At 46.2% G+C, this 71,628-nt stretch overlaps 2 protein-coding genes across 4 annotated transcripts in view; one reads left to right on the plus strand and one right to left on the minus strand.

Moving 5' to 3' along the window:
• Nucleotides 1-27,083: 27,083 nt before the first annotated feature.
• Nucleotides 27,084-28,372, plus strand: KCNJ1 (potassium inwardly rectifying channel subfamily J member 1). Its single transcript, XM_049654492.1, has one exon. The coding sequence runs from the start codon at nt 27,099-27,101 to the stop codon at nt 28,215-28,217; it is 1,119 nt and encodes a 372-aa protein (XP_049510449.1). The 5' UTR covers nt 27,084-27,098; the 3' UTR covers nt 28,218-28,372.
• A 25,218-nt stretch (nt 28,373-53,590) lies between these two features.
• Nucleotides 53,591-71,628, minus strand: part of FLI1 (Fli-1 proto-oncogene, ETS transcription factor) — a 129,960-nt gene continuing 111,922 nt past the window's right edge. For all 3 annotated transcript variants that reach the window (XM_049654507.1, XM_049654516.1, XM_049654501.1), the window contains 4 exons: nt 60,455-60,520; nt 58,725-58,784; nt 56,765-56,812; nt 53,591-55,505 (listed from right to left, as the gene is read on the minus strand). In XM_049654507.1, the coding sequence (XP_049510464.1) occupies nt 54,976-55,505; nt 56,765-56,812; nt 58,725-58,784; nt 60,455-60,520 (704 nt within the window). In that variant the 3' untranslated portion in view covers nt 53,591-54,975. The remainder of the gene's footprint in view (nt 55,506-56,764; nt 56,813-58,724; nt 58,785-60,454; nt 60,521-71,628) is intronic.

Here is a 71,628-nt window from a genome sequence, read left to right on the forward strand (position 1 = left end):
GGCAGCCGGTCTGAGCTGACCCATAGACTCGTAAAAACCAACAGGACCTCAGCACCCTCGTCTGGGATAACCAAACTCTTGGACCAAAGGTGCAAAGTCTTGCCCACATCAAGGATCTGGCTGCTTTCTTGGGGACCAAGAGACTGGGTTTTTGTTTCTACGCTTACTCTGGCAATCCATGAGGTAAGGGGGAGAAATGCCACACCGCCTCTGTAGAAAAGAAAAGTTAATTCTGGTGGAAATTTAACCCTCTTTTCCGTACCTCAAGTCTAGACAGACCACCTACCACTCCGGGGGATTAGAAGTGTGGTTTTAACTTGCTCACTTGATGCTTTCTATCTCCTGTCACATATGGATTACAAACTGTGAGCTTCATCCTGCTGCCTCTTGGCCATTTCTCAGCCCAGAGCTGGAGCACAGCAAGAGCCTCTGGTCCCACCATGCCTGGTTCCATGGTCTTCCCCTCTTGGTAGTAGAGATATGTTCAGGGATTTGGTCCCTGATGGCATCCTTTCCATTGCTGCAAGAACTTGCATAATAGTAGGACCTCTCTTAGTGCTTCTCCATCATGACGACGGAGGATAAAGGTGCTAATGAGGTCTATTATGGAAAAGATGCAATGCTTACCTGGGTCAGATGTGTTGGTAAGACATTTTGCTTCCCTTGTCCCAAATGCCTTTTCTTCCTTTGATGAAATGTTGCCAGATTAAGAGTGAATGCATTCGGATTTCTCAACATTTATTCAATTCCCTACATTTCTGCTGTGACAAGTGCTTTGTAGCAGTGAATGGCAAATGTTTCCCTATGCTCTGCTTTGTAGAAACCCCAGAGTGACCAGGCACGGAGCCCCCTTCTCCAAACATCTCTGTCGTATAGATTATGCATAGTTGCTCAGAAGAAGTTTGTCTTTTGCAACAGACAAGACTTTGGGGAAAAGTTTTTCTTTTTCTTTAGTTGGGCATACAAAATAGAGCAAAACATGGTGATTGTGATCAGGGGGTCATTTCAGACAAAAATGTATCCAGGTCTGCCAGTGGGTGCCCTTTAGTCATGAGCTTGGCTTGCCGTGTCTCACTCTATGCTGTTTTGTGACAATGTATTCTCACTCAGTCAGCTTCAGTTTCTTCAAAGCAGGGTGAGGTAGGGGCATCTGAGAAGGTGTGAGCCATTGGAAAAACATTATGTATATATATATATGTGTATATATATATATACACACACACACACACACACACATACACACACACATATATATAATGTATACACACATATATATGTATATATACACACACACACACATATATATCATATATACATATTTGTAACTTAAAGGCATAAAGATTGATTTTCTTCTGTGTAAGGAGGCACCCCAAGTCAGTTTAGGGGCAGGGCTAAATTTGCAAGAAGCGCGGTAAGTGGATTACTTGTGAATGGTTCTTGGAACTTGGGTGACTTTCAGTTTTCTCTGGTTTTTAAAAATTCAATATTTAAAATACTGTAATTGCCAAGAATGCTTTGCTCTACAGAGCCGAAATTCAGAATTTCTCATGCATGTCACTTTCCTGTTGTCAGCAATTCATTTTTCTATGCTAGGTTACAAATCTACCCTCGACCTGTTCACAGCTCAGTGATTTTCCAAAGATTTCGACTTCGACTCTCATGCTTTACCTTTTACCTGCCCCATGACTCCTGTGGATTTAGTGTTTCCTAATTCCTTCTCGTCAAGTTTTCACTGGGATCGCTTCTATATCTCAGCAGCTTGACCTTGAGTGTGACCCAAACTTCACCTCTCTCACTTCTACCATTTAAGATGCTAATAATGACTATTGCTTTTCTTCTCTTGAATAGTGTCCTCATTAATATTATTATTATACATATAGGTTTCCTTCCCTCATTTGCCTTTCAACAAGCTTATAATGAGCGCTCATGATGTTGTGGGAACTGTGCTTGGTCCTGGGAAGTTACTGAATAGCTCTGGTTCTCACGGCACTTACAGTTTAGGGGGTACATACACGGAAACAGGTGATTACCCTCTAGCAGGATACATACGATGATGAATAAGTCCTGCTACACGCAGTGTAGTCGTGATTTAATTGTTACATACATAGGAAGGACATCCTACTGTGCCTGAAAAAGACTTCATGGAAGCATGATCCTCAACTCCTTGGGTAAACAGGATGGAGCCTGCTGGGGGCAGGGGGAAAAGCATTCCAGAACAAGGAAATAACACTTACAAAAATATGAAGGCATGAGAGATGGCGGCATATACAAGGAATATGAAGCTGGTGTGGCTGGGGATGGGTGGTAGGGGGAGGGTGAGGAAAGATGTCAAGTGTCAAGTCACTATGGAATGAATTTATTGGCACAGAAATCAAAGTTTGCCCAATAATCAATTGAAGATAGTTGAGAATAGTAATTAGTTTTAAAGACATCTATTTAATGCCTTCTTTTTTCTCCACACTAGCTGAGTGTTTTCAGAGGGGGAAGTGATGGTCAGCTTGATAAGACGCTTGAGGCAAAGAAAGCCCAAAGTGGCCATCTACCTTCATCTCAAGGCCAATAAAATCACTCTGATTTTACAGGTTGAGAAAAGAACCTACTGGACTGTGGAATGTGATGACTTAGTCTAAGTCAAAATGTAAGATGAAAGGACATAGACCTTCCCAGTCTGCTCTGTCTTTTGGAATCTATAAGATTCATGAATGCTATTAGCTCTGCTCTAGATAGCAAAAAAGTGGCTGGCTTGATTATGTAGTTCATAATCTTCATGAACAAGCAGGGAGTATATGGAAACTGGAAAAACAAAACAGAATAAAACCAAACCAACAAAACTCCTTCAAAAAAGAATGAAAGAAAAAAAGAAAGAAAGAAGGAGAGCAAGAGAGGGAGAAAGAAAGAAAGAAAGAAAGAAAAAGGACGAAGGAAAAATTAGTGTGAAGACATATAAGAGGTAGACCCCTAGACAAGTCAACGATAAACAGAAAACAACCTTAAGGTCAAAGGGCTCATAGGAGTCAGTTCTTGGTTCCAGATGGAATGATCCTAAGCCCTCCTTGCTGAATTTACTATGAAGGATGTTCAGAGCAAGTGTCACTGTCTTTGCTGTTGCCTTGTCAGAATCTGTGAGCAAATAGAGAACATTGCCCTCACACGTGAAACTCCCTGGTTCTGTTTGAAAATAACAGAAAAAAAAACAAGAATAATACAGAGTCTGGGCAACTTCAAGACTACTAAGAATCCAAGTCGTTTCTCCTGGAAACTCTTATTAAGGGCTCTAGCTGTTAATAGAAAATTCAACCTAATAACATCACAGTAAAACACCAGAACATTGGAACTAACTTTAAACAATAATTCTAAAGGTTCATCAAGTCCATTTCACCCATTATGCAAAACAAGAAACTATGGTCTAGAGTAGTGCAGTGACTTTCTCAAAATCCCCAAAAAATACCAATCTGAATGTATCCAGTGTCGCTTTCGGTCAGTAACTTCCTCACTCAAAGAAGCCTGTTGTTATTTTCCCAAATTGGTTCCCCAGGATGCAACAGTCTGCCTCAGTGTGCACATATCTGTCCCACATTACATTAAATTCTGTAGTTATCAAGCCTTGTAAATTCTGCATTCTAGTTAGATGTATGTAAATTCTGCATTCTAAGGTTCTTCTTGAATACTCTGTGAAACGCAAGCCAGAAATTTCCATTTATTTACAATTTCCCAATCTCCACCACCCTCCCTCACTTCCAATTGCACAAACACCAATGTTTCTTTGCCTGAGTTCAAGAATTGTATTTAGCAGGGTGGATCAATGTGGCACCATATCCCCAGGGAGCAGATTTAGATATGCAACTCGACACCATTGGTAGCAACAGGTTAATATTGTCTTTGCATTTAGAACAACCAAAGCTCTCTCAGGTGACTACCCCTAGGGGAAGACTCATGGTTCACTGCCTTTGATTAAATTCTTGGGAGCTTTCTGGCTCTATCCAGATCTGCCATTTGTCCTTGAGGAGCACGACAGTGTCTGGAAACTATGAATAACTGTTGCTACCTTCTCACAGGAAAAGACTCCCTGAAATCTGGCCCCTTGGCGATCAAGTCCGATGATGTTATGTTCAGAGAGATAAGAGTAATCCCAGTCTTGTGCTGGACGGCTCATTCGACCATTTCAAGGATCAAGGTATTCTGCTGGTTAGGGAGCTAAGCCACTGATGAATTATGCATACAGTGTGGAGAGCTTGACTTGGATTCAGAGATAAGTCACAGGAATGGCCAGAAAGTCACCTTAGAAGGAAGCTTTCTGTATTGGGCTTTTCTAAAGTGTGAAGACCCAGTCCCTACCCTGCAGAACTTTCGGTCTCACTGGAAGGACAGGTGTGAGTGACAGGCAGAAATGAGGCACATTCTAACTGGTGGGACTCTCTTACCGAGTCTGTTTCTAGGGTGGCCTGAGAGAGGTGGAGTGGTTGAGGAGACAAGGCTTGTCTCCTCTCCCAGCCACTCCATCCCCCCAGATGGGGGGAAGAAGAGGAGACCTGAGAGGCCCTAACTAAGAATGCATACCTGGACTATGTCCAAGAATCCCTTCAGGGTCTGGGGATCTTCATGTTCCCTTGCATTGTCTTCAGGCATTGTGTGTGAGACTCAAGGCTTCCTTCTTCAGCCAAGGCAAATGCTCGCCTCTGTTAAGACTCGTACGAGAGGAAGTCCACCGAAGAAAGAGGCTGGCTGAGAAATAGAGAAACATGTGCACAGGATTTGGCTTTTATTCACCTTTTCATACATGTGTTCCTTTGGCTGGGTGTTTCCAGCCTGTGGTGGTATTTGCAGTTTTGGATTTCTACAGACAAAGACGCTTAAGTGTCTAGTGGCAGTGTAGGGAGGGGTGTGGTGCAGGGGGGGATGTGGGCCCAGTCCTGGCTGGCGCCTGGAACAATGTGAGTGGACAGATCCAGGACTCAGGGCAGGAAGCAGCCCCATTCCTCCCAAGGAGTCTGCCCATCGTGGCCTGGAAGTAAAGATGGGAAATGGGTCATCTTTTGAAAAGTTTGGCCAGGGGTGGTGGGCTAACATTGCTTTCCAGTGTAGGAGGGGGCTGGTTTTCTCATGCCTACTGAAGACAAGATGACGGTGGATTCAAACCTCAGCCTCAGGATTTGAGTAGATATCAAGGAGAAGCTTGGGATGTAGTGGTGTTGAGAGTTGGGGAGAGATCTCAGAGGGAACTAGAATCCATATGTCTGTTTGGGAAGTGGTTCAGGGGCTCCTCACCAATATGCTCTTGGAAGTCTCTTTCCATCCCCAGGTCCCAGAAAGGGGTGGAACATGAGCTCCTGACTCTTGTCTTATGTCCTTGTACCACAGAAGTGTACCCTCAATGACCCCGCTCTGTCTAGTGGCTTAGAGAAGCAGATACGTGTTTCTAATGACACACAGTTTAGGTGTGTCCCAGGGACAGCCACCTCTGGCTACCTGTCCCATTCAGGCTTTCTTCAGGCTGCCTGGGCCTCCAGGATAAATGGGCCTGTAGCTTCCTTCCTGCCTGAGGTCCCAAATACCCCAGAGGTGCCATAAACCCCGGGCAGCCAATAGATCAAGGTTTTCTTCACCTCCTCTGTGCCCTGCCTACTCTTGGCCCTGCTGCTCCAGGCTCTGGTGTCCTCACTCCTGAATGTTGGCTGTTCTGTTCTAAGTGATCCAGCCCCTCTAAAGGTGCCATTCTAACCACCCTGCCCCCACCCAGTCCCCTCCATCCCTCCTCAGTTACCAGCGAGTGCTGCCGCAGGAAGCAGACCTCTTCGGTCCCCTCAGCTGGCCACTTCACTATAGCAAAGTCTGGCGGAAGCTGGCCTGCAGTGGATGTGTCTTTGCCTGCTTAGCCATGCGGGCAAGGCGGGGCACGGGGACTCTAACAGCCAGACCACAAAGGCTAATTTCCAGATGCAGATACAGTAAAAACAGCACTAGTTGTTGATTAGTGACCAGAAGCTGAGCCATTCTAGACCCTGTCCGTGGCTGGGGATGGAGAGGAGATACAACACCCAACAGAAAGAGGCTGGCTTCACCCCTGCACTGATGACTCTCCTTGCCCTGGAGTCACTAAAAGTAATCCCATTGTTCACAGTGCAGTTTTGCTTTTCAAAGTATTCTAGGCAAGGCCAGCAATGTGGTCCCCATGTCTCAGGGAAATTACTGCACCGGGGCACAGGTTGTGAGCGACCGGTCACATGAGTTGGTCAGGGGAGAGCTGGGTCACATGGTCTCCACGGATCTCCCTTGGCATCACACCTGGGTTTCAGAGCTTCTCACTTTCTGGAGCAGCTCCAGACTGGTTTCTTCTTTCCACTCTCCTTGCATCATGCTAGCTCCTGGCCCTGCAGCGAGAACCTCCACGCTGTGGGTCTCCGGGCCCCTTGATCAAGCTGATGTGAACTACAAGAACCTACCCCTGCAGTGGCAGCGGGCTACTTTTCAATATTCCAATTGATGATACTGCCACTTTTCTTCCGATAGAATCTTCTGGAATCCCTGACATAGTAATAGCAGAAAGACTTCCTGAGTTCTTCAGTGCTTCTCTTCCTGCAAATCACATCCATATTTTAAAATGCGTTCATTTCCACACTTATTCACTCCATGCCACTACACCTATGGATTGTCAGGCACTTATCTGAGGCAGATAGTTATTGCTTCTATTTTAAATTGTCAACATAGGTAAGATTCTTCATTGGAAAACTGCTATAGCATCATATTACCCTTTCAGTCAAAAAGTCCTTCCTTATGTCTAACCGAATGAACTCCCTATTGCTACAATTCCAACTCACTTTTGTATCACCCATCTGGATTTTCCCAAACTCTACATCATTTTATCTGTATGATGCCCTTGGAGGTAGCTATTACTATTACTATTATTTGACAGATGGGAAAACTGAAGCTTGATCTGTGCCCATCCTAGGGTGGAGGCAGACCTCCTTTCAGAACTCTCCTGACATTCTAGAACTCTCCGAGCAATGCCCTGGGAAGGAGTCAGCAGGTGCTGCTGCAGGGAGTGAGGGAGGGTGACTCTGAGCTTACCCTTGGCCCCAGTGAGTACCTTCCCTCTCTCATCTTGGCGTTTCTACCCTCACCATCTTTGGTGGCCCATGCCCTCCCGATTACCAATACTTGTCAAGGTTACCTGCAGGTACTGTGACTTTCTTAACCCTCATGATGGTCTATATTATTGTGTTTATTTGGTTTCTTTTTTATTTTATTATTTGTTCAGCTCTCTCCATCCCCCTGAATTTCGATCTTTTTCATACTCTATCCCAAGTGCCTAGCACAGAGCCTAGTAAGTGATAGACTCTCAATAAATATTTTTTGATGGAGAGATAACAAGGAAGAATAAGAAAAGGAAGAACAAGCAAGAAGGACAGAAAGAAGGGAAACAATTGAGAGCCTGACTTTTCCCCTCTGCCTTTCTGCCTTTCCTCCCTTACCATGGACATTGGAATTCATCCATTAAATGGGCCAAATCTTATGGGACTTGTGGTAGAAGGATCTAGAAGACTTGGGCTCTCATCCCAGCTCTGCCTCCTATGAAACCTCCCTATGCCTCAGCTCCTCTCCTGTAAAACAGAATAATTATATCTACCTCACGGGGCCATGGTGAGGATAAAATAAAATAAAATTTTGCATTTCTGCAAAACCAGTTTCTGGCACATGGTAGATAGTCAGCAAAAGTTGTTCCCTTTCCCCTACAGTAACTTCAACCTTTTGACCTCAATCCTGCAAAGTAAAATCAAACCCTGCAGCATGCCTCCAACCACATAGGAGAGGCTATCTTCCCAGCTGGTATGAGGATCTTATAGAGAATACACCGCCAGCCTTCTGTCTGTGCCAAAAAAGTCACATTGGAACGGATGCATTTTAATGAGCTGCTTCTGGTAATTAAACCCAAGGGACATATATACCAGCTGAAACTACAGTAGGCTGAATTCTAACTTTCTAGCTCTGTGAACTTGGATTAATAACTTGGCTTCTCTGATCTTTGGTTTTCCCCTCTACACACTTGGAATAATAATGATGGTGGAACTATTAAGTGTGAGCATGGAGAGGGCCTGGAATGTAGTAAGGCCATAAAGAAAATTTGTTTATTTATTTATTTATTTATTTATTTATTGTTTTTAGATAGAGAGAGAATGAGAGAGAGAGTGCACAAGCTGTAGAAGGGGAGAGAGAGAGAGAGAGAGAGAGAGAGAGAGAGAGAGAATCTCAAGTAGGCTCTACGCCCAGCGTAGAGCCCACCGTAGGACTCCATCTCACAACCCTGAGATCATGACCTGAGCCGAAATCAGGAGTCGGTTGCTTAACTGACTCAGCCACCCAGGCACCCCTAGTAAGGTCTGTAAATGTTAGTTTATGTTGAACCACGGGTTAGAAGAAAAGCTACCCTCAAGACTAAACTAGATGCAAGAAAACTTCAAGGAACATTAATTAATTGCCAGTTACTTTTATACATCTTGTCTCTTTTCATCTCTGAATAACATGAAAAGATACAGCCCCTTCCCATTCTCTTTCATTCATCAGTTCATTCATTCCACAAACACTAGCTGTAGCCAGAGAGATAACAGGTCGTTCTAATAGTGAAACACGGTGGTGTGTAGTTGACTTATTTAATGCTATTCTGGATATCTTTCCTTTCAGGGCTCAGCCCTAGATTGCACAATTCCTGAAGGAGAGGGGCTTTTCTCTGGGTGCTTCTGCTTGGCCAGTAGAGTACCCCCTGTCCTTTCTTCCAGCTGCCCTTGCCTGCTAATGGGAGCCATCATCCCAGGGCCTCACTGCAGGCTTGCACCCCGATGGCTCTTTCTATTTCAGCCACGTTTTCTTCAGCTTCTCTGAGCCTTTGCACATGGTTCAGCTGCTTTTTCACTCTTAAAACCTCCAAACCCAAGACCAAGTAAATCGATGCTAAAAACGGGCAGTTTTTTTTTATCCCATAAATGAGTTCTCAAAAACGCATGCATTTCTTATACACATTTCCAAGCACAGTATTGAGTTCATAATACATGAGATATATGTGCCACTACACATTGTAGAAAACCTAAGCTTAACTTTAAGATGAGAGAACAAAAGCCCACAAATGCATGCAATGCTTGTGAACATTCGAGATCTCCCTGCTACTTATCGGCGTAGGCGTTTATGAATTTACCACGTGTCATTTTCATGCCATCGCTGGATGTTTATTTGGTCATTAGTTGGGTGAGAAAATAAAAAATGTGTTCAGCTGTAACTTGGAGGAAAATAACTTCTCTTTCCCTCTCTCTCTCACATGCACAGCCCAGTGGGTGCCTTGGATATTAAGTGGTGAACAGGTCAGAGCAAGTCCTCACACTGTTCTTTCAGCCAGGGGAAGACACAGGCTTTCACTCACTTAAGAAATATTTCTTTTAATTTATTATTTATTTAAAAATTTAAAAAAAATATTTGTTTATTTTTGAGAGAGAGAGGGAGACAGAGCATGAGCAGGGGAGGGGCAGAGAGAGAGGGAGACACAGAATCTAAAGGAGGCTCCAGGCTCTGAGCTGTCAGTACACAGCCTGATGCAGAGCTCAAACTCACGAACCGTGAGATCATGACCTGAGCTGAAGTCAGATGCTTAACCAACTGAGCCACCCAGGTGCCCCTCAAGAAATGGTCCTTGTGTTCCCACTATGGATCTAGGTGCTGGGGATTCAGAGGAGAACGAGGCAGGCTGCTCTCTGGGAGTGAATGTTCTAGCAGAGGCGAGATAGGAGGTAAACATGTAGGAAAGAGGGAAACAAACAAGATGCCATCTGTAGTGACAAGATGGGAAGAAGTGAAAGCGGAATGGGGTGGCAATGATATGAAGGGGTGCTGGGGAGAATGGCAGAGTCTGGGTCATATAGAGCCTTGAGGTCATAAGGACGAGAGGAAGGCGAGAGAGGCTTTAGCAGGGTGGTAACTTGATCTGATTTACACCATTAACACCTCACTCTGATGGTGAGGAATGTATCATGGGGAAGAGGGAGAGATAGCACAGAGATCCTATAGCCCCCTCAAGAACTTACGTGGTTTGGACAACAGGGTTGGGATGAAGAAGACAGACAGGTTCTGAACATGGTTTGTCAAAAGAGCAGACGAGGCTGGCTGATGAATCGTGCTGGCGCAGGGATGACAGAAAGGGAAAGGATCAAGACTGAATCAAGGCTTTGCTTGAAGTAGTGGGTGGTTGTACCATTGACAGAGCTGAGGAAGTCCCCAATTAAGAAAAATAAATGTAACGTAGGTTGTATTAGGTGCTAAGAAGGAAAAGAGGAGGGTGCTAGGAAAATGTTTTTGGAGAATTCTCAACCCAAGATGACTGTCCCCAGGTATGATGTCCTGGTACGTGGTTGGGGGAAGGTGCACTTTTCACCCCCAGCCCAATGGTCATGGGCAATGAACCTCTGCTAAGAGCTTCTAGAGAAAGGATTGTGCCAGGTGCATCACCAAGGCCCATGCTGCAGCTTCTGCTGTATCTGGAAATCTGGTAATGCTAACCTCAGAGGGGATTCAATTGGTTTGGCACAATTACATCTCCGTGGTCTAATCCAATTTCATCAATTTATGGCCAGTTTTTTTTCTTCTGTTCCTCAGCCTTTTCTCTCCTTTGTTAATTTTCCCCTAGAAGCCAGCCAGACAGACAATGTCTCCTCCTTCTGGGTCTCAGGTATGCAAAAATACGCCGTATCAGTCCTCTTTAAAGCATCCCAGAGCCCCTGTCACCCCCTCCTAGAGGTTCTGGTGGGAGGCCCTTTTAGATGAGCCAGTGGAGACAGAGACGTGGGAGGCAGAAGAATGTTACCCGAGGCCTGGCATCTCCCCCCAGGCAAGACTGCATGGCCTTCCCAGCATTTCCTGTGCAGTTCATACAAACACTTCCGAGATGGTCCTGGAGCCAGCCGCCTGTTCAGATCCAGACTGGGAATTAAAATTATCCCCCAAATGCCAACTCAACCTTTGGCTGCCTCTTCACCAGGAGTCCTCGGCCCTCCATGCAAAGGGACCCAACATTATGAAGTTTTTAATGTACTGGACCCTCTGCTGGGTGTCCTGACACTGATTCCTGCCTCAGCGTTGGGAAACTGGTATTCCTAGTTCCATTTTTTAATGGTGAACACTTGGGTTCTGAGAAGCAAATTAATTTATTCTTGCTGACAAGTGGAAGGAGTGGAGTCCAGGACAAGGCCTACACCCCCCTTATGGCCCGCCCCTTCACAACCTTCAGGATGCCTGTTGGACCCCATCTTTGCTTTGCCCACCCCACCCGCTGGACTTTTGGGATGATGTTCTCAGTCTTAGTGCTGCCCGCGGCTCTGACCTCATACCCTCTGGGTGCCCAGCAGCGATCATTGCGGTCAGTGCTAAGCCCTGGAGTCAATCTCTTTGTCATTCCTAGTGGTCTTCCTCTTGTCTCCTCCATCTTGACCGGCGCAGCACAGGGGAGACTTGGCGACATGGGTCGGGGAAGGACGAAAATAATGGTGGCAATACCCATCACTGAAAATGGGGACAGCTATTGGGAGTCTGGTGGGCATATGGATGGACAAGAACCAGAAAACAGTGGCTTTGGCTGGAGGGTATACCATTCAGCAGAGTCATAAGACCGACACATCAAAAAGAGAAAAAGACACAGAGAGAGAAGGAAAACAAGCAAACATAAACAACTCACGATGAACTCTAAGATCTTTATTGTTCCTCAACTCTTCTTAGTGACTTTTCTTTCTTTTTTGTTTTCCAGGTTTAATGAATTACGTGGGGACACTGGCCATATAAAAACACAGGCAGGCACTCAGTCTCGGACCAGTCAACCACGGAGTTGGAATTCAGGTCTGACCCAGGACCACGGGTTCCAAGGCGAGAGACTCTGGGGCACCTGCACGAACTCTCCAGGTAGACTGGCCTTGTTGCTTTTCACAGGAATCAGTGCTCATAATAGGACAGGGGCTATATTTCAGTCCCCCACCCCCAACCTCATGTATTTATGATACTTGGTAAGATCAGCTTTGGTCCTGATATTGTATCATCAAACAGCTCATTATGGTCTATATTAATCCAGGTGAGGATTTTTTTTATTTTAAGGCAGGCAACTGAAAATAGAAACAGGGTGGACTGATACATTCTTTCTTGCTCTTTTTTTTTTTAAGTTTATGTATTTATTTTGAGAGAGAGAAAGGGGGAGGGAGGGGCAGAGAGAGAGAGAGAGAGAGAGAGAGACTGGGAAAGAGAGAATCCCAAGCAGGCTCCATGCTGTCAGCATGGGGCATGATGCAGGGCTCGAACACACATGAGATCATGACCTGAGCCAAAATCAAGAGTCAGACACTAAAGACACTTACCCAACCCAGGCGCCTCTCTTGGTCTTGACAGTGGTGCTTGTTCAAGAAGGGTGCAAGGGAAACCCAGCCCTGCCTTTGAGAAAGGGGTCGACCTCTGGGAACACACAGTGGGTAGTTTTTTGTCATTCCCCTGAGAGGCTGTGAGTCAGGGCTCCACACGGCTCTGCCCTCAGCAGTCACCCACAGAAGCAGCGAGGACACCGCCCCCCCGACCCTGAGCCAGTCATGCTCCATATCCCCTTCTTCTCTCTCTTTGGTGTGTGGGGGAGTAGGGGGAAGGAATGATATGGAGGGACTTGGGGGCAAGGAGGGGCTTTAAATGGTCGCATGGGATTCTGGCTTGTCTGTGAGGTAGTACTGAGTTTCCAGAGAGGTCATTGTAAATGAGACTTGAGTTATTAATGTTGCTGGCTCCAGGAATCAAAAAAAAGGGGAGGGGGGCAAGAGGACAAGCAAGTGATGAGGAGCATGTGAGCATGGGGGTTTGCAATGAGGCCGGGTGGTGTTAGCACAGAGTGAGGTCAAGGCCACCTCTGGGCATCCCTTCAGATAGCCTGGGAGTCCATGGACCTGCCTGCTTTGGGGAACCATAGATCTGGCTCCCCATCACACGAATTTAGCCTGAACTCCAGGCCTGGGATACATGAGGAGCAAGTGGGCAGAGCTGAGATGGCCCTTCACCCCGGATCTGCCAGGTCAGGGTCATACCGTGTGCGGTTCTCAGTCCTGGGAAGCCCAGGTGAGGATGGGCGAGCCGGAGGCACCCACGCTCTGCCTCAACCACTCCACCCATCACCACCTGGCCAGGGTGGGGAAGAAAAATTTCTCCCCCAGATAAGGGGAGAAGAGACATCTCTCCATATTCTAGTAGAGATTCTATGTTAGGAGCGAGGGGAAGCAGGAAAATCTCCCTGTACTTCCAGGCTCTTGTGACCAAGAAAATCATTTTGATGGTAGGGCCTCCAAAATCACAGCGACGATCTGCTGCAGGAGGGAGGTGCCACCTCCAGCCCAAGCCCCAGAAAAGGCCCTGGGGTAGCGCTTCTGGATACAATCCACCCACTTCAAGTATGCCATGGTGGTTGGCTTAGTATGTTCACCAAGCTGTGCAACTCTCACCATGTCAATGTTAGAGCATTGTCATCCCCACAGAAAGAAAGTCCATAGTCAATGTTGGAACATCGTCATCCCCACAGAAGGTCCATACCCGTTGGCAGCCATTCCTCTCCACCTGCTACCCTGCAACTCCCAATCCGACTTTCTCTCTCCACGGATTTGCCAACTATAGACATTTGTACAAGCACAGTGCTTTCAAGATTCTTCCTTGTTGTAGCATGCATTAGTACTTCCCTCCTTTTTTATGGCCGAACAATATTTCATTGGATGGCTGTGCCCTGTTTCTCTTATTGATTCATCGGTTGAGTGACACCTGGGTTGTCTCCACTTTCTGGCTACTGTGACGAATGCTGGTATAAACATTCGTGTGCAAGTTTTCATGGATGCGGTGTATTTTCCCTTTAATCCCCATGACAACAAATGGGCATCATATTCCTGATTTAGTAGGAAAAGCCGCAGCTCAGAGGTGAAGCGACAACTTTGGAGACAGAGAAGCTTCTTTCGATTTGGTCTGATCATGACAGGAGGACAAGTAAGAGGAAATAAGGTGGGGCTCCACCTTGCCTTTCCAGGTCATTATACACACCATTGAGTAAAAAGAAATGGCAGGAATGAGAGAAAGTGCGTCAGCAGGTCCGCTGTGGGCTCCACTGGCCTTCTTTTGGGAGGCGGGTCTCGATGAGAGCCTCACGCTTGCCCTGCCCTGGTGCGGTTCTAAGGTCTGGGAAACGTCCCCCCTTTCCCAATCGCCTCCTTGTTTCGGTGGCAGACAAGAGGAGCAGTCAAGAGTGGCTCAAAACAACTGCTGGGGTAGCGCGTTAGGCTTGTGAGGACTCAGGTGGGACGTCTGTGCAGCAGTGCCCATTTTGAGAAGGTTCCTGAGGTGAGCTCTGCCCGGTCCCGGGAAGAGCCCCAAAGAGAGGAACTCAGCATGGGCCCAGGGGTGGCTCTATGGCATGGAACAAAAGGGTCACAGAGGCTGCTGGCTCTGCTTGTCTCTGCCCCCAGGGCTTTCCCAGAAAGTACTTGGACCTGGGAGTGTGGGTGACGTGCCGCCCCATTAATGTAGCTCCGATGGCTAGTTGGAACCCAAGCCAAAGCTGGTAATCATTGACCCTCAGAGGCTCCCTGGGGCACAGCAGTAGAATCAACAGGAACACTGGCTCTCCAGCTAATCCCCTGCTCTGTGGTTTATCCTGGAGGCTTGCCCTTCTCATCACCTTTCTAGGACGCATGATGTTCTTGTAGCCTGGACCCTGGTGTAGAGAAGCCCAGCATTAAAGGCATTGCAGATAATGACGCGACTGGGTCTGTCAATCTGCCGGCTGTAACTTGAAAGGAAATTAGTGTTGAGATGCTAGCACTGCGGGTGTGAACAGCTTGATCCCTTTCCATAGCCCAGTGTCGTCCAAGCCCTTTCCAGCCATTTGCAAGATTGATACGAATGGCCCCATTTCTTTGATGAGGAAATCGACACACCGAGAGGCTAGGCAGTACCCAGGGTTCGAGCTAGTAAGTGACCGACACCAGATCCAAACCCCACATACTGACTTCTTAAATCCTTCCTGGGAGTCACTTGATGCAGCTCTGATAGGGAAACAAACATAAGCTAGAATGTGAGACCAGAAGGCATCCAAAGTTCCCTCCAAACTCAAGAACCTGGTATTCTTTTTTTTTTTTTTTAAGTTTTTTTTTTTCAATGTTTGTTTATTTTTGAGAGAGAGAGACAGAGCACGAGCAGGGGAACAGCAGAGAGAGAGGGGGAGACAGGATCCGAAGCAAGCTCCAGGCTTCGAGCTGTCAGCACAGAACCCGATGCAGGGTTTGAACTCACAAACCGCAAGATTGTTACCTAAGCCGAAGTCGGACACTTAACGGACTGAACCACCCAGGCGCCCCCAAGAACATGGTGTTTTGTCTCTTGTCTTTTGCATGTCTATCAGAGCTGGGTTATACCAACATGATACCCCTTACCTTGGGGACAGAGTCATGAATTCTAGTCCCCAAGTGCCATTACTCAGGTATTAGTTGAATTAGTCCCCTAATTTTAAATTGCCATTTGGAATTCTATAGGTTTTCTTAAAAATGAAGTGCACTTTCTTGCTGCAGATGCTCAGGAAAGTATGTTCAGAGCCTACAGACCACACGGAATTTATTCGTTTCTGGGCTGGAAAGACAGTTGATGTAATTAAACCGCAGGGAACTAAAAGGGTCAGATTAATGAGAGAATTCCCACACTAATAACAGTGTGGGATGAAAAGATGAAATTTAAGAATTATTTCATTCTGGATGTGTCTAGTTTGCAGAAAAACAAACTCCTCCCAACACATCCCTTTACAAGATAAACATGTGAGAGGGTGATTATTTTATTTGCCAAAATCATTCTTCACTTTATAAATTATTCCATGAAGGATTCCTTTAAATATCTAATATCCTAATGCATATGTGATACGACTTACTGTTTATAAGCGATTTCTGTTCTCATACCATCTTCCGAGAACACCATAGAATTGGTTCCAGGATAAGATTACCTGTCAAGACATGGACAGAGACATTTGCCCTGTCATGGAGTTCTTTTGAATCGTAATGAGGCTAAAAAGGCCATGAGACTAGAAAGGTCTTTGGATTGTTGTGTGAATTCAGTTTTCTGTCACAGGTTCACTAGAAACTGGATTCAACAGGTAATGTGGCAGCACTCAAGAGGTCCGGCCTGCGTGCACAGGAGGGGTCTTAGAACCGATTCATCTGCCCATTCCTTTGTGGCGAAGTCCCATCTGTTCCTGGGAGAGACGGACCCAGGAGTCTCTAGGGATCTGTCCTCTCTCTCCAGACGATAACCATATTTGCTGTGTTTCACTAGGTGTCTTCCCTACTGTGATTCCGCCCCAATCCAGCGTGCGTCCCGATAGAGGCAGGTCGGCATATTCCACACGCAAACCCGGGCCAGCTCTGTTGGCCACGGCAGGTTTCAGTTATATGGGAAGCTTTGAAAATCGTCTCCTTGCACCTCTTCACACAGAGGCAGGTGGCATGGACTTCTCTGTGAACAAGCCAGCGAACCACCCAGGCTAGAAGAAACCAGATAAGGGTTTGGTTATGAGGAGTGTGAGGCCACAAGGCCGGATCATCTGCCCTGTCCTGGTGCTGTGGAGACGGAGTCCTGCCATTAGAGAGCGGCGTTAGGCTCTATTCCCCTCCCCACATCCCCTTCTGGAAAGTAAGCACTTTGAGCCATTCACACCTCACTGTATTGATTTATCTCCTTGGCAAATACTTACTGAGCATCTTCTGTAGGCTGGCACTGAGCCAGGAGGCACTGGGGATATAGCAGGAGAGGAGATGGAGGGGGTCACTGCCTCCAAAGCAGCATAAAAGTAAACACGTAGGTTAAAATGACTATAAATACTACCCCCAAAAGTCAAGAGTGCAATCGACTATCGCAAGGGGGAGGGAACCTGATTTAAATGGGGAGGGGCTTGGCCAGGGACTCTTCCCTCTTTAAGAGACGGACATTTATGTTTCTTTCTGAAACCAGGTAGTCAGTCTGGGGTTTGGAGGAGGGAGAGCAGAGAGCCAGGTGCTCCCAGCAGGGGAAACAGCACATGAGGCCAGATCGGAAAGGTGAAGTGACTTGCCCCCATTTCTGTAGTTGGTGTGAGGCAGAGCCGGCTGCCCAATGTCTCCTTCTGTGTCTGTATCCCCGGCTGTTGCCTAGGCGTGCCCATGGCACTCAGTGAGTGTCGTTGAACTGACCGACTCCGAGGCCAGGGTGCCTGGCCCTCCTGCTCGAGCAGTGAGGACCCAAGGTTCGATTCACGATCACTGGCAGATTCTCCTCTTCCAGTGGGGAGGAAGCTCCCTAGCCTCCCTCACTAGCCATCACTCCCAACGAACCTCTGACCATGGAAGATGAAATGGCCGCACCCTGTGGAGATCCAGAAATATCTCCAGGCGGAAGATGGCATTGCCATAACTTCAGGCCACCGCCTACAATTAACTCAAGCTAGGACAATCTAGAGATTAGGACAATCTCTAGAAGCTTCCAAAGAAAGCACGATGCTCGACAACACATCTTCAGCAGCTTCCATGGTTGTGTCCTAATCACTTTGGCATCATGACCTTTCTGAACTCCTTCTGGCGTTATGAGGTCCTTCTGGTGACATTGGGGTGCGTGGCCTTCTCCCCCAACATGCACTATCAGATCCAGTCCAGTTGAGCCTGGAGCCTCTCCATGGGGGCCCCCATGGCATCACACATACTCTGCCTCCCTCAACTTTTCTGGTGCTTTGGCCCATGCTCTTTCTTGTCCCTGGAAACCTGTCCCCAGTCCGCCAACCCAAACCTTCAGGTTTTGTGTCTTCCAAAAAGGTTTTGTCTCTTGCTGGTTCTTACCTTCTATGTGCTTTCTGCATTAGGTAAGGAAACATGTGGAAAATCACCATGCCTGGTGCAAAGTAAGTAGGTGCCGAATAAATGCGTGCCTTCCCTCTGCCTTGTTCAGTAACTATTTTGAGTATGCCACTGGGCTTAAAAGCAAGGGCTTCTCAATCAGGCAGAGCTACGTTCTTTTAATCTTTGCTCTTTGGGCTTTTTGCTTTGTGACTTTGAGGAAGCTTGCTTAACTTCTCTGAACCTCAGTTCCCCATCTCGTAGGGTTATGATGAGAATCAAATAGTAACATGTACGTAAAAGATTTCACTCTTGTGCCGGCGCCGACATTGTAGGCTTTCTGGGCCCCACAGTTTCACGGCTCCAACGGGGCACCATCTGCATCATGCTCTAGAGGGCGCTGTTCACACAGAATGCAGGAGAGGCGGTCAACAGGATCCTAAAGCCCTCCATGATGTCTTAATAGCCATTTCCCACTCCCTCTCGGGAGACTTTTCTCAGCCCTAGTCTTTCTCTTCATTCAGTTTGAGCTGTGCAGCTTCGTTTTCACCTTGACTTCCTCTGTTAGCTGTGGCTCAGTCCCCTCATACCCGATGCCTTCTTGGTAAAGAGCTGAAATCTATGAAGTTTAGAAGAGAAGAATTCTTAGAAAAACCTCCGGCACAGAAACCAAGTAGATCCACCTGTGTGGCTGCGAGTTTCTCTTATCTTCTAGTGCTTTCTCACTCTGCTGTCGCCACTCCTCGCAGCCCCCAGGGGTGCGTTGCTCTCTCTTCAAAACTGTGAGCCAGCCAGAGATGAAGTGCCTCCTTTTGGTCCTTCTCTGCAGAGCTGAGACATGCTGACATTTCCTAAATACCTGAAGTTGCAATGACAAAGAACAACAAGGAAGCAGTATTGAAAGTACACACAGAATAAGCGTCTAGCTTCCAAAGCATAGGTTTCCGACTCCAAGGCAAATGCACGCCGTCACCAGAGACTGGTAAGACCCGCAGACGTCTTGCTTGCATCCAGCTTCACTAGCTCCCGGGCTGACTGGATTAGTGGGAACATCACACCTCTTGACACTTGCTGCTAGGACCCAATCCAGATGCCATGAAAAAATACAAGTTTTTGCCGTGAGAGTGTAAGGATCTTAGGACGACCAATTGTCGTGGTGAATACGATAGCTAGATAGAATTTAAAAGCTGCACCTGAAACTTTTAACTCCTTTTAGTGACTTTGGGTATTTCAATTTGGTTATTTCCTTGATTCTGCACATCCGGATACAAAAGCAAACAAATGTGTAAGGTGACCATATGGCTTGTAAAATGGCCTGTGACTTCTTAGCTATACCTTTTCTTCTGTGTGCTTTTCTGTCCTTTGGTGGTGTCAGTGCCTTCCAGCCGAAGAGTGCCAGGAACATCCCTGTAGTTGAACAAGCTGGTTTTTTGCAACTAGTGACAACACAGACCATGAATTGTGGGAAGCCTCGTGGAGTGCTAGAAAATACTTAAATAAGGGGCACCTGCATGGCTCAGTCGATTAAGCGTCTGACTTCGGCTCAGGTCATGATCTAACAGTTTGTGAGTTCAGGCCCCACGTCGAGCTCACTGCTCTCAGTGCAGAGCCTGCTTTGGACCCTCTGTCCCCTTCTCTCTCTGCCCTCCCCCACCTCGCACATGCTCTCTCTCTCTCTCGCTCTCTCTCTCTCTCAAAAATAAACACTAAAAAATTAAAAAAAGAAGAAGAAGAAAATACTTAAATAAGATATAGGCTAGTTTAAGCAATTTGGGGAAGATTTAAAGAAGTAACACTTTGCTCTGGGTTAGATGCCAGGAACTCAGAGTAATGTTATGGTTGAATATGTCAGTAAATCTTATCATCTAGAAGCGGGGGGTGGGGGGGAAGACGGGTGTGCAGCCCAAGTTGTTATTGGTGAAGAAGCAGTGATCACTTTTATTAGCCAGGACTAGGGGGATTGGGGTCATTTTTGTGGTTTGGACAATGTTCAGACATGATTACGGAGTCGCCCTGTGTGATGCTGATGTTTTGAGAAACTGTTTGCGTTCACCCGAACACAGAGCCCTCGCTGGGAGAGCCAGGACCCAGCTCCCAGAAGCCAGGGCTGCTCTTCTCCTTTGCAGTGGGCATATGTGCACGTATTCAGTAGTACGATCAAGTCCTAGTCAAGGTCTGTGGTGGGAGAAGGACAGCGCCACCCCCGGTACCACTCTTGGGGGTATCTGGGTAGGCTTGTTAAGAATAATTATCATTCCTTCTATTCTCTTTCCACCTCTGCAAGGTAAGGCTTCTGCCCTGGTTATAGACAAATCCTTTATTCATTCATTCATTCATTTAATTTTAGAGAGAGAAAGAGAGAGTGCAAACAAGGAAAAGGGGCAGAGAGGGAGAGAGAGAGAGAGAGAGAGAGAGAGAGAGAGAGAACCCCAAGCTGGCTGCACACTCAGTGCAGAGCTTGATGTGGGGCTCGAGCCCACATCATGACCCTGCAATCATGACCTGAGCCCAAATCAAGAGTCAGACGCTCAACCAAATGAGCCACCTAGGCACCTCAGACAAATCCTTTATAAAAGCATGTTCGCTATTCCCAGGTTTTCGGTTCCACGTGGGAAGATGGGCTCTGGAGCCAGTACAGTTCATAGGCATTGATGCATTGGCCGAACCTTTGTCTCTTTCCTGGAAGCCTTTGCCTTCCCCTGACTGCTGTCTCTAATATAGCCCATTTTAACTCCACACAGTGTAGACTTCGCGTGGCCTGGGTCAGTGACACCTCGTTAAACTGTTACACACATTTACATTTGTAGACTAATAGTAACAGTTCTTACTATTTATTGCCTAACCGCTGCATTCTGGAAACTTTGGAACTCTATGTATGGATGACATTTAAAACGCACTGCAACCTTTGAAAATATATTTTAGCAGCCATTTCAGAAGTGAGGAAACTGAGGCTCAGAAAGACTAAGTGGCTTTCTCAGGTCACCTGGTCATTAAGTGGCAGAGCTGGGATTCAGTCCATGTCTGTGTGTACCCAAGCTGGAGTTCCTTCCACCTGCCACGCTGCCTTTGGTTATCACCTGTGCCGGGAACATCCTGGACCAGGTTCTCCCATCCTTTCTTGGTCCCCATGCCTGGCACACCTCTGCAGTTATTCAGATAATGCTACTGGACCAGCTGGCTCCAGAAATGTCTACAGAACACGGTGTCCTTTATGAGATCACCGATACCCTCAGATCTTGTGGTCCCCTGGCTCTTGTTCCCACAATCTTTTCGTTGGAAGGAGCCAGGCACCCAGGAAGGCCTGTGCTGCATTCTCACCCTGGACACAAGCAGACTTACGGCTTCACAGTGGGCAGGGTCTGGGAGGACCTTTACCCCAAAGGAAAGGTGAGGTGTTCCTGAAGAGCACTCCTTAAAAAAAAAAAAATTATTGATTTATTTTGATAGAGACAGAGACAGAGAGACAGAGAGATCACAAGCAGGGGAGGGGCAGAGAGAGAGAGGGAGAGAGAAAGAGAGAGAGAGACAGAGAATCCCAAGCAGGCTCCACGCTCTCAGCACAGAGCTCGACGGGAGGCTGAATCTCAGGAACCATGAGATCATGACCTGAACTGAAATCAAAAGTGGGACGCTTAATCGACAGAGCTACCCAGGCGCCCGCTGAAGTGCATTCCTGAGTCCAGCCTGGAATGTTGAGGTTCAGGTATCCTTCTACATGCCATGAGGCCAGGAAGATTGGTTTGTACCAGCGTGCCAAGGTCTATTTGAGAAGAGCCCACGTTGACCCCAAGTGAGCTGCCTGATGGTGCTAAAGACAGACATCAGCAGTAACCCTTCCTGGAATTATGGAACGAAAGGGAAACCACCCTCTGTCTCCAATAGGTTCTGCATAGGAAAGGGGTAGTCCAGGAGCCAGATGATTCAGTCAGGGCCCTGAGTGTTTGCAGACCCAGCTGGGTGGCTATCCTACAATAGCTTGAGATCACTTTCATAGAAAACAGGAAGTTCTCTGTAGTAGCGGTTAAGTGCAACATACCTTAGCAAAGGTGTGTGGAAGAGTGTTTAGGTTTGATGTCCAACCTGTTGGGTCTCCTCTTTGGTGGCTGCTTTAAACCCCTGTCCTCAGCCCTTTCAGAGCAGCAAACATGCCACACTGCGATTATTCAATCAATCTGTGAGCAACTTGAGGGCAGGGACTGTTGTCATTAACTCTTCTGTTTCCTAGCAGAGCACCTGTTACATAGCACACGTTCAATAAATGGAGCGTTTGCTTGATTATGTTAACGAAGGAGGCTGCGACTTTGTCCCATAATCCCACTCCGCACCTTGCTCTCATAGGTCCTCAGCAATGTTTGTTGATTCAGTTGACTCTTGGCTTAAACAAAGCAGTAAATTCTCATGGACACTTGAATTTCTCCTCCACTGCCGTTGCAAAGGAACTACAGAAAATCATTTGACTTCCGCTCTCAGGACCCATAACTCATAAGTTCTACCTCTAACATAAAACCTCGCTTCTCAGAAACGTTCCTCGGTGGGATTAAGGCAGTGAGAGGTTTGATGAAAAGGCAGACTAGAGTAAATGTTTTATCATTTCTCTTTAGGAATGATGACCTTTGTGATTCAAGTAGGAGGCAGTGAAAGCAAAGTTTTGCTCTCCCCCCTCTGATATTGTGGCTGCCAAAACGCATGGGGGCGGGGGCGGGGGTGAGGGGAGACAAGGAGGTAGTGTGAAAAGTCCCCTAGGAAGCTCCAGGTCCTTACTGGCTTGTTCTCAGGTGGATCCCTCCAAAAGAACGGCTTCTGTATCCATTCTTGGAACGTCACTAAGGAGCGCACACCGTGGGTACCTTGCTTAAGGTGACCGGAGTTTTGGTTGGTGTGGGTACCGCATGCAAATGGATTGGGCACTTTTATGGACAAAAAAGAGATCCGGGAGGAAAAGATGTTTATTTCCAGGAATTTGAAGGGCTCTTAAACAGAAGAGACTTCAGACTTATTTGGTGTTATGGTGAGTTGTCACTGAAGCGGAACTAGACCAGTGGTCTTCGTAACGGTTAGCCATCCCAGGTTACAATGAAAATATCTCTTGTGGCGCTCTGCCAGTGAGTGTGTGGACCCTTGCTTGCCTTTCCCGGCAAGCATCTTTCCATCCCTCCACTCTCTCTTTCTTCTGTTGCTTCTTCCAGGGTCACACACAATTACAGTGCAGTTGGTTAGTACTATGCCCACAGGTACGTCTCCTCTAAAACATCCCAGAGGGGGACCCATATAGCCAACCCACTGGTTTTATGCGTGGGTTGATGAATTTCTTTATCACCGCTCAACAAATACTTACAGTTCCTACCACATGCAAGTCTAACACCATGCTCAGGCCTTGACCAGGAGAGCACGTCTCTGCCTCTCAGATAAAAAGCTGCCCAGAGCATTCCCACGGTTTCTCATCATGGCGTCTCCCACCCCCCCGCTTGACTGGAAGCTTCTTCACAGTGACAAAGACTGCCCGTTTGGTAAACGATTGTGTGCGTCTCTAATGTCCAGCACAGAGCCTGGCATAGCAACACAACATTGTTGAATGATGATAGATAAATACATTAATGTATGCAAAAAGGCAATGAGTCTTCTGTCAGTTGAAGGATTTTGCAGAGGCTGACTACCCATCCAATAGAGATCTTTTAGAAAAGATGTTCCTCTTGGGCACATACGCACCACCCCACCCCACATCGTAATTGCTGACTTACTGAGCTCACTTCCTCATTTGCCTGTGAGCACCTCGAGAATGGGAACAGAGTCCTATTTGTTTTTGAAACCCTACACAGTAAACATAGCCCCAACGTTTGGAAAGTGTACAAAAAGTGTATTTTCTGAGAATGGACTCTTTACAGAACAAGCATACTGGAGCCCTGAAGGGAAAAAAAATGACAATAATATAATTCACCTGCCCTACCAGGCCACTAAGAGTACCTTGGTAAATATTAGCCAATGCACAGCCCTTTGCTTGCTGTTAAGATTTACTGATTTCGACAGAAAGTAACTTAAAAACTGTACATGTTATACAACCCAGACACCAGGGCCGGTCTCTAACCACCCAATAGTATGACAAATACATATTGGCTCTGTCTGTGGTTAGGTTAAATGCCGTTGTCTAAGCAAAGTAGGCTATGTGCTGAGTATAATGGGTCTGCCATGTGAATGATGGGTTTGGTCAAGGGGTGGATTTGTCCTGTATTCTTACATTCTCCGGGTATAATTCTTCTCACTCTTTGAATAAATAAACCAAAAGCATTGGCTCACTTAGTACATGTAAAAAGTACGTTCAGTAAATGCCAGATTTTATGAAATAAGTCCAACAATAAAGGCCGCTTTTAAATCTGTTTCTTACCTGACAGGGCCTATTGTATAGAGAGATTATCATGGTGTCTTCCTGGTGTCTCTTACTTTCATCTTACAAATATGTACTGATCTAAGTCTACATATTCACGTGTATCTTTGCAAACACTTGGAAATCTCAGTATCTCAGTGTGTTTCAGAGAATAGGCTGAGAGATTGACGATAACTAATTCTTTCTGGTGGAAAGCTAATAGGCATGACCTATGAGAAACAGTAAGAGAGCTATATGGAGCGTGGCAAAGGAGAGGAGGAAAATGCTGGAACTCAATCCATGCCTGCTGCCCAGAGACCTTAGCTGGGGGTTTGTCATGTCTTAGCATGACGGTATTCAAGCCATGTGAGGTCTGAAAAAAAAAATACATACCCAGCTTGGGGCTTAGTCTGAGAACAACCAATTGCCTTGGTTTAAACCACACAACCCCACTATCAAATTAAGCGTTTTCAAGCTAATACAAATTAGCATCAGTCCACTGACCAATGCCTGAAATAAATTAGGCTGAGTCTAAAAGAAATCAGCCTGCATACAGAGGGCAACTCTCAAGGCCACTTCCTTGCTTTCCCCAGGCATGGAAGCTCCGGTTTGGAATATGCTTAGGATGCTGGTAAGTGCAGATGGTCTGGGGGAAAGCTTTATAAGCTGACATTTTTGTTTGAGCTCTTTAAAAAGCCAGGAAGATATTTTATTAGCCATGCAGGCATGGAAATCCAAACGGATCCAAGAGATAAATCAGAGGGCACTTGCTCCCTTTACGGAAATGTTCTTTATCAAAATGAAACGAACTTGAGACTGGAACAGAACAGTCGTGAGGAAGAAAAACTCAGAAGTTGCATTTTTGGAGCCATCTCTGGAAATGCAATGCCTGATGGAGAGAATGTGGATTCACTTGATAAATGTTGGCTTGGGAATTTAGCATTTTAGGTGCCATCCACTCTATGAAGAGCTTTTAAAACAGCGCGAGCTTCCATGAACCCAGGAAAGGGAGAAGTCCCCAGTGACTGTAAGCCAGGTTAAACTATGTGTGTGCAGAGAAAGGAGAGAGACTGGGGAAGGGGTAGACTCTTCTTCTTCAGTGTGCCTCACCTGGGACCAACCCTAAGAGTCTTTGGGGACTTGAGGTCAATGAGGGTTGGGTGGGATGTCGGCAGGGCCCTCTGAGTGTGTGCACTGCTGTTTGCTCTCCTGGTAGCATTTTCTTTTTTTATACCTTTAGAACTTGTCCTCAAAATTTCAAATCACCACAGCTGTGGTTTTCTCTTCACTACTTCTACCTGGTGTTGGCTTCTTGTGTTTTCACCTGCTTTAAGGCTGTGAGCAAAACACTGTGGGATAGGACTTTTGTTTAAAATTTATCACTAAGTTGGTTTCGCTTCCCAGTTTGTATGAATAAACACATTTTTGAAGGGGGTTTTGAAATCTATTTTAGAAACATATTTGCATTTAATTAAAAATACCACGAAGACATTGCTAACCATGGTGGGCACACCTTGGGATGGGGGAGGGCACACCTAGGGGAGAGGGAGTCTAGTGTTGATGACCATGGGTTTCATCACTGTAGGCTGTTTAGGGGAAAATCCCTTCACTTTTTTTGCTGTAAACTGAAAGTCACAATAATGTCATCAACAAGAAACCATTGATCAGATAGTATTTTGAAGAGCTTAACCCATTCACTGAATTATTCCATTTATGTTTATTGAATAACTAGTAAGTGCCCATAGACTGTGCTGGCAGCTGGAAGAGAGGAGTGAATAAAGCATGATTCTAGCTTTATGGAGTATTATTGAAATCAGAGCTCCCTTCAGCTTAGGAGCAGGGAAGGAAGTATGAGATATTGAGGTGACCGTCATACTATTCCTTTTAGGAATCTTGGCATACCGTGGAGAGAGACAGGAAACAGGTTTATAGCTCTATTGAGAAAACTTCTGAGATCATATGATAGGACTTGACCAAACCATATTGAGGAGCCCTGTTCTAAATATTCTCAAGCATTAAAGGGGGAAAAAAAAAAAAGGAAGTTGACCAATATTTGTCTTAAAATGTTTGAGGCGTATCTGGCTTTAGAATATAAAAGGTAATAACTGAGATGCAGCCTGGTAGAGTCTCCTCTGGGCTGGAAGCAGGGAACCTTACGTTTTATGTTTTCAGTTGTCACCCTGCCACCGGTTAGTACAAGGCTTTGGATAGGTCCTTAAAATTTTCTGGATCTCAGTTCCTTCATTGGACAAATGAGAAAATTTAATTGGGTCAGGATTTCTTTTGATAGTGAGTAATAATAACAGTATATAAGATGCTTTAGGTAGTATATTGGTGAGCCTTTTTTATAGTTATTTGTTATCGTATATTACCAAAAATGTAAATAGTGCTTCCAGTGCCTGCTTTCACAGATATTTTTGCTTAGCATAAGGCTAAGTTTATTAAAGGAGAAAGAGTGTTGATTTAAAGAATGATATCAAATAAATCATAGTACAGGACATAATTGGTTATCACAAACATTTTTCAGTTTGTGTGCCACTGACTAAGGGCAGGAAACATTTGAATACATGCCCTTTTAAGTTCCTTCCACTTCTATCTCTGTGTAATTATTTTTCTTCTTCATATTTAAGTACTATGGTGTCCTAGTGGAAAGTTTTTACCGAAAATAGTGTTGTGGTATCCAGAATAAACTGTTAGTTTTCCTAACTTGATCAGTAATTGAGATCCTTTTGAATGGTCTTTCATATATAGTTAGCTCTTTATGTGAGTCACCTAGTCCACTGCTGCTATAAACATAATTTTGTTTTGCTTTGTTTTGTTTTGTTTTTGATGTGTTTCAGATCAGAGTGCTGACAGAAAGAATGTTCAAACATCTTCGGAAATGGTTCGTCACTCACTTCTTTGGGCATTCTCGACAAAGAGCGAGGCTGGTCTCCAAAGATGGAAGGTGCAACATCGAGTTTGGCAACGTCGAGGCACAGTCGAGGTTCATATTCTTTGTGGACATCTGGACGACTGTGCTTGACCTCAAATGGAGATACAAAATGACCATCTTCATTACAGCCTTCTTGGGGAGTTGGTTCCTCTTTGGTCTTCTGTGGTATGCGGTAGCCTACATTCACAAAGATCTCCCTGAGTTCCATCCTTCTGTCAACCACACCCCCTGTGTGGAGAACATTAATGGCTTGACCTCAGCTTTTCTGTTTTCTCTGGAAACACAAGTGACCATTGGATATGGATTCAGGTGTGTGACAGAACAATGTGGCACTGCCATTTTTCTCCTTATCTTCCAGTCTATACTTGGAGTCATCATCAATTCTTTCATGTGTGGTGCCATTTTAGCCAAGATCTCCAGACCCAAAAAACGTGCCAAGACCATTACATTCAGCAAGAATGCGGTGATCAGTAAGCGGGGTGGGAAGCTCTGCCTCCTAATCCGAGTGGCTAATCTTAGGAAGAGCCTCCTTATTGGGAGTCACATATATGGAAAGCTTCTGAAGACCACTGTCACTCCTGAAGGAGAGACCATTATTCTGGACCAGATCAACATCAATTTTGTAGTTGACGCAGGGAACGAAAATTTATTCTTCATCTCCCCACTGACAATTTACCATGTCATTGATCCAAACAGCCCCTTCTTCCACATGGCAGCAGAAACCCTTCCCCAGCAAGACTTTGAATTAGTGGTGTTTTTAGATGGCACAGTGGAATCAACTAGTGCTACCTGCCAAGTCCGGACATCCTACGTCCCAGAAGAGGTGCTCTGGGGCTACCGCTTTGCTCCCATAGTATCCAAGACAAAGGAAGGGAAATACCGAGTGGATTTCCATAACTTTAGCAAGACAGTGGAAGTGGAGACCCCTCACTGTGCCATGTGCCTTTATAATGAGAAAGATACTAGAGCCAGGATGAAGAGAGGCTATGACAATCCCAACTTCGTCTTATCAGAAGTCAATGAAACAGATGACACCAAAATGTGACAGTGGCTTTTCAACAGGAGTAATGGAAAGTCTTGAAGATACCCGGTGACTAGAAGTATGATGAAGTGATCGAAAATTTGAGGGTATGAAATTAAGACAAGAGCCTTCAACGTCTACCAGCACCATGCCCCTGAACTCCATAGCCATGATCTTGCAAGACACATAGCTCTACAAGGCACCTGCATTAGAACATGCAATATATTTCTAGAAAACTGCAATATGGAAGCCATAGGAATTCACTTGGAATCTTGAATATGATTATTTGAAATCATGCAATGTTGATAGAAACGGACAAAATCATCGACAGTTTCATGGATAGGACAAAAAAGATCTTAAAATTCTCTTTGAAGAAGTTATGAGCTGTAGATAGGGTCAGAATTCTTATTTAGATTCTACTGATAAAAAATAAGCCACCTTTAACATTGGCTTTTGTCAAAGAAAAAAAAAGTCTCCTGAGGATGGAGAGAATGAACTAATCGAAGATGGCAAGAAAAAACTGATATTCAAAGAACAACTGAGGCTCTGAGCTTCTCCAGCCCTGGTTGTTGGAGCTTTGGTCCTAGTCTGGGTCATGCTGTGTTTACTGAAGATCAAGGGGAGGCTGAGTCCACGGACTCTCCATCTCTATGTATCCAACGTGGGAAGGAGCGCTGAGCTCCATCTACTTTCTGGCCCCTCCAGACACTGCAGCCCAAGTTCGGTTTGGGCCCAAACGATCTCATGTGGTACGTTTAGACAGAGGCTAAATCACCACTCTAGAATCTCAATGAACACCTTCCTGCAAGGAAGAATGCTTGATTTGAAAATGGTGATGTTATTTCTTCCAGTTTGTGTTAGGTGGGGTAAGGGGCTATGAATTGGGGTAAAAGAGTATTTCCTGATCTTCCAAGAAGGCAGTGAAGAGTTTGAAGGAGCAGCGTCAGGGTAGAAGGGACAGTACCGCCAATGCTTCTGAGAAAAAGAAAAAAGTATCTTGTGTTCTTCTGCCTCGAGTTTGTACTGAAATGCTGTTTCTAAAGGAGATGGGTGGGATGGGCTGTGACCCCACAGTGAGGAAAACACGAGGTCTCCCTTCCTCAAAGGGACCAACTGAACATAAAGACGGATCTGTAGAGAAAGATTTTACTGTGAATGTCTCTTTCAGGGCTCCTCCTGCATTATTGTGAATATATTCTGGAAGGAATGGTACTTAAAGCTGCTTAGGAATCAAAACGTTCCCAGTGTGTTGATTGATCTATTAAATCTCTGAAACTGTGCGCGTGCTTTCCAAAAGTGTCAGTTACGGTGCATGAACTGTAACAGACCAACAGGTGACAGCCCTCTTGCTGAGGGTGGACTTTCTCCTGGGAGATGTGGGAGGGGTGGGGGAAGATGGCAAACAGGACCATATGTTGTCTCGACGCCAGCTCACCTCCGGGGGGAAGTGACCTTGGCTACAGACGTGCCTCTTCCTGTGCGGCTCCATCGAATCACTCCAATGTGTCTTGGCACATGAAGCGGCAGCTGTGGCAGTTTTCACCAAGGATGGTTCTGTTTTCTGGGCCCAGGGATGAGTTTGATCAGATTCACACACACACTTTGGTCCCTCTGACCAAGAGCAGTAAGAAGTCTGATAGGCTAAGAGTTGTGCACTTTGTCAGTGGCCGTAACACCGGAACAACTAGCCTACACGGGAGATTACTCTGTGCCTGGAGGTATGCTGGCACTGCAATTTGATCTATTGACAAAGCTAAAGGAAATGAGGGAGCTAGAATTCTCTGCTGGCCACTGTCGTGAGGTTGTATGACTCCGTAGTCCTTTCATTAACCTGGGAGGGTCAGAACACATTCCTTCCGGTCGGTTCTGCTCCGTTAGCAGCATGCTTGGGGATTGCCGGAAGTGAAATGATCTTATGCAATCTATTCCTTTAGACTGCTGAAGAGCTGAACAACTGGAATCTTTGTGACTGGTGTCTCTTTCTGGGTTATTCGGGGGAATCCGTGCTTTCAAATATTCCTTTATTAGGATTAAGGCATTCTCCTATCTGGAGTCCCTTTCCACCTTTTTTTTTTTTTTTTAATGTTTATTTATTTTTGAGAGACAGAGAGCGGGGGAGGGGCAGAGAGAGAGGGAGGAAGAAGATCCGAAGCAGGCCCTGCACTGACAGCACAGAGCCTGATGTGGGACTCAAACCGATGAACCATGAGATCACGACCTGAGCCAAAGTTGGACGCTTAACTGACTGAGTCACCTAGGCACCCCAGAGTCTCTTTCTTCATGCAAATTCCCCATGAACCTCTAGCAATCATTAATATACTTACATCCAGGAAAGCCCTGGGGAAATGAGGGCCCACAGGTATCTTTTAATAATCTTGAGGGGTGGCTGGAACCCCAAAACAGCATAAAACCCCTGGATGTTTAAAAAGAGGGGGAGGCCAAGGGTATAGGAGCTCAGTGAGTAAAGAAAACATATGGGAAATACAAGGTTCCAGAAGGCTAATTTGCCTATGGGTTAATGCCAGTGCTAAAGGCAGGCTTTTTACTCCAGTGAAGTAACATGGTTCCCAGCAGGACCTGACCATGTTAGTATTGCTTTTGTTCTAGGTGTGCCATGTTCTATTTACCGAATTATCAATCCATTCTAAAAGCAATTCGTCGCTGTGTATTCCTTTCAAGAAAAACTGCGTCTGTGATGCTGTACCATATTCAGTTTTCCTGGTACTCACTTCCCTTGAAGTGCCTCATTTAGCTCTGTTGCTATGGGGGTTTTGGTTTGGAGAGTCTCAACTTGGCTTCATCTTCCAGGGCTTAGGTGGACTCAATATTGCCAATATTCAGAGTTAAGGTTTGGGAGATGGTCTAAAAATGTATTCCACAAGAGAGAAAGCGAAGAAGGAAGAGATGGGCTGTAAGCAGCCAAATCTAAGAAGTGAGAGGATTAGAGTGTCTGTTTCCACAGTTTATGGGTGGGTGACAGGACAGCAAAGAACTTTCCCTGTGCGCTGTGCAGACAGTTGAGGAGGTGCCTTCCCTGGAGATTTTTCACAAAATGGGACATGGGTCCTCAACCGGGTGGTCCGGTGAGTAGCATGGGGGATCTTTCCCCGTCCAGAACACACGTGAAAACCCGCTGATGCAAAGGATGCAAATGAGCCCCTGACCCCGCCCCTGGGCCGTTGTTGTCTGCCATTACAGGAAGTGCATGTCAATCAAAGCTTGACAGGGGAGATAGAGCATTTTATTTTGGAGCCAGAAGTTTGAGAACAATGACTGGAATTTCCTCTTTCTGTCCAGCAAGGGCTGTTTGTCACTGGGGAGATAAAAGTCCAGGGGTAGGGAATAAAGGTTATCGGGAACAGCGCAACACAGAGCCGCGTGGGGGGGCGCCGCGGGAGGAGGGGTTATGGAGGAAATCTATTTCAATGCCTGTCATTGAGTTTCCATTAAAAGAACATTCAGTTAGGAATTCAAAAATAATTTAATCTCCCCAGCCAGATGCACCCAGCTGGACTCCTTGGAGCCGAGCCCTGCAGACGGGGAGATTTGTACAGGGGCTGCAGGGACTAGAGTTGCATCTCGAACCAATACATCCTTGACTGCCCTGGCTGTTGTAGAAGATGTAGGTGGCTTTCAGACTACTGAGAAACCCAAGACCTGGGCTATAGCAGAAGAAACTTGCCGTAGGGGCTACTTCCTGAGTTCCTTGTATGTTTCAGGTTCTGTTTTAAACATCTCATATACATTACCTTATTTAATTTCCCCAATGACTCTATGATTCTATTTTTGCATTTATTTTTCACTTGAGGCACCTCAGGTAAGGAACTCGTCCAGAGTTACTAGCTGGTAAACGGCAGGGCTGGAATTCAAACCCTGAGCTGTCTTGAAAGCCCATGTGTTGAAAATCGTTCAAATCTGCATCCTAACACAGCCCACCTCTGAGGGGACTCACCAGGGCCATCAGACATTCACGTTGAACCCAAGGAGACTTGACACATATCCCTGGTCCTGTCTTACACTTTGGGAGAAACCCCTCATAGTTTAGCACAGAGTGGAGCCTCTGGCTAGTGCTTAATAAACACCTCTGGACTTACATGTTCTAGGAAGAGGTAGTGTTTAACCAGGGCCTCTGGATAATCTGCTAGGTTAGCATCTGGAAATATCCTGGGTACCCTGAAGATTTGCCTCGCCTGTTGGTGCAAACTATCTTTAGGCCTCCTGGGTATTGGATAGACTACGAGTTGGGGGAATTTAGGTAGAATCCTGGGGCCTGGGACTCCATTTCAACACAACAGCTGCTCGCGGGGGGCCTACGGTGGGCCAGGCACTGAGGATGCAAGAATGAGGAAGGAAGGGTGGTTTCTGCCACTGCTGTAACTGAGGGGCTCAAAGCAGTCTGGTGGGCGTGAGCTAAATTGGAAAACTGCTGATTGTGGAGAAAGTAATTCCCTCCACTTATGCAACATACATATAATAGTTTCCATAATGTGATATTGACATGACTGTTAACAATAAGACTACTGACTACCATTCTAAAATGATTAAAACAGTTCTTGGGGGCACCTGGGTTGTGGCTCAATTGGTTAAGCAGCCGACTCTTGATTTCTGCTCATGGTCGTGAGATGGAGCCCCATGTCAGGCTCCCCCCTGGGCATGGAACCTGCTTGGGATTCTCTCTCTCTGTCTCTCTCTCTCTCTCTCTCTCCCTCCCTCCCTCCCTCCCTCCCTCCCCCTCCCTTGCTCGCACTCTCTCTCTTTCTCAAAAACAAAACAAAAAAACCCAAAACAAAACAAAACACCACAATTCTCTGTAATATGTCCTTCTAGGGATGTGGAATCAACAAATGGTTTTAAAGTTACTTGAAGTAGTTCTTTTCTCTGTGGTTACGTACCCACTTGAAATAGAGTTAGGTCCAATGGTTTCAGTTTATTTCCAATTATGAGAGCTTGTTTATTGTTTTCCTTTTTGATATAACCGTTTTCTTGGATTAATTATGCAAAAAAAATTTTATATGGTTTCAAAAAATCATAGTGCAGGGTATAGAAAACTCATTTCTATTCTCGTGTCGTCTCTGTTCCCTTCCTCTTAGAGAAAGGTAATGGTTCTTAATAGTTTTATCATGCTATTGTGTCACTTTGAAAAACATGAGCAATACATTGGGGAGATATATTGATACCCCCCCATTCTTACACAAAGGCAGCATTGTAGAAACACTGTCCCCCAGTGTTTTGTCCACTTAACAATATATCCCGCAGATGACCATGTTACGATAATTGCTGATGATACCCCACTTTCCTTCTCTGGCTTTTGCAGAAGTTGCTGGAATCTTGCTCCGGAGGCTCCTGCCCTGCTCCTGTGGGCCTGAGAGATTGTGGATGTGGCTGTTTTACATTCCTAAAAGCCTGCCTCCCTTTGCTGAAAGCCTGCAAGGCTTACCCTGCCTGTGAGCCTGGGCTCCCAGAACCAGGGTTCTTAGCAGGAGATAATCTGCCTGGGACCAGCAGCTCTTTAGGGATCAAAAATCTCTGGAATTTTGGTTGGTTGGAAAGTCAGAACAGGTGCCCTCAAGGAAAACACCCTCATTGCTGTACACGGTCTGGGATGTCTGCTAAGGGATCGGGGGGATTCAATTCCCAGGGCATTCTGGGTAATCTCTTTTGATTAGGATCCAGGGACTCTTTGGAGGCTGGGGGTCCAGGAAGCCACCATTGTATGCAAAATTTCATGCACAAGTACTAAAATTAAAACAATTAGATGAATCGAATAAATAAAATGCTCGTTTGAAGCACGAAAAAAGTCCCGAGGGAGGTAGAGGTAGGGGTAGGCTTCTTGGGGATGGCACCTGACTGGGCTTAATGCATGGGAGAGGTTTGAAATAGGGAGAGGGGAGGGGCAGAGAGGTGGACAACCAGGTGGGAGGGTTAGTCCTAGGCTAACAGAAGAACAGGATGTACATTTGCATGGGGCTTCTGGGAGGTGATGGGTGGTTTATGTGGCCACAGCATGGGTGTGCAGAGCGGAGGGAAGTAGCACTCTATGGTCAAGAGTCCGAGGTTTGGTGTCAGCCCTGGGTTTGAATCCTGGCTCCATCAGTCAACCGCAGTCTCTGAGGGGCAAAGACATGATTAAATGAGTATTTTAGAAATATAGCTCCAGTGTTGGTGTGTAGGATGGATTGGAGAATAAACTGGAGGTGGAAACTAGCTGTCAAGGGAGGGAAGGAAGGTGCCAGCATTCCCACTGTTCAGGAGAATAAACATGCTCAGAGACCATGTGACTTGCCCAGATCACCTAGCTACATACATACAGATAGGAAAGCAGGGGCTAGACCCCAGAGCTTCTATAATCTAGTTAGTTTGGTGTTCTTCCCTGGGCTGCCCACAGCCTTCATGCCCAGGGATTACTGGTCCTGAAAGAAAGCTCACAAGGAAGGTGGCAACCGAGGTCAGGGATTGCTCACCAGGACAATAGGGCTGGGAGTCTGTGTCTGGGGAACAGAGAAGGCACCACATACTTGAACCGTTTCCTTGGGCGTACACAGAGGCCACCTGCACATACCTTTGCACCTGGCATCCAAGGAGCCCAGGAAGAAGGTGAAAGGCTTGTTTCCACCGTCACAGAAGTGACTTCATCTAACCCGATGAAGTGAAAAGTAAGCGATTCACTAATTAGTGGGCTCTTGGATCGCCAGCAAAGTTGGTTTCGGCTGAACCAAGAGTGACATTAGAGACCATAATTATCTCGATGGCTCTCTCGGTGCCCCACATCACAACTTGAATCTGTGACCACCTCTTAAGAATATACCCTGATGAAAGCATGAAAGAAAAAGAAAAAAAAAAACATAGATAATAAAGAAAGAGATTTTGAAGGCAGGAAATACAATGTGAAGTTCAGTGGCTTTGAAGGCAGATCTGCCCAAGCTTCGCTCTCCCATTTACTGGCCATTCTTATCTAAAACTAGTTCTTAACCTTTCTGAACTACTTTTTTTCCCCAGTTGTAAATAACAGTAGTCAATACCTATGTTAAAGAGCTACTGGAAGGACGATCGTATGAAATACTATGTAACAAAATAATAGGTGAAGCGCCTAGCACAGTGGCTACCATAGGCTCCCACGGGATGGTAGTTTGAGTGATGCTAAGGTGATGGTTCCGTTGATGATGGGCAAAGACAAGGAAAGGCAGAGCCTGACCACAGTGGTTCGTCCCACCCTGTGCCTTCACCCTGTGCCTGAGTCTCATCATTGCCTACTCCCTAGATTCCACCCTTTGCTTTTTGTTCCCAGCCTCAAACTTAACCTGAGGCAAGGTAGCTCACCTTCCTCCCATCACTGCTTCTGCTTCCACCTGCAGATGCACAGAACCTTACACACTTAACAATGAACAGGACCTACGATCCTGTTCCTGATCCTACCCTGTTAGTCTACAGGTGGAGAAACCAAGAGCTCCAGAAGGAAATGACTTGTCCAATGTGTCTTAATGGCCCTTGGAAAGCATCAGTTGCTTCTCATATCCCACCGCTTGACTAGGAGAGTAGAAACGGGTGATATTATTGAACTAACTAGAGAGGAAGGCTAAAGGGAGGGGACGCTGAGACAGTGGTCTGTCATAAGGGAGCCTGCACTTTTCGTTAGTGCAGTGTGCCTCTGGCCAGGAGGTGGCGCCACATACCTCCAGATCACAAAGTGAATGCCGGCCCCAGAGAAAAGTTGGCCTCTGGCTGTTAAGTGGTGCAGAGGCAGCCGTGGCATACCCCAAGGGAGCTGTTTAATAGGCACTATGTTTAGAATATTTAAGAGAAATATTCTGGGTCATCCAGTCATTGCTGGGCTGACAACATGTCCGTGAAAGATTTTGAGAAATGAAATTGCGAAGTCTAGGACTCTAGAGAGGTTAGGGTGGCGGAAGAGAAAGTTATCATTTATTACGAGTCCACTAGAGCTGAGGTCCTTTGACATTTTCTCCACAATGAGCTGAATTAATATCATTATCTCCCATCTTACAGATAAGAAGAGAGGGACTTGCCCGAGGTCTGTATGTGGCTACTGAGGGCAGAGCTGGTATGTAGGTGTGTATTACACATTTATATTAATTTCCCCATATAACCCTCACCACAGCCGGGGAGGCAGGAACAGCCCAGCTATACAAGCGCAGGTCATGCTGTGTGCAAATTCCTGGGCCCTTCCCCAGCTCCTCTCTCCTGGAGGCCTGGGTTCCAATCCTGACTCTTCCCAGTGGCTTTTTAATGACTCTGGCAAGCGACTTAACCTCTGAGTTCTAGCTTTCTCATCTGTAAGATGAGGGCAATAAGCAGGAAAAGTTGAGGAGAAGATCAATTGGGAAACTGTAGGAGAACACACAGTCTTCATTAGAAAGCAAGATTCTAATTTACAGTTATTTTCACTGCAGATGTCTAATAGCTTAATTCACATAAAGACGTACACAAGGCTAGGTGTCACCAGATTATTTGTAGTGATGAAAAACCTAAGTGTACCACAATAGGGAAGTGGGTTAAAAGCAGTGTGGACCCAGCTAGAGTGTAATACCATGTTACTTTCAACACATATGTGGGCACTCAGCAAGGTCCTGGACATGTGCAGGAGAATAAAATGCACAAGGAGCACCATGGAGCTCATATTCTAGGGGCAGCTGATGGGAGACACAGTTGTCAAAGGGGAGATAGGGCACGAGGGGTCCTAACCTAGTCTGGGGCACCTGTGAGAGCCTGCTTGAAGAACAGACATCAAGGTGAAGCCTGAGGCATCGGGGAGAGCTAGCCCAATGTTGGGGGGCAGAAGGTATGGATCAAGAGAGGGGAGTGCTCCTGGAACACATCCAAAGTGCAGGATGTGAGAGCACAGTGCCTTACAAATCACATTTAAAATACACGTGATGATTGTAGACAATGTTGCCCCAATGCAAAGTGAAAGAAATGTGGACCGAAAATTATACACACTACAGTTTTTTAAAATTTAAATCTGGAATATTTTTAAAAACATACAATTTTGTTGCATATGTATATGTGCATATACATATTTATACATATGTGTATATACACATGAAGACTTAGAAGTAACCATAAATTCACTTCATTCATTCATTCATCAAATGTGTTTGGAGGGCTGGTAGTCCTGAGATTGCTAAGTACAGAAGGGATACAAGTATGAAGAAGGTGGTCAAGAGCCCACTGTCACAGGCTTACTTTCCAATGGAGGGAGATGGGAAAAAAACAAATACATGATCCGTAAGACAGGCTACAAAGAACATTAAAAAGGGTCCAGATGGAGATGACTGGGTGGGCGGGGGGAGGGGCTACTTTAGGTAAAGTCATGAGGGAAGTCCTCTCTGAGGAGATAACACTGAAAACCGACCCAGGGGATGGAGTTGGCTATGCAAAGATACAGGAGAAGAATATGCTAGGCCAGTGGTCCTCATGGACATCATCTGGGGGGCTCCAAAGAATACTGATGTTTGCCACCCCCACCTCCAGATTCCGATTTAATCCCATAGGGACACAACCTGGGCATTAGGATTCTTCAAGCTTCATGGGGATTTTTACCAGGTTTCCTGGAGACACTGATAAACCGTGAGCCTGAAAACTACCGGTCTAGATAGAAACATGTGGAGGTGATTCACAGTCACTATCTCATCATGTGTGGATGGTAACACGATGGTTATGTTTATTGTCATTTTTTTAATAGTCTCTATTTTGCAGATTTTCTTTTATAGCCATGCATTTTTTTTACAGTAATTTTAAGTAGAAGATAACTCAGAGAGAATACATTATAGGGTCGAGGGGTCTAGATAAGATAAAGGTCCAGGCCCCGCCTAGACCTAGGACATTTGAATTCTAACTGCTGCTGAATGAACAGCAGTGTGATCTTGGGCAAATTATTTTACCTCTCTGGGCCTCAGGTTTTTCTTCTCTCTACAATGAACTCTATAATTCCATGATTCTGTAAATTGGAGCTCTCAGTAAGCAAGAGCCAGCAGAGGCCTGAATAATTAGAAACATGACTCTATGTGTGGGGATGTCTCTAAATAAGGGCCATCTCTAAACTTCCAGAGTTCTAGAGGATCCGATCAGATGCTTCTTTTGTTTTCATTTTTTTTTAATGTAGTTTTCGTGTGAACTTAATATCTGTGGTTTTCTTATGCCGCCCCTGAATGAAACACGAAAAGAGGAACCATAGCCTTCTCTTTGTCCTCTTTGTCCCAGCATGACCAACCACTCTGCTGGCCTCCCTGTCCCCATCCTGCCACAGTGTCTCTGAGGCCCTGCATAGAATCGTTCAGGGCCAGCTGGCGAAAATGCCTTCTATTTGGCCTCTGAAATTTGCCAGGACTCTGCCCACATTTCCCAGAATTGTTCCCTTGCCTCTTTCGCTTTCCCCTCAAAGAACACAAACCCCAGGAGTTGGGCACTCAGGTTATTTTCTCCAACCGGACCACATTCTTAAGGACTCCATTGCAAAGTGAAGAGGAAGGAAAGACAGACTGCAAGTGTTTGTTTCTTTTCTGCTTCCTGATTTCGTTTGGGCTGTGGTCAAAGCCATTAGTGTGAGGGGCTCACCCGTGGGCTCTGCGGTCACCATTTCTGCTTACTAAGAGGACACGGAGGTATGGTGTGGTGCAGTGGGCAGAGTCCTTGAATCTAGCCTCCTCTCCTGCTTCTGCCCCCAAAGACCTATCACTTCATTGCTGTGTCTCTCAGGAGGGTCCCAGTTACAAGAGCCAGTTGTGAGTCTCTCTTCCCAGATCCGAGTTCAGACTCTTCCCATCGGTAGCTTGAAATTGGCTACCGTGCAAGCATTTGTACCCTGGAAATCAGCAAAGGCTGCAAATCAGGACCCTACCCCCGTCGAGAGCAAGTTGTCAAGCATTCACCAGCACACCACTGAGGGTATGTGCCAGGCCACGCTGTGTCCACAATCCTCTGAGAGCATTTGTTGTAAGTGCAGGATCCCTGGGCTCCACTGCTGACTCTGGAGATAGAATCTTTAGGCGCCTGAGGTGATTCCAAAGACCTGCACACTGGAGCTGGCTTTCTAATGAGTGGTGGAATCAACAAATTACACATCCTTAGAGATTGTTGTTGGTTCTTGAAAAAATTCTGCTTCTGGATGCCACACGATGTATTTTCAGGCTCCGAGCAGTCATCACATCATCCACCACTAAGCCGTCTTTTTCTTGCAAATCTGGGGACAGCTTTGCTCATGACTGAGCCTGCTGATGTATTTCTACCTTGATAAGGTAATTCCTGCTCCCAGGCCTTACCTCAACCTGATCCTACGATGGGAGGTCCCTGTAATTAGCTGGCCCTCACTAGCCATGGCTTCGGGTAGCCAGTGTTTCTTTTCAGAAGTGACTTCTCAGGGGAAAGCTGAAGAGCACAAGGCATAATGAGGCACCTACCGATGTCTCTCCATGCCCTGAGTTCCCTTCTGGAATGGAAAGTCACGCTAACTCCACAGGGGCTGGCCTGTGGCGTACTGCTTTATGCCACGTTGGACTTAATGGCAGCTCTTGCTATGATCTGGGGAAGGAAGGAAATTGGTGCCAAAGAGGGACAGAGGCAGGGATGTTTTAAGTGTCTTGAAATTCTACTTGACAACACTTAGTACACTGCCGGCAGAGAGACCACGGCAAAGCAGCCACCAGGAATGTCTTCTGGAAGCAAGAGGACGCTGGGTTAGGGAGGAACCTGTTACCTGCAGGGAGAAGCACCAGGTCTGTAATGCGGGGACTTCAGAGCTGTGGGATTCCTTTCCGATCCCTCTCCTGCCTCAGTTGGCCAGCCGGGCCCTAGGTTCTCCTGCTGTCTGATCTTGACAGGAATGGCTTACTGTATCTATCTCTGATTTCCTTCCCGTCTCTCTACTTTCTGACCCCAGCTTTTCTATCTGCCTTCCAGAATCCCTCTGCGTTAGGCCCTTCCTGCTTCCTAGGCTCCGGTGTCTTTTTCCGCCTCCAGCCCTCCACCCTTGACGTTGGACAACCGCCTCTGGACGCCGGGTGCGGGTGGAAGGCTCCCCAGAGCCTCTTCAAGACGTGGTAATGGCCCCGCGCTCTCGGTCTCCCTAAACTGATGGAGAGGCCAGACCCTCCCCACTTCTCTCCGGTGAATGGCCGCTGTCTCCTGAGAAGCTGGGTTGGGGATCTGGGGAGGCAAGAGAAGATTCCTCAGACCTGGGGAAGGGGGTGGGAACGCACGCCCGCTGGGGCGCCCCGAGAGGCTGTCCGCGCTCACCCAGGGCAGGAGGCAGGGACCCAGTCTGCAGATAGAAAGAGAGAGAGGGGACCTCACTAGGGATCAAAGTTCAGGCTTCCTCCTGAACTGACCCCCAATCTCACCCCGAATTACTGTCGTCTTCTCCAGAAAGTGACTCTCTCGCCAGGTCACGTGGGCCCCGGCCTGGGGAGGGGAGCCTGGCAGCCCCCCCCCCCCCACCGCTGCTGCGCACCACCTCTCCCTCCTCCGTTCCCGCCCCGGCTCCGCCCCGCCCGTCCCCCGCAGCGCGCCCCCCCACCCCGGTCCCCCACCCCCGGCTGCGCCCTCCCCGGGTGCGGGCGGCCGGCGTACCGCGGGGCTGAGCCCGAGCCGGCTCCGGCTGTCTGCGCGCCGCGCTCCAAGGCAGCGGGGTGAATGGACGGCATCCAGCCCGGCCGGCAACTTGAAAATAAAAATAAAACAGAGAGAAAAGAAATAAATAATAAGGAGCGCGCCAGAAAGCCAAAGAAAATACGATCGCCAGGCCCGAGCGGGCTGCGAGCCTGCAGCCGGCCCTCGGCCGCGGGCCTCTGGCACTGGAGGCGGCGGGGCCTTTGTGCTCCCCCGGCCACCCCCTGCGCGTTTCTGTCCTAATTGAAGAAACACAATCCCGGGGCTGCGCAGCGACGCGCCCAGCGGCCGCCAGAGGCCAGAAGGGGCCTCTGGCTGCTGGCGCGGCCGCCAGAACGCCCCCGCCCCGCAACAGGGACCGGCTTGTTCTTTGTGCCGGCAAATATTTATTTTGGTTCAAGTGGACGCCTTTCCACAAAGACCACCTGGTTGTAATCAATAACACCTATTTTCAGATAATCTGCCGCTCTCTAGGCAGAGCCCACGGCACTCACCCAAACAGAGACCTTTTCAAAGGACATTTTAAATGGACTGGATTCAGAGGGCTGGAGGAGGGACCCGGGCTGGGGGGGGGGGGGGGGAAGGGGGGGGGGGGGGGGAGCCCGCGGACCTGGGTGGTCAGGCCGGAGCTGGGCCCAGGCGCTGCCAGGTGGCCCTCTCCCCTGGGACCCTGATGGGGGTGGGGAGAGCTTCCAGGAATGTTTCTCCAAACAAATGAAAACCTTTCTCTGGTGGGCCAAACGTTGCTGTAGACGTAGACTTCTAGAAACTCTGACAGTAGCTTCCTCTTCCATCCCGAAGAGCATCTATTTGTCAGATCAGGACTTGGGCTGGAAGCAGCACCAAGGGCACTTGGGCTGGCCAGCCTCCGAGGAGCACCTTGCTTGTAGAGTGAGCATCAAACTAAGAGCGTCTCACAGGACAACGGTTCGTGCAAGAATGTGTGCTGATCACCTCCCTGGGGCTGGCTGGCATGTGCGAGGTGTGGATGCAGCCTGGAAGGAGGTGGATAAAAGCCTGCCTTCATGGAACTTACAATCCACTGGGGAGAGACAGACGGTAAACCCGTAAGTAGGTAACATACTCAGAGAGAGAGGTGTATTACAGGAACAAAGAGATATGTGAAGACGCTTTGAAAACTGTAGATTGCTTTGTGTTTCAGTTCAGAGGTGGAAACATCTCTCTGGGCTGCTTTGTCTCCTCCGTGGCAGGTGTCAAGGAGGTGAGTCCATACAGGTGGAAAACCCCAAAAGAGTCGGCAGGTGCTGCTGGCCCCATGACATTTCAGGTGGAAACGCAGGCCTGGGTTCAAGACCACCTACTAACCTAATTTCAGAGCCTCAGAATCCTTCATCTCGGATGGGGCTCAGTAACACCCACCTCGATGGGTTGCTGTAAGGATTAGATGAAAACTGATAGCCTGCTTCACTCCATGTTACTTCCTTCCTCCCCAAAATGCCATGTTTTAGTCAAGTGATGCAGTATCCTGGTGTAAAACGCCATTTTTAGACTTTTCATAAGATGATTTCAGATTTCTAGGTGAAGCATGGAAACCAAATAAGTCCTGGAAGCTGAAACTGGGGATTGCTTTCACGGGAGGTGCTGGGCTGGGTCCTTCTGCGCTCAGTGTCGTCTTGACTCTGGCAGTAGGATTGGCCCGGCCAGTTGGTCTGGGTGCCTGCCGAGCCCACAGCCTGACTCAGGGAAGAGCCAGGCTTGCTCTGCAACATGGGACTCTCCTGGCCACCACTGTTGGGCCCTGACCCAAGGACAGCTAAGCCATGAGCTCCAAGTAAACCTTGAGGTGCTCAGAGTGAGGTGACTAGTTAGCTTAGCAAGTAAATAACTCAGCAGGCCTCCTCTCAAATATTTCAATGGGAATATGGAGAGATCGAGGCATGACATAGTGGACGGCCACAAGGGAAGATGTGAAGCAGGTCTCTTAGTCATGGGAACTTAGGAGCACGTTCTCTTGAACTCCCTAGGCTCTAGCAGCTTTCTTGTTCCAGCTCCATGAGGCTGTCTGTCCATTTTTGCCAGATGTCCGTCTTCCTCATTGCCATGGGTGTTTTAGAGTAAATTCCCAGTACTTGAGGAAACCAGAGTGAGTGCCTGCCCCTTACAACTCAAAGGCCCACCTTTTATTAGGCTTGTCTAAATAATGTAAGGCTATTCTCTAACCATAAGCAGCCAGGGTGGGGAGAGGCATATAATGGGCACAATATAAAACCGTTCAGAAGAGTTGTCCTTTATCAGTTAGTAAGGGCCTCCCTGCTGTCAGAGGATCTGCTGTAAAATCTCAAGAAATAACTTCTCATATCCCAACACTGTTTTCTCTGTCCTCAGAGATGGTCAGGAAGAGGGGACAAGACTGATTTACTTAGTCCTTTGTGCTGGTGGGGCCTGGCTGGGGCTGAATTTATGTCACTGCTCTTCATCAAGAATGTGGCTTTCTCCTTCTGATGAGATGTCCCTCAGCATTGATTGTTAGCTCGGAGCTTGCTGAGAGATTAAACTTGGGCTCAGACAACCCGGTGGGGGTCGATGGCCCAGGAAAGATTATGATAAGGCAGGGGTGAGGGACAGGAAGAAGGGTGGTGTGCTGGAATTTAGGATAATTGAATTTGCTGTGCAGCCAGCAGTTATGACCTGGGTCATCCGCTGGATCTTGGGTCGTAAATCCACTAAGACCAGGAAATTCCAGGGTTAGGCCAATCTTTCCATTTTTTCTCAGAGACTAAGATGGTTGAGGATTTAGAGAGGAATGGTTTTCACCTTCTAAAGAAGCTGTGACTCTGAGCAAACTAATATTTTTGCATTACGATACTTAAACGTGTATTTCGGAAATCAAGTATCAGTCCCTCTGTCTTTTTGTCAAGTTTCTCCCAGGAAAACCAGCAGGACCTCCTATTTATGGACAATTGTCTATCTGCTCTGATTACCCAAAGTGCTGGAGGTGGAGTGGGCTCCCTCCAGGGGCCTACTGCTTGTGAATTATGAGACCCTGTTTTGACTCCAATTTTCTCTCCATTGCCTTTCGGGCATTTGCTAAGGCAAAGCTGTGGGACCATTTGTAATTAACCCACAACAAACTGAACAGCTGATCTCCTGGAATCTAGATATTTCTTGCAAAGTAAGACTTGACCTAAGGCACACTGTATGCAAGTAATTTTTATGGTGTCTCCAGAATTTTCTGGAAATGCTACAAATACTCCAGGATATTCCTCTTGGAGTGAACCAAATTTCCCATAGGTGAGCTGCTTGAATCCTCTGGGCGAATGCAGGTGTCCTAAGAATGAAGGGCAGCTTAGGGGATGACTGTGTCTTTGGCCACACAGGTTATTGTGGGGATGGAAATCCTCACTTTCCTCTGCTACCCTCTCTTCACTTCCATCTGACCGAAATCTTCAAGGGTTGGCTTTGAGCACAACCACCAAGTCTAGGATTTGTTGCTGGATTGAAGCCACTTGGAAATTTGGATCAATGGGAGTTTTGTGTCTTGGATTCTGATAAGATGATCACTGAGGTTTGTTAAATATTCAGCATGGAAAGAAGACTGAGAACCATCTTTGGCAGGTTTTAGCTACAATCCAAATTCAGTTTGCTTTTCAGAATCAGTGGCAAGTTCCTATTTCTTCCCTATAGACTACGTCCCTTGGGAGAGACAGCTTGAATTCTTCACATAATGGTCTCAGGTGGATATCTTACGTGTATTGGTTTCCAAGTAGTCAAATATTCTATTATGATTTTTTTTAAGACAAAACTTTGAGTTATTCAGAAAAAAACTAGGTAAGTGGAGGTTCCTAAAAAAGACAAGGACCGAGCAAAGGAAAGGGAAGTTGTCAGGAAAAGCTGGGGTATCTGGAAAGTATTGCTAAAGTATGGGTGGTACTTGATTAAATATTTCTGAAAGCCAGAGCCTAGAGGCAGTACAAGAATCATTGGGAAAGAAATACTGCATATTCTGGGGAAACCAATCAGTACCAAACACTGGCTTGGTAAAAATTGCCAGCAAATTATAATAGTGCTCTGGTCTTATACTTTAACTGTATCTCTCACATGTTTATTTTCTCTGTGTGTCTCTGGAGTTAACCATAAAGACTGGGGACAGACACCTTACCCTGCCTCTCAGACCTGCTGGGCAGCTGGACCCTGGACATGTTCTGCCCAGCAGGTGCAGTTTGACAAACAACAGGCATGTATCAGACCCTTCCATAAAGCCACGCACTTGCTAGGTCCTAGGAATTAAAAAGAAAACATTGGACACAGCTCCTGCCTTTCATGTCCTTATAGTCTAATGGAGGACACAGGCCTTCAAATACAAATAGATCTGGATCTTAGCACCGATTGATAATCAAAAGTAATTAAAAAGTTGATGCCATTCTTAACCCCAGCCTCCCTCAAAAAACACTTGTGGCATATCCGAAAGTATTGTTTTTCCACACTGGCCGGACATATCCTTCCCCATCTCCTTCCACTCTCTCCCCTGGATACCCAGCTCAAGATTACTTGTTTCATTTGGGAGTGCCTGGGTGGCTCAGTTGGTTAAGTGTCCGACTTCCACTCAGGTCATGATCTCACAGTTTGTGGGTTCGAACCCTGTGTTGGGCTCTGTGCTGAGAGCTCAGAGCCTGGATCCTGCTACAGATTCTGGGTCTCCCTCTCTCTCTGCCCCTCCTCTGCTTGTGCTCTGTCTCTGTCTGTCTCTCAAAAATGAATAAATGTTAAAAAAAATTTTTTTAAAGATTGTTTTATTTTATGCCCATCCCCAACCATCTCCTAGCTCCTTGGTCTCTCTGGTTAACTCCTATATCTTTCTTTCCTTTCTCTTGTTGTACTCTAGATTCTTCATCTCAAAAGGTGTAGGGGTGTGTGTGTGTGTGTGTGTGTGTGAGAGAGAGAGAGAGAGAGTACAGAGACAAGCAGAAACCACATTAGTGAGATTTGTAGTCCCTTGTCCTCACCCATGGCCCAAACATACATACGTTCAGCAAGATTTGTGCAGTTTTAAATGTATATTTCCAGATCTTCCCTTTATCTGCTTCTCTTCTTTTCACCTTTCCCTTTCCCTTCTTTCCCGTTCTTTTCTTTTCTCTCCTAAAGTATTTATTCTTGAAGCCATACAGGGAACAGAATGAGGAAAGTATCAGAGTGCAGTGTTATCAGGGCCTGCCCTGGGGGACAAGGGCTCTCGTGTGGAGTGTCCCGGAGTGCAGTGCTAGTGTCCAGGTGGAGTAAAGACAGTACCCATGGGGGACAAGGGTGCGGCCTGTCATGAGTCAGGGCTTGAGCAGATGGAGGAGGGTGTCCCTGCAGAGGGGTGGCCTGGCTTGGGGTGTCAGAGCTTGGACAGGATGAGGAGGACATCATATGGAAGCATGGCCTGGTATGGGGTAAGGAGGGAGCCCATGTAGTGAGGTGGCCAGGGTGGGAACTGAGAGCCAGAGCAGAGAAAGGAATGTCACAGGGGGGTGGGGGTGCAGCAGAGATAGGAGACTGGTTGCATGCAGGAGGACTGATAAGTAAGTGCCTAAATTATGCTAAATGGAAGCCATGTTTCTCACTGTCAAATAAGGGAATTACAATACGGAAAGGGAAAGACTAGGGTGAACCCTGTGGTGTTAGATTGGAAATGGACGCATCTGAGTAAATGTCAGGTTTTCAATATAGATGGAGAGATAAAGAAATAACTATGGACATCAATGTCTAATCATATCTGATGGTTAATTTTAAGTGTCAGCTTGACTGGGCTAAGCGTTGCCCAGATAGCTGGCAACACATTATTTCTGGGTGTGTCTGCGAGGGTGTTTCCGGGAGAGATTGGCATTTGAAACTGCAGACCAAGTAAAGATCTCCCTCACCAGTGTGGGTGGGTGTCATTCAATCTGTTAAAGGCCAATCGGTTGGGTAGAGCAAAAAGGGGGAGGAAGGGTAACTTCTCTTTCTCTGCTTGAGCCAAGGCATCCACCTTCTTCTGCCCTCAGACACTGGCACGCCTGGTTCTCAGGTTTTTGGAGTCAGACTGGGATTTTCACCATTGCCCCGACCCCTCACCCCATTCTCTGACCTTTGGATTCGCTTGGATTGAATTACATCACTGGCTTTCCAGGTTCCTCGGCTTGCAGATAGCACGTTGTGGGACACTTCGTCCTGACGATTGCATGAACTAACTCTTATAATAAATCCCTTCTTATCTCTCTCTCTCTCTATGCACCCTATTGATTCTGTTTCTCTGGAGAATCCTAACACAGCATATGTATACATGTAGATATCTCTGTGCGTGCGCGCGCGCGCGCGTGTGTGTGTGTGTGATGTATGTGTGTGTATGTACATATGCTACCTAACTCTGTCCCCTGGAAAGGCATGGGAGCAGTGACCCTGCAATAGCAGTGAGCACACCTAGTACCCAGATTTTGGGCTCTAAATATCATTTTCCATTAAAAAGAACCAGCGATCCTTGGAGAAACAACTGATTTGGGAGCTAGGCTAGGGAGCCCCAAATACATTGTTGGAAAAACAAAGAAGTGCTCAAAGATTGGTGGGAACTATCAAAGAGCACAGATGCCAACTTTAATGGCGTCCCACTGGGGCAAGATCATCATCAGATTAAACAATGATAAGAACACATATCTAGTGGATAGAATTAGAAACCATGAGTCTCTAGAGACATAAATAAATGAATACATTGAAATTTGAAGGTGAATGAGATATTTACATGATTTCAAAGTACCTACCCACAAAACACAATACTTGTTGATTACACAGGGGAAAAGTACAGTGGACAAGCTTGGAAGACACTACCTTTTTTTTTTTTTAATTTTTTTTTTTAATGTTTATTTATTTTTGAGACAGAGAGAGACAGAGCGTGAACAAGGGAGGGGCAGAGAGAGAGGGAGACACAGAATCTGAAACAGGCTCCAGGCTCCAAGCTGTCAGCACAGAGCCCGACGCGGGGCTCAAACCCACGGACCGTGAGATCATGACCTGAGCCGAAGTCAGACGCTTAACCGACCAAGCCACCCAGGCACCCCAGGAAGACACTACCTTAATCAAATCACCAAAACGAACTTGATCAATAAAGGGATAAGTTGAAAGTTTGTGCCATCCATAAAGTGCATGGAGAAGGTAGCATCCCTCTGTGATACTGCTGTTGTAGATGCCTAGCCTAACTCTAATAATGAGGAGATACCAGACAGCTCCAAATGGAAGGCCATTCTGCAAAATAACTGGCCTGTAATATTCAACATTGTCAAAGTTCTAAAAGTCAAGGAAAGGCTCGGGAATGCTGCAGACTAAAGATGTGGGACAATAGGGCCCCTGGATGGATCAGTAGGGCCCCAGCGTTATGAGATCAAGCCCCTCATCATGCTCCTTGCTCAGTGGAGAGACTGCCTAAGATTCTCTCCTTCTGCCCCTCTCCCCTGTCTCTACTCTCTTCCCTCTCTCTTAAAAAAATTAAAAAAAAATTAAAGATATGGGACAACTAAATGCAATTGGGATTATGAACAGAATTCTTTTGCTACAAAAGGCAATAGTAGGACAATTAGCAAAGAGTGAATGGTGCCCAAATCTGTCCATATTTATTCTCCTCTTGAATACATCCCTTGTGCAGTTTCCAACGGCCAACCTTTCTGAAGGTATAAAATGTGCTTCTAGCTCTTACAGTGACTGTTCCTAAATAAAGGTGCTACTATCTGAAGGAAAAAGAAATCTATGTTAATTTTCTGATTTTCACAATCGCACTGGGTTACGTAGGAGAACGTTGTTTGTAAGAAATACACTCTGCAGCATCTGGGTGTGATGGAGCCATCAGGCTGGCAACTTATTCTCAAGTGCTTCAAAAAAAAATGTTCATTGTAAATTCAACTTTTCTGTAAGTTTGTGACTGTTTCAAGCTTTTAGAATTTTTTAAATTAAAATAGTATATTCATGATATACAAAGGAATTGGAGAGTGTGATTCGACTCTTATTTTCTGATATCTGAGAACGATAGACAGCTACTTGCCAAGACAATACCTCGCGTTTCCATAATTCTTTTCAACATGCGGAACGTTTTTACTTACAGTGTCTTAACTTGACTCCCGTGACAACGCTGTACGGTTATGACGATAATCTTCATTTTACAGATGGGAAAATCAGGCTCAGATGTAGTATGTCATAATTAGGATAGTGGAAACGACCGGCTTCATACCCAGGTCTCTCTGACGCCATCCCTGTTTTTTTAATCTTTTATTTTTTATTAGAGAGAAAGAGAGAGAGTACGAGAGGGGCAGAAGAAGAGGGAATGAGAGAGAGAGACAGAGAATCCCAAGCAGGCTACATGCTCAGTGCAGAGCCCAACTGAGGGCTCAATCCCATGACCCTGGGATCATGAGCTGAGCCCAAATCAAGAGCCAGATGCTCAACCGACTGAGCCGCCCGGGTGCCCCTCCCTGTCCTGTATGTATTCTCTTAGCGTATGGTCTGCAAACAATCTGGAGCCAAGCTTACTAGGCATAAAATCCTAGCTCCCAGCCTCTACCTCTTAGCCGATTTAAAAACCCAACCCAGCATTTCTGACAAAGGGCATTTTTCGCATTCTTTCATAACAGTCTCATTTTATTTGCAGCTTCCTGCAGCTGGCAGCATGCTCTACAGACTTCAGGTATAGGCAGAGCCAGCGAAGGGCAGACGCCCAAGTCGGGCACTGGCGAGGGCTGGGGATGGGGAAGACACAATGGCTCTCTGGAAAATCCAGTTTACTCCCACTTTTCATTCATTTGGAAAATGCCTTTTTGACCGCAAAACAAAATCTACCCTGCACTCAACTCTCCGAACAAAGTGCTCACCGGTTACTGAGGATTTAATAGAAGTTCTCGGAAGATGAGAACTAGATGAGCCTAGCACATACCAGCAGATAGCAGTGATTTTAGATATACTTCCTGTACAGTATTTAATAAAGGGTTTTCCACATGTGTCATCTCGTACCTCACAGGAACTCTTCACAGAGACATTACTCAGTTCCTCGGTTCAGAGGTGCAGCTGCGTCGCCTTGGAAAGGTCAGAATTTGAACCCAGGACCTCTGGCATTACATCCTTGCTCATTTATCTACCTAAATTGCCTCTCTCCTCCCACTAAGAAAATACATGAGGTAACTAACTCAGTTAAAATCCAAAAGGTTAGTTTAGCAATTGTAGGTAAGTGAGTGGTCTCACTGGAAACTTTTTCTGTTTCCCCTTAGAGCTTTTAAGCAAAGTGTAAATTGACTATGTGCTTAGGAATTTACCAGCTCAGACAGACTGAAACAATTAGACAGGAGGCCAAGTGAGAGTGAGAGAGGGAGACAGACCCCAGGCACGTGAGCCGACATTCCTTTCAAAAGCTTCCCTCCATATCCTTTTGCAATTGGCTGAAGCCCTAGAGGTTTGACTGGCTAAACCACTTCCTCTCAGAAGTGTCCGTCAACCCCCAGGGGAGCCTGGGATTTGTAGTCCTGACGTCTGCTGACCTTTCATAATCCTTCAGCTGGACTCCCCCGCTGAAGGAGTACAGTGTCAATTTCAGTAGCTTTCTATATGATGAAGTATCCAGTGTGCTTTTTGCAAGACACAAAGCTCATCCTGGATAAGAGTTGAAGCCCCTGTTTACTTACCAGAGCCGAGTCCCCTGGTACCCCTCATTCCAGTTCTTTATTACCTCCCTTCTCTCCCCCATTCACTGCCTCCTCCCGAGGGCATGCTGGACACAAGCCCAGCATCGCAGCTGATGTAGAGGAACCTCCAGGAGGCAGATCCCCAGCTAGGTGTGGGATCAGGGCTGGATAGCAGAAGAACCATGCCAAAGGGTTGCTGCCCCAAATGGTACCTTCTCGATAGGTTTTAAGGTAATATATTTACGTGATGGTTGTTGACTCGATAGGTATTTGAGGAAGTGGACTGTGACACCAAGTCCACAGACAACCTACAGAAAACACTTCATTTTATTTTATTTTTCTTTGCTTTCTATTCCCTCCCCAAACATTGCCTTGGCTTGGCAGCACCTTGGCTTAGGATACACAGATCTTCCTTTCCACCCTGGTGTTCTGGAACCTCCGGATCTCTTTTGGTCTAACCTATACCCTATCTGAGGGCCCACATTTTAGCATTACCCACGGACTAAATAAACACAGTCAACTGCATGCAGATATTACTGGTGAAATTTTAAAAATGGTCATCTTAGGTGTTATTAAATCTTTAGTGGTCATTGACCACTAAAAATGTAGCAAAACAACAGATGTCAAATTTATATCTTCCTTTGTGTGGGAGTCAACAATACGTTTTGACAGTAGAAAAAAATGACCTCCTGTTCAAAAGAGTGTTGACTGGCATGCCAAACCTTGGGAAAGAATAATTTCCATTAGAACCACTCACGGGCTTACCACGCTTCTGTATGCCTGGCTTGCACTGTTTATTAGACTGAACGAACTTCATGACATAGTTACAGATAGTTGAGTGGGGAAAATACTGAACAAGCAGCCAGGATGGCAAAGAGACTATATGTCCTTTGCCACTGGTCAGGTCAGCTGGATGCTCTTGAGAAAGCTAGTAAACCCTAAATCTGGGCATTACAGGGGACTGAATGCCAGCCTTCACACCACACAGATGATTGTAAGGAGAAAACGGTTCCCTGGTCCCATCAGGGAGGCACCGACTCCCTAAATGTGGGAGCATTGTGGGGAGCAAATTCAAGAGGCAAGGTTTGGCCAAAGTTCTGAGACTTTGTAGAGGTGATGGACATAGGCCAGTGCTTGAATAGGGCATGTAAAGAAAATCTCTTAAAAAGGTGAACGCCTGATGGTCTAAGCATCCGTTTTCCCCAGAGCAGCAAGAAATACTTGCCTCTATTTTCCCTAATGATTACTTTGCAAAACTGATGGAAAATTGCTTGGCTGAGGTGGAGATTTGCAAAAGAATCCAGCTAAACTGTTCTTTTTTTTCTTAACTTTTATTATTTATTTTTGAGAGAGAGGAGGAAAGAGAGAGAGAGAGAGAGAGAGAGAGGGAGACAGAGCATGAGCGGGGAGGGGCAGAGAGTGAGGGAGACACAGAATCTGAAGCAGGCTCCAGGCTCCACGCTGTCAGCACAGAGCCCGACTCAGGGCTCGAACTCTCAAACCATGAGATCATGACCTGAGCCGAAGTTGGATGCTTAATCGACTGAGCCACCCAGGAGCCCCAAGCTCGACTATTCTTAAACATACCTGGCCTTTATCATTTCTCTTTCTATGCTTGGATCACTAACACCAAGTTTTTATTTTCTCCTTTCTTAGAAGTCACTAGAAAACCCATACATACATACTCATTCCTCTAACAACTACCTTTCTTGTTGAGTGTTGACAGAAAGAGATATGCAATACAAAGAAAATAGGAAGAAAACATTAGAATTTCAGTTTTAATTTATTTTTATATTGCTCTTGAAAAATTTCCTGTTTTGTCTTTGTTTTGTAATATAAATAATAATAATGTGACGGTGTGTATGATTCATAAATCAATGTTCATATATTGAGAATATTTGCTTAACATTTTTTTTTGTACTGGTAGAGTGCAATTAAAAAAAAAATTGGAAAGAAAACTTGGAGACCAACGTTCTGGGACACATCTCCTTTCATTTAGGTAGACACGTTGTCTAGAAGGTACTCAGTGTTAGCCAGGGAAGATTGCATAGATACCGATGAGTCTCATTTCCCATACCGTCAAGGATTTTCCAGGCCTCATTTGTTTTCGTTCTAAAATAGAAGAAATGAAAACTAGCTGCCTAACACTGAAGCAATTTGAAGCAAGTTTCTTCCTTGAAAAGAAAAAAGACCCTAACAATATGCTCGGGTCATAAGACCCTGTCATGGGACCGGAGGAAGCTGGGCCATCTTATTTGTTAGACTATCAGGAGGATGGCCACTTGGGTTTGAGGCGCTCAGTAGAGGCAACAGACTGAAGTTAGCTTCATTCTGGTTCTTGGACACAGATCATCCGTGGCCATGGCTTTCATCTTCTAAATCCCTTTTAGGCTGGAGAAAGATTTAAACGACATTTAAAAAATTTTCCGCAAACGTCATCAATAATGTGAAGGTTAATTTAACTATCGACTTGACTGGGGCCACTGGGTGCCCAGGTTAAACATTATTTCTGGGTTTCTATGTGCAAGTGTTTCTGGCTGAGATTAGGCTTTCTATCTGTGGACTCAGTGAAGTAGATGGCTTTGCCCAATGCTGGAGGACTTCATCCCATCCACTGAGGGTGGAATAGAGCAAAAGGCACAGGAAGGAGGAATTCACTCCTTTGTGTCCTGCCCGCCTGCCTGCCTGAGGTGGAACATTTTCCCTGCCCGTGGACTGGGATTTATGCCATCGCCTTCCCTGATTCTTAGGCCTTCAGACTCAGATTAGAGCACATGGCTGGCTTCCCTGCGTCTCCAGCTTGCACAGCAGATCATCGGACCCGTTGGCCTTCATAATTTTGTGAGCCAGGTCCTCATAGTAAATCTCCACAAATACCATATATCGTATCAGCCCTGTGCCTCTGAAGAACCTTAATACAAACAACAATAAAAAAACACATCGATTTTGTGCTTTCTGCTGCACACATGAAAAAGTCTTTCGGGTGCAAGAGGTCCACAGAAAAGTTACCCTGGGCAAACCCTTTGACCTAATGAGGGGTAAATAAGAAACCAGTGTCCTTAGTTCTGAGAGAAGAAGGCACAATTTATTTAGTCAAATTATTTTACAACATAGTCTTCATTGACAGTTGTCAGCTTAACACTTAATATAGTCTTAAAAAAGTCAATGATTACTTGCAAAATTATATATATTTTAATATCTAAAAAATATATTGCATATATAAGGCAGGAACATCCCTTGTATCCACAAGGGAAAGTTTGTTGTTTTCCAAGTTGTGATTATTGCATTATGGCTATTTACACACATCGCCAAAGCATTAAAGATTTAAATGGATTGCTTTAACCTGCTTGTGCGCACGTGTTAAAGACGGCACAGTGCTTCTCTTCCTAGTAAAGTCAGTGACTTAAACGTCCTGGTTGCTTTTTAGCAATAGTCACATTATGCTTTTTTCAAACCAGCTATAAAAACGTACAAACAGCCCAAATGTACAGATTGACAAAAGATGTACAAATTACATTTAAAAAAATAACAACGACCGATTTGATAGTAAAATTGTATTTGTGACCGAGGTCAACTCGTTTATTTATTCTTTTTACTTTTTTAATTATTTATTTTTAATACTGTGAGATATAGGAAAATAACTCTGCATAATTTATACAGTAAGTTGCCTTCTGATTGGTTGACCCTGGACTGGTGGTCTGACAAACGCACAGCGCTTGCGAATCTGTTTGTGTCTAGAAATCCCTAAGACTTTTCAAAGTTCTGGGACCCACTGTCATTACTTTAAAAAACTATTTAATTCTCTGTCTTTCAGGAATGTCTGCATTTGCATTAACATTTCTTAGATCATATCTTGAGTATTTCTAGAGAGGATGGTCGGCCTAGTGCATGTCGACCACTGGGAGAAATTTTGCAATGCCCATGGCTTCTTAAATACGACACACATGTTCTTTCTTTTAAATTCCAGTTGGGTGAAAACTTCACTGGCCTTCACAACCAATGTTCCAGTTGCCATCCACTGAATTAGGTCCTGCTAATATACGGTTATAAGCTTCCTGCCTCTAGTTTCACTTAGTCTCAAACCAGAGCGTAACTGGTTAAGTCCATGATTCTTTATCATACTGAACCCTACAAGGTCCATGATGAGACCCGTGTATTGATAAGAAACTGCTTTGGTCATAAAAATACAAAGAGAAGGTACAGTTTCTTTCCTAGAACCATGATACAACCATTCCAGTAATCTAAATATTCAACTCAGAAGATGGTAGGAGATTGAGAATCCAAACTGGTGTACTGGCCCAGAAAATGATCCATCTTTGTGTTCAAGGTAGAGGAAGCAAAAGTTACCAACATAAAAAAAAAAAAAAAAAAAAGGATTGTCTTTTTAAAGAACAAAGGTTCTATCCAACAAGAAAGAACATCCAGTTTTGTTTTCTCTTCAAGGCCACATATGTCCTTTGGAGTCCAAAGTATCGCAGGAGGTGTGAGGAACGGGGGCTTCGGGTTGAAGGCCACCGATGATTAAGCTTCTAGTAGTAGCTGCCTAAGTGTGAGGGCACGTGGGTGTTAGGATGGCGGGGGACATTGGGGTTGGGGTAAATGCCACCCGTGGGGGAGGTCCAGTATTGGGACGCTGCTCCAAAGAAGCTGGAGGAAGTGACAGGCATGGAGGATGGGTGGGGAGGGACAAAGTTCACCTTCTGTTGATGGGCGTGGTAGGAAGGCATATAGGAGATATCAGAAGGGTACTTGTACATGGACGACTCAGTCGGATGCGGCTGCAGAGCCTGGGCGATGCCGTGGAAGTCAAATTTGTAGGCATACCTTTTGCCATGCACTTTGGTCATAATGTTTTTATCATAGTAGTATCTGAGGGCCCGGCTCAGCTTGTCATAATTCATGTTGGGCTTGCTTTTCCGCTCCCCCCAGCGCCTGGCCACCTCATCGGGGTCCGTCATTTTGAATTCCCCGTTGGTCCCCTCCCAGGTGATACAGCTGGCGTTGGCACTGTCGGAGAGTAGCTCGAGGAGGAATTGCCACAGCTGGATCTGCCCGCTTCCTGCAGGCAGTGAGGCGGACGGGAGAAAACAGAGGATCTCAGCCTGGGAAAGCCAGAAGCTCAAGTCCCTAAATGCAAGGATCCTCTCGCCCTTCATAAGAAACCTTAATTTCCTTTTACATGCAGAATCTACTGATTCCGGCAGCCCCTGTTTTCATTGTTGACTTGCTTTTCTGTTTGTCACTGAGGCTGCCTTCATAAGCAAGATTAGACCTTAAGATAGTGTGCCCCAAGGCACACTGGGAAAACTCCCTGTGGGTAATGAGGTGCTGGCTTCCTTAGAACTAGCTGTATGATTTGGGGCAAGCCACAAAAAAATCTGGGGCAAGATTTTTGAATCTCTTCTTCTCATCTCTGTCTACTGGATGAAGTCCCCCCAAGTATTCCTGTCAGCGTGAAAGGGAGTCGGGGCCAGGAAACCACTGCCAGAGTCACAGGCAGAAGGTGAGGCCAGGCGTCAGGCTGAAGGGACCTGGAATGTTCCTCAGCAGAGCCCTAGTGCTTGGCTCCCAGGTCCAAGTCTTACAAAGAAGAGCTGGGGCAGAGAGAAAACTAAGGCGAGAGGGAGCTGGGTGGCTCCTGCCTCCTATCCCAAAACAGGAAGGGCCAGGCACTAAAGAATGGGCCTGCAGACACTGGTGACAGGAGTGCCCCGGGATGGGAAGGTGCGGGCTTTATTACTGTAAAGTTGCCAGTTAGCTCACATACTTGGTGATCTTGGTTTGGAACTCATTTGAGAGCTATTCTTAATAACAAACTCTTAAAATACATTGTCAGAGTCATTTTATCTACAACTTTTCAGGGACACCCCTCTTTCATAAGGCTGGATAACTGTAACACTTTCTGAAGTCAAGAATAATACGTCTTTGGAACATCTATTTACTTGTGACTTCCGGGAGGACCATAACTGAGAACTCACTGGAATTGCTCGTCTTTCTTCCCCACCCTGCCTTCTTTCCCTACAAAAATTTCTACCTGTGCCATTTATTACTAATCTCAACCTCCATGCATATATGCAGTGCTAATATATTTGTTTTTCCGAAGTAGCCTCAGCTAACGGACATAACTAATGACAACCTAATAACAACACCCAACCTCTCACTTGTACCCTAGAGAAGCAGATGTTGACCATTTCAAGGGAAGGAGTGCAAGTAACTTCCTACTCAGGTGTCTGAACGTAGGACAGAGGTCTCTGTGTGACCTCACAAAGCTATGGAACTTTCTGGAAAGAAAAACCTTCCAGGCCAAAGTAAACTCACCGGGGTTGGCTAGGCGACTGCTGGTCGGGCCCAGGATCTGATATGGATCTGAGGAAGCAAAAAAGGAAATTAGCTTCACTGTTATTAAAAATATAAAAACAACAGCATTAATAATAAGAATACCCCTGGGGTTTATACTTTTATTTCGGTATCATAGAAAAAACTGATTTCAGAAAACTTTACTACTTTTATATGCAGGCCTCAAAGATCTGGGGCATAGTTATAGTTTTCATCCCCATAATTACAGAAACATAGGATACCAGCAGCATCTTTTTTTTTTTTTTTTTAATTTTCATATTTGGTGTCTAACATTTGTCATTACCAGCAGCAGAATCGTGAAACCATATGGAAAGAAGCTGGCTAATACTCAGTCCTAATGAATAAGGTAAAGGATGGCTCGTTAAATGGGTTTAAAGAAAGGTCTAATGATTCTTAGTCTTTTAAGAGCTCTCTACACACGTCTGTTTTTGTGATGTAGCATTAAAAACACGTGCCTGGAAATCATGCAGCCCAGATTCTAGCCCCAGCTATGTTGCTGACTAACTGATTCACTGGACAGTCTCCGGGTATTGGTTTTCTCATGTGCAAAATGAAAGCATTGTGCTACTTGACTCCTTAGTTCCCTTCTAGTACCAGATTTGACAAGACTGGCCAGAGTTTGTATTTGAGCTATAAAATGATTATTCTTTATATCTCAGTGTATGTAAAACTTCCGTGATTATTTCATTCTATAAAGAACCTTTGTGATTCTGGTTCTGTGAAGTTGGTCTTCCTTTTTTTCAAGGGAGAAAATGGTATAGAGCTGGATCATAACTTGGCCAAGCTGTCAAATGTTTGGTACAATTTTGCTATTTTTGCAAATTGTAACTGCAATTTTAAGAAAATCAACATGACCTTTAGGTTTCTGCTTACAATCATGAATTAACTTGAAGAGTCTTCAAAGCTACCTCGTCTACCTTCTTGCATCCACATATATGTGTCGTAGGTACACAATATGACAACGAAAATATTTTTGGCAGGTAATGTCTAATTTTGTTATTGTTGAGAATTCTTTAGATCCACTGTGTCAAATCCTGTTTGGTTTGTATTTCAGAGTCAGCAGGCTCTTTCTTAACCTTCCTGATGAAATGTAGGTTAATTCTCTATTGCTCTGCCTTTGGTAGAGATGGGAAACAATATTTATCTGTCCCAAAGCAAGTGACTTGTCCAGAACTTACTCTCAGCTGTGTCACACAGAGAAGACACAGAGGTTTGGGAGTGGACACAACAGCTGTCTTCAGATATAGGAAGGCCCTTCCTACAGAACAGGGGGAAGGCTTTCCAGAGAGCAAACTAGAAGGCTTGATGGCAGTTAGAAGGAGGGCGACTTTGGCTCAAATAGTGGAAAGGAGCCTACCGAAACAGTGAACTCGTTACTTATATAAATATTCAAGTAGAGGTGAGGTCATCAAAAGACAAATGTAATAGAAGGATGTTATAGACCTAGTTTCATTCCAAGAGTCTCCCAAGTCCTTGGTTTTAGAAGTTCCCCTGCCTAATTTGTTAAGCTGACCCATTACGGGATGGGGTCATTTCAGAAGACAAGTTGTGTGAAACCTCAAAGGTTTGGACAGCAGCTTGGGAGTCTGAGGCTACAGCTCTAGTTGTCTCATAAACCAGCGGGGTGGTTTTTGGCAAATTACTTGACCTCTCTGGGCCTCAGTTTCTTTATTTTACAACATGAGGCGTTGGATCTTTTAATCTTTACATTTGTTCTATTTCCCATAGTCAATGAGTGTTTACCTGTTCTAGGGCCTGGTACTTGTAATTCACAGAGCGATTACAGGGAGTCAAATACAGACCCTCTCGGAAAGAGACCGAAGACACACACTGTCTATTGTCTCAGCCCTCCTCAGTTGACCACACAGAAACAATGGTTGGATAAGGAGCAAAGGAGAGATTACCGATCACGGACAGGTACCTGGTTGGGGCCTTTGTTCAGTATTCTTACTCATTGCTTGTGCTCCTGCAAGTGGGGGGCCTGCGGCAGGGAAAGAAATACGGTAAGTGGGGTCACTCTCTGTGAGGGAAGAGGAACATCTTGTTAAATGCCCTCCACAAGGAACACGAATGTGCTTTGTCATTCATTCGTTCATCCTCTCACTCTCTACTCACTCATTCATTTTAGTTTATAAATATTTATCTGGAATCTACTGGTGCTGGCAGTATTCTTGGGGCTAGAGATTCAGCAATGAACCAGCAGTTCTGGTGGAACTTACCATTTTAATGGAGAGACAATGATAAACAACAAAAAACATACAGCACAGCATGTCTAATGGTGTTGCCACTGTGAACTGCATTTTTAAAGAGGAAACTTAGAGGTCCTTAATGGGACAGTGACGTATGCGCGAGCGTCACACGCGCGTCGTGCTTCCGTGTTTCGTGAGCTCCCCTCACGGAACCTCTCACATACAGCCTTTCCACTGCCGCCATAGCTTCTCCATCTGAGCTGCTTCTTGCACGGCTTCTGGCTTACTCTGTCTCTTTCCTCACTACTCCCCTTCTTCCCACTGGTCCATCATATGATATTTAGCTGGCTCAATCTTCTGAAACCATTTCACTCCACCACTGAGATGCCTTGGTGAGTCTTCACCGACTAAAGAATGAAGGTCTACCGTCATACTACCCTTTGTGCCCCTTCCTTACCTTTCCAGAACGCTTCCCTTTGTGCATCCTAAACTCTAGGAACCTGGAGTCCTCACTGACTCCCAGACACGTCAACCTTGCCATCTTTCCCTGGCCCCCATCTCTCCGAGGAGGGTCTGTCTTCCCCATCTCTGCAGGTCCAAATCCTGCCCCTCTTTTGAGAGCCAACTCAAGTGGTTCCAGGCCCACAGTCCTTCCCTGATATCACCCAGATGGAAAGAACTGTGTGTGTGTGTAACCCCTCTCCCCAGCCTGACAGATTGGCCTGGGTCTGGTTCATCTTTGTGGACCCAAGAGTGCCAAGTCTTGGGCTGAGAATAAACAAACAATGAATTGTTTGAAAGGACAATTGCATTGAAAGGAATCCTGGTTATTGCTTGGACATCAGCTGGTCATCCTAACCCCTTCCTGAAAGAAGTCTCTTCACCACTGATTCCTATGCTTGACCCTTCGCTTCCTACAGGTGGCAAGGTGGACCCCTTCTGGTTAGGAGTTTATAGTCATTTTTTATCCCTACTCCCTTAATGGGAGATTTTTTGGGTCAGACTTGAGCACAGATTGACGTGTCAGAGCCCTTCCATCTCCTCCTAAGACTACCCTCCACCTCAGCCACTCATGACACCAGCACAGGGATATTGGTACGATTAAGTTCCAACACTCAGAGGAGGAAAGTCACGAAGGGCCATTATGACGTAAGTGACTGGGTCCAAATCCAGGGACCTTGCATTCATACAGAACCCAGTCCTGAGAAGGCTTCGCACTTCAAAAATTCTGAAACCAAATGCAATGCAACAAAACAGAAGGGTCTGAATGAAAATCCCATACTGTCTTTCAAGGAGCAGATATCACCAGCAGGCCTTAAATTGGCAGTTCATTTGGATGTCCTCCCCCAAAGCAGGACAACAAATGTTCACCCTGTCCTGCTCTATCTCATGGTCCTGTTCTCCACCCCCCTGTTTGTAGAAAAAATGTTTTCCTCCAAATAGTAGTGTGACATTTACTTACTTTTGTTGAGGCCAGAATTCATGTTATTGCCCCATCCTCCTCTCCTGACTGAGTCGTAAGAAGGGTCTGATGAAAAACAACAGGGAGAGGTATGTCAGCATCTCCTGCTTTGCAGAAAGGTGGCACGAGGATTCTCTTTTAGCGATCAGGAGAAATTCAATTTAATCAGCAATGCCTTCGTCAGCCTAAGTTCCGGAAGTGTACTCCTCCGCGGGGTATGGGTGGGAAGGAACATGAATACTGACTGAAAGCTGAAGGAACAGGAAAAATCCTGAATGTGAAGTCAGAGGATTGGTTCCAGTTCTGTCCCTGCCACCACTTGTTGTGGGACCTTGAATGAATCATTAGGCTTCCCCAAGCTTCAACCTTCTCTAACATGGACAGACAGGAACATGTACACGATTTATCTACCTTAAGGAATTAGGGTAATGTTGGGAACTGCAGGTCTGTGTTCCCCCTCCCCCACCGGCCCCCATATTCACATGTGGATATCTCATCCCCTATGTGATGTGGTGACACTAGGAGGTGCAGGTTTGGGGGGTAATTGGGTCATGAGGCTGGAGCGCTCAGGAGTGGGGTCAGTGCCCTTATAAGAAGAGGCCGTAGAGCTGGCTTGTTTTCTTCTGGCTACGTGAGGATGAGAGAAGTCAATGGTCTCTAATCCAGAAGAAAACTCTCACCAGAACCCCACCCTGCTGGCACCTTAATCTCGCACTTGAGCCTCTAGACACATGGTAAATAAATACCTATGATTTATAAGCCACTCAGTCTACGGGACTTGTTGCAGTGGCCTGAACGGAGGCAGGTGATAATCAAACGAGATAACGTATGTGAGGTAGCCTATAAATCTTTGTACACATATAAATTAATACAAGTTGAGAAAGAAAAAACTTGTCTACAGTTGTATAACAAGGTCCTTTAAGCAGCTCTGAAGAGATGGGCCGTGTCCAATGCCCTCCACAAGGGCCCATGGTGCTCCTAAAGGTTGATTCCAGCTCCTGACATCAGCACGCTGATGCCAGTGGCGATGGCTCAGGGGTGTCAGCACATTACAGACTCTCCATGCTTTTCCAACAGTAGTGGAGAAGCCTGGGCCCGATGACCACAGAGAAGGGGAGGAGGCCAGAGGTGTGGCTGAAAAGGGGGCAGGACCAAGAAATGAGGACATGGAGAAATGCTTCCCGCCTGGAAGGGCCTAAAGCCTTGCTCCCAGGTTGCCCTGGGGAGCATTCCATTGAGCCGGAACCTTTTGTGGTCCTCACGACTTTCCCCAAAGAGTCCACAGGCCTCCATAACCATGTTCAGACCTTGCATAACTAACTGGCTGGAAGCTTCTTCTCTTCCTTTCTCAATGAGGGGATCCCCATTGCGATACCGAACAGCAGAAGACCTTAAGGATTCAGAATTATGACTTTCAAAGTCTTTCCATGAACAACAACAAAAAACCCCATAAAAGCCACCCGAACAAATGAAGCAAAACCTCATCAAACAACAGCCTGGCAGGGGTGAGACCCAAACCATCCTCCTCCACCCCTTCGGAGCCTCTTGAACAAATTAAAATAAGAACCGAGAAGATGGATGGGCTCAGTCGACTGCTTGTTCTCATCGGTCGTGGCTAAGAAGAACCAAAAGACAAGGACCGGTTTCTTGTGGCAAAACCCACGTGTGGATGCACATTCTGCCTGGCTCTGGCAGAGCCAGCCCAGTTTTTAAATTCCCGTCTGTAGCAGCTGGCATGAAAAGCAAAACAGAAAGTGAGAAAGACGGGGATGGGGATAAAGGACAGAGAAGGGGACAAAAGAGAGACAAAGCTCAACCTGCCGAAGTCGTCTGTTTTTATTTTTATTTGGCAGCCCCCCCACCCCCGCCACCCCACAATTCCTCCTGACAACGGATTCTTCCTCTTGCCTAAAAACAAAACAAAGCAAAACCAAACCAAAACCCCAACTTGTTTACAAGCCTGGAATGAGGTGGGGGCGCTCATGAGCGTTTTCTGGGACATCTTGCAGGTGTCCACAGAGCGTGTGCAGTGCCGGGAGAAGCAGAAGGAAAGGCGAGATTCTTCAAGATTTCTCTTTGGGGGTGGGGGCGGGGGCGGGGGGGCGGAGAGCAAATGCTGGTCAGGCCTCCAGCAACTTACAGCTGACTCTGGAACAACACTTGGACTGCACAGGTCCACTTATACATGGATCGTTTCCAGTATCGTACTATACACGTATTCTCTCTTTCTTGTGGTTTCCTTAATATTTTCTTTTCTCTAGCCTACTTTATTGTAAGAATACAGCATATAATAGACATAACGTACAAACCATGTGTTAAGCGACTGTTTCATGCGAATGGTAAGGCTTCTGGTCAACAGTAGACTATTCGCAGTTAAGCTTTTGAACAGTTGGAAGTTAGACACTGGTTTCGGACAGTGTGGAGCCCTCGCGTTGTTCAAGGGACAGTCGTAACTGGGAGTCTGTCCTGCATTGTATTCCGTGCGTGGCCAGAGCCTGGATGTGAAGTAATATGGAACAAGTTCCCCATCCCTGCGTATTGAAATAGGAGGAGACGAGTAAGATTGTGGGGAAATACAGGCCACGTGTCAAAGGAGTGGTGGCGATATTAGGGTCCACTGGAGGTTAAGGAGGGAGAGGTGAGTGTAACTGGGGCCGTCTGACTTGAGTGAGACCTCTCTGGGGAGAAGAGAGGGAGCAATCACCATGTTCAAGGCTGTGGTGACAGCAGCCAGCCAAGTGAGATTGTGGGTGTGTGGCACCACCATGAAAAAGGGTGTGGTGGAGAATGGAGCCTGTGGGGAGGTGTGGGATGGATGGGAGCACCTGGGGAAGGAGGCGATTCTCATAGGAACAGAACAGAAAGTGGGATCGAAAGTGACAAGTTCATGCAAAAAGAAAAAAAAAATCAGTAAGTTCCAGGAACTGGTGTGTGTCATCCACAGTTCTGACTCGACTTATGATTTACTGCACTGATAAGATCTCTGTCTCAAAGTTTACTTATTGTTTTCTTTGTCAATCATTATTCTACTGAAGGCTTCCACCCTATCTGAAAGCTATGTTATATCCATTCCGAAGACCCGATTATGGCCACAGCTATAATTACCATCGACTTATCAACTTTGCCTCCTGTTCTTTTACGGCACCTCCAGGAACACAGCAAGCACACAAAGGTTACAGAATGCATGGGTGAGTTCCCGCTAACCACCCGAGGGTGGGTGATGGCTGGATTCTTCTCTAACTCCAAGTGCCCAATCCCGGTGTGAAGCCGATGCTTTATCAGAAAAGTGTTTGGTAACCCCATCTTTCCTGCAATGCTTCAGGGGCTGTGGAGGGCTGCTGTGGGGTGCAATTCTCCCACTGCCCCACCGCAGGGGGAAAGCCTGGCTGCAAAGACTTTCGAAGACCTAACCAACCCCGGAAAGGAAGTGACAGAAACAGAGAGGCCACCAGCAATCAGCCTGTGCATTTAACAGAGCAATAAATAGCAAGAGGCATCAGCCATCAGCTGGTGTCTTTAGCCAATGGTCTCAACTGTCCCAGAGCAGAGTGTGAAATCAGGGCAACACGGACCACGAGGCCCCTCCCTTTTGCTTTTTCATTCCTATCTCCTGGCCTGGAAAGTCCTCCCACTGGCACCTGCGTCCACAAAGGACCCCCTGGGCCCGTTTACTGAGGAGTTTCACAAATGTACTCTTTGGGCACAGGGGTTCGTGGGGACAGCTGCTACATGTAACATTTAAATGAAAACCAGTGTTTTTGGAGTAAGTCCTATTGTAAAGACAAAGCATGATGCTGGAGAAGACCCAGGCCCTGAACCAAGGTCCGGCACTCTGCCTTAGAGTGCTGAAGAACCAGGCGGCCTTGCGGATTAAATGAGATATCCAGGTAAACGCTTAGCACAGTGAGAGGGTGGAGACAGCCTTGGTACATGTTGGCAAGTAATATCATTATCGGCATCATTAGCATACGCCTAAAAAATGTTTAGCCCCAGAGACATGTTCTCTAGCCCTATCCGATACCCATTAACTTCTCCCCTCCCCCACCCCCTTACGCGGTTCTTATTTTTTCCACTTATCGCCTAATTTAATCACTCACTCATATTTGTGGTTTCTGGTCTGCATCTCCTACCCGAACGTCAGGCCCACAGGGGTGGCAATCTTTCTTCTGTTCCCTGATGTAACCGAGCACCTAGACCAGCGTCCCGCACAGAACAAGCGCACAGTAATTCTTTGAATGAATGAATAAATAAGGCCAATATTTTGTCCTTGCCAAAGATACGAGCTTCCTCTTACTGTTTGCTATTTCACTAGCTGAAGAGAATTCAAGGCCCCTACGCTGACTTTCCTTAGGTGGTTCGAGTCTGGGAGACGAAGCGTATAGGCACGTGAGCCCTGTGTGCCCTTGGGGCATAAAGGACAACAGTGCATGTACTACAAGGCATAGGCCGAAACCTTGTCCCCACAGGGAAGTCAAGGAGCAGACACCATACATCTACATGCCTGCATTTTATTTTACGTAGTTTTAAACAATGTTGTTGAAATGAGGGTTTGTGTGTTGTTTTGTTTTGTTTTGTTTCTCCTAAAAGTCACACAAGGGAAAACCTAGCAGTGTGGTCAGCTCTAGCTCCAGACACACAAACAGAAATATGTCTGTAACCGAAATGGAAAAGCCTGGACCGGGGAGTTAACCCAGCGACTCACATTTCTATGCAAACACCAACCCTTCCTGGGCCCGATGCCTGGCTGTGTCAGAGCCCCGGACCCCTGCGGCCAGCCAGCTCAGGGAAAATTCTCTCGTGGGGTGTTCCGGGTCCACATAGCAGCTTGAGTGGGCACCAAGCCCCGCCTCCACCCCACAGCTCCCAGATGTGTGTGCTGTCTGCGTTCTGAGAACCGTCTTCTTTTCTTTTCTTTTTTTTCCTAACGTATTTTCTATTATTTATTTATTTTTGAGAGAGAGAGAACCAGTCGGGGAGGGGTAGGGAGAGACAGGGACAGAGGGCCCTAAGTGGGCTCTTTGCTGACAGCAGACAGCCCAACGTGGGGCTTGAACTCACTAACCATGAGATCCTGCCCTGAGCCAAGGTCAGATGCTTAACCAACTGAGCCAGCCAAGGGCCCCTGAGAACTGTCTTCTGAAAAGACATGCTAAGGTAGCAGCAGAGGGCCCAGCGTTCAAAAATGTGAACATTCGGGACCAGCAGACCGGTGGACGATCTTCTAACAGGTGGCAGATGGCCTTATCAGCAGAAAAATCACCCAGAGTCTGGCAAACTCACTCTCTGGCTTTATAGAATACTAAGATGGCAAATCTCATTGTGATTCCTTTTCAGAGAAGTCACCCAAAGGGCTCCAGCTGGAGCCCATGGTTTCAGGCAGCCCTAAAATCAATTTCTGCCAAAGCAGAGAGGGACCAGAAGCTTGTTCTGGAGACTCTGGGCGTTACTGGGCATTGTCGATAATTCAGCCTCACGTATATAATGGCCTGAACAGTATCTCCATTATGTGATACTCAGTGTGGCTGAATCTGACACTAAATGGCCTCTCAGAATTCAGGAGAGCCTCCCGGAATAGAGAAATATGAGCATGGAGATTTTTGTTTTTTTTCTGAAAAGTCCCTGTTGGAAGGGGAAAGCTTTTTCTGGACATGACCTTCTCATAGACATCCCAGTGTTAACTCCGTTTCTGTGTGAAGCTTTTAAACGGGTCCTAGAAATCTGGCCAACTGACTCAGGAAAGAAAGTTTCTTTCTGCTCTGACGCCCACGGTTGGCTGTCTGAAGGCCTAACGGACCAGGGAACACGCAGCCCTCCACTTTGTCATGACCTCACCCGGAGGCCCACGATGCAGTGACACCAGCACACAAGGGCCTCTCTCTTTATCCCTCACGACACGAGGCCACGCTCTCAGTTACTTGATGGAAAGAGATGAATTTTCCCTGAAACTTCTCTTCGGATTTCTGGTTTTGCCGCTGAAGCATCTGGCAGCACTCAGCCCTGTTTATCCGTGGAGAGCCCGGCTTCTGAATGTAGACCTTTCAGCTGAAGAATGGACAAGGCTGTTCACGCTTAGAGCAGAGGCTTCTCTCAGTCAGATCCATACTTCGTTTCTTGAAAGAGTGAGGATGCCAGAGGAGACCCAGAGCCCTGAACTCCCCAGGAAAAAGCCAAGCCTGCTCAGAAGAAGATACATCCCCTAGACGCTCCCAGGGAAGAACCATGTGGGAGGGTGGGGGGCTACCTTCTTTGTTGTTGGGAGAAGTCTGGGCCAGACGATCCTCCAAAGCCCCTTCTCCCTGTGAGGTCCTGGGCTCTTCTGACGGGCCCAGTCTCTGAGAAGCAGGCCCTACTGACCAATGACCCGACTCGGGCTGCTTTCTTCCCGGCTCTCCTTTGTGTTGCCTTTGACGCTGCCCCCTACTGGTGAAAGCCTGCTCTGCTTCCTGAACCTTCCCAACCCCCACCTCAGAACCGGCTTCTCGTCTGCCACTGTCTCCATGATAATGCCTACCAGCGACCCTGCCAGATGTCTGACCTTCTGGCCTGGCTCTCCCACTTCAAACACAGTGAGCGGCAACTAGCACCTGAGCAGTGGCTGTTTATGCAGGACACAGGAAGTCCCTGTGAAGGTGTCCTTTTCCTGTGGTAAGCCTTGGGGCTTCTCCAGGGCTTATGACACAATGTTTAGAAGCAGTTGGCCTCCGGGGACGCCTGGGTGGCTCAGCCGGTTAAGCGTCCAACTTCGGCTCAGGTCATGATCTCACGGCTCGTGGGCTTGAGCCCCACGTTGGGCTCTGTGCTGACAGCTCAGAGCCTGGAGCCTGTTTTGGATTCTCTCTCTCTCTCTCTCTCTGCCCATGCCCCACTCATGCTCTATCTCTCTCTGTCTCTCAAAAATAAATAAATGTAAAAAAATTTTTTTTTATTAACAAAAAAAAGAAGCAGCAGTTGGCTCTAGGTTCGGATCCTCACTCTGCCATTGTACTCTGCTGGGTGATTCTGGTCAAAAGGTTACTCTGCTTTTTTGAACCTCAGGTCCTTCTTTTCTCAAAAAGATGAAGAACACGTGCTTTATAGGATTGCTCTGAGGAAACAAACATTTGATGAACAGCAACTTAAAAATATACACCATATACCTGTAACTGAGTCAATCTTCCTTGCACCACTAAAATGTTTATCTGGAGAGTGGAGGTTAAAAAGTTCATCAAGGAAGGCCTTGGAAAGGAAGAGAAACCATAAAGGAGAAGAAATAGTTCCATTCCTGTGCTCCTGAATCAGGGATCCCCAAATTGGAATCAAGTGTGGCTCTCTCTCTCTCTCTCTCTGTTTTTTAACGTTTATTTTTCAGAGACAGAGAGAGAGGGAGGAGCAGAGAATCCAAAGTGCGCTCCTGCTGACAGCAGAGAACCCAATGCAAGGCTCAAACTCACCCACTGTGAGATCATGTCCTGAGCTGGAAGTCGGACGCTTAACCGACTGAGCCACCCAGGCGCCCCAAGTGTGGGCTCTCTTTTGAAACAAGAAATGCTTTAGCCTGGACCGTTGTGTGAGAGACACCTCCCTAGAAGATGGCGAGGGGCAGTGGCTATGGGCTGCCTGCTGGTACAGTAGGCTTAGGTGTTAAGAGTCTAGCACAACCCAATGGCTAGCAACTCTAGGTCCCCGCCTGGCCGGCCTCGATGCTCAGAGCTGCGTCCTCACCTCACTTCAACCCGTTCTATAGGAGCAGCCTCGCCTTCACCTCAGTGGCATTTTATGTTCCAAAGAGCAACAGAAGATCTTGGCTTCCACTGAGACCTCAGGAGGAGGGAAATATCTAGGGAAGGCTTTCCTCAAACTTGGAACTCACAGAAAAAAAAACATCCTGGATCAGATTTCCTCTGCTCAAGGATCTTGTCCTGGAATCCAAACAGCCCCTCAGCCTCAGAACCAGCCCCACTGCGTGGAGCATAATGGAGGTACTGTTTAAGATATTATATGTGCGAAGGGAAACAAGGACATATGAGAAAAATGCCTGAAAAAAAATGGATGGTTTTTAAATACGAAAAGTTTGGAAAGGCGAGTGGCGCATTCGCCAGGCGCGGCCTTGCCATAGTCACGTGACTCTCCCTGCTGAGCCTGGACCCTTCCTTCACTTTGTTTCTCCCATGGGCTCTGTGTCTGAACGACACAGGAGTCTAAATGACGTATTTATTTTGATAAGGCCTCAAAGTGGGATTTTTGGGGCCAGCCTTATGTGGAAAAGCAATCCGCACTGACTAGATTAATTGGGTGTTTGCCCACATTCCCCTCCACATTGGGTCATGTAGACACAACTGAAGTGCAAGGCTTTTGGTCAAACCTGCCTCAGGTTTTAAAAGGCTTCCAAGTAGGAAAAAGAAACGCTAACAGTTCACTTAGGTAACAGGGCTTGAGGAGAAATGCGAGGTAGTCTGTGTTGGGCCCCCTCAGCCCTGCTGAGGACCCAGGTCTGAAGGACCTGCGCTGACATTTTCATGGAGTGGTGGTCCTCACTCGCTCTGGCCATAAAGGGTACCAGCCTGTGTCTGCTCGACAAGTCAGTTTGGGCATCATTTTCTTTTCAAGGCTCTCTGGTGAGAGTCTGATGTTCATTGTTCTTCCTTGTTCTGTCTTCTTGTGAATTCTTCGTATCCCCCTTTGCCTGGCGATAATCATTTGGAAGAGAGGGACTGTGTCTTCCTTGCCTTCGTTTCCCTCGCCCGCTCCAAGATTCCTCCCCTCCCCAATACTAGCTTATTGGACTTCATCGATATCTCCTATCCCACAACCCATTCGTTCATTCAGCCAAATTTTATTGAGAGTCTGCTACTCTGTGAGACACTGCTCTACGTGCTGAGAATACAGTGACGGCTCGATGCACATCCCTGCTCTGTGGAGCTTACATTCAAAACCAACAGTAAACTACATCGTATAGGAGAAGGTGGTGAGTGCTGTGGAGAAAAGGAAAACACTGAGAGAGAAATAGACAGCCCAGCGGTGGGGAGGGCCTCGCCGAAAATACGTAATTGGAGCGAAGCCTTGAGCTGTCTAATGTCGTGAAAATAGAGCTCTCCCCAGCACCATCATGTTCTCAGGAAGAGCGACCAGACGGGCCTATGTTGATCTGAAAGTCCTCCTGGAAAGTCAATGCCCTTTTACTAGTTCTTTGGTCAGTGAGAATTATTCTGTGTTGGAAGACAGCGAAATTAGTGAAAAAAAAACTTGACAGTGTTTTTTTGACATTTGGGTGAGGGCAGTAAAAGGTGAGAGTCTAGTCCAGGAAAGAGTTCACCAATTTCTGCATATGTAGAATCAGGGTAATTGGTAACGCTAGGGTCTCAGCCTCACGTGGACTTAGGATTGCCATTCAGATCCAGAAACTTAAAATCCCAACACTACGATTTGCCTTTTGACCTGTATCCGAAATGGTTCTCTGGGGCCAGTGTAGGACAAGTGGACAGGTCAGTTCATCGTGAAGGAATACTCCATCTTTGTGGCCTGGCAGGTAAGCATGAAATGCTCTCATCCCTGAGTCCTGTATCCACACAACGAAAACACGGTAGTTAAAGAAGAAGAACCATCACTTCTTGGTAGGTGGAATGCGATCTCACTTATATAATAGAATCAGAGGCTTCTTTTCAGACTGGAAGAGACCTCAGACATTATCTAAACCAGACATGCAAATTAGCACAGGCCTGGAGGCCCAAAGCCTGAGAGAAAGCATATGTGGCCGTATAAGAATTTTAATAGAAATTGAAAGTATGACTCATAGCATAAAAACTGCCATTCTCTAAACTCCCCTAGGATATTGGGCAGGACAGATAATTATTCTGCCGGCAGGCCAAAGACTTTCTAAGCTCACAGATTTTTCAAAATTATAGCAAGAATGATTTTCATCTCTTTGGACAAGTAGTACCTAAATCTTATCAAGCATAAGGTCGTTTGTGGTATTAGTAAGTGCACCTAAAGATTTTCATTAGAAGGAATTCAATAACTTCTCTTTAATCTGTTCCAAGCAGGGAAACAGCTCACTGCAATTAGAACTCTGGGTTGGGGTTCAGAACTCCGTCATTTGCTTCCCATCTCTGCTGGTGACCAGCTGCAAGGGACTTAATCTCTCTGAATCTCAGTTAACCTATCTGTAAAAGGTAGGTACCGGGGGGGGGGGGGGGCGATGATTCTTCTAAATTTAAGAGTTTGGAAACCAAAGGGCCCTTTTAAACCCCACTGGGTTCTACTGAGGAGAAATGAGATCATGTATGTGAAAATGCTTTATATACTCCAAAGTGTCCTATAGAATTATAGCCACTATCCTGTTCTGCTATCCTGTTCCAGAGTTTAATTCATTGGAGATAGGGAGTTAATCTTTCTGTGTCAACCAAAGCTAATTTCTTTTGGTTCTCTCTTTAGTGAAGCATAAGGATTGAGTAAATATTGAATTAGATTGTCAAAGACTAGATTTTTCGTCTCCAGTGAATCCATCAACTGGGTCCATCCATCTGTCAATGATATTTACCAAACATCCTGGAAAAAAGGACGTAGGACCAAACTCACAATTCAACACTACGAGGTGATCTTGTAATTAGGTAATTAGGTTCATAGTTTGTGAGTGTGGTCAGGGTTTGAGAGGAGATTGTTGTCTTGGGGAGTAAGGAAGAAATAACTTTGAAGAAGGTGGGACTTGAAATGGGCTTTGAAAGGTGTGTTGAATTTTAATAGACAAAGTAATAATACCACTTAACTACCACTTCCTCTTTAGAGTATGCCTGACACAAGAATCTGAGCTTTATCAAGGAGGCATGTTTAAACTTTTTATTGACCCTCCCATGTGAGAGCTTACAAATCCCCGAGATGAGAGAGGAAAAGCCCACACAAGTCCCGGTTAGTGTTTCTAGCTGTACTCTTTCTTCCTCAAAGACTTGATCTTTCCCCCAAAGGCTCTTTCATGAGAAATAAGTTCTTTATTTTCTTATATAGGAGCTTCTCTAAACTGAGTAAGTTGTTAACATCTATACAAAGAACTTGGGAAAAGCTTTTATATTAAAATAACAAACGATGCTATCAATGTCTTGGCTTTTCACTAGAAGATGCCCCAAACCCCTACACCTCTATCTGGCAGGAAAGAAGCTGCTCTCTCTCTCTCTCTCTCTCTCTCTCTCTCTCTGGAGAGAGAG

Source organism: Panthera uncia, chromosome D1 (assembly GCF_023721935.1).
Source record: "Panthera uncia isolate 11264 chromosome D1, Puncia_PCG_1.0, whole genome shotgun sequence".
Lineage (NCBI taxonomy): Eukaryota > Metazoa > Chordata > Mammalia > Carnivora > Felidae > Panthera > Panthera uncia.

Coding starts and splice junctions, on each gene's coding strand:
- KCNJ1 (XM_049654492.1), top strand. CDS start 27,099: ATGTTCAAACATCTTCGGAAATGGTTCGTCACTCACTTCTTTGGGCAT.